Below are 72089 nucleotides of genomic sequence, written 5' to 3'. Positions count from 1 at the left end.
TATGCAAGTTCTTCATTTTCTTATTAGTATACAATTAGTATTTTGGGTTGTATTTGAAGATTAGAAGAAATTCATTCTTCCATTATTGTCCAAGATTGTTACTTTCCTCTTAGTTGGTACAATTCTCATCTTTTGTTTATATTATTTTCATTTGTTTACATTTCTTATGTTGTTTAATTGTTATTCATTAAAAGTATTAGTCTTTATCATGTTTACAATGTTTACTTGTTTATTGTTGCAATTTGTTGTTAATTTCTCACCCATGAACATGAGTGAGTAGTCTTATCTAAGGTCATAGGGGGAATTTGGGTAATTAAGGGGATGAATTTGTGTTGTTAACCTTTTGAATTGGGTGATTATGTGGTTTCTACTCTTAATGCATTTGAAGTGTTTGTGGAAATGCCTCAATGAAAATTGGACATTTCATTGACATGTTAGGCTTACCTTGGTGCATTGTGCTATTAGATAGTTTTAGAAGTGCTTATAGATGAGTTTTAATGAAAGTTAGAACATCTCTTTGATGCATTCGATCCGTCTTGGTGCTCATGCTATTGGGTAGTCTCTATGCTTAATTTGTATTTAGTTCATCTCGATCAAGTGACAACTTATTGAGGAGCTTAAGGTGACTAAGAAATTAGTCTTAAACCCTTGACCACCATTATTACCATTTTCTTGTTAGACCTTGTTTGTCCCCCTAATTGTCCTTTGTGAACCCAAAGACCTTAGCCTTCCCTTATTAATTAAGAAACAATTTCATTTAGTTTAAATTTTATACCTTGTTGCATCTTAGTTTTAGATAAATCAACTTTACTTTTGTTTGACTAGACTAAAGACTTAAACGGACTAAGTATCTAACCCCCGCCATCTTTGTGTTCGACACCTGAATAAATACTACTTTTATTTGGTTTTATAAATTGTTTTTGGTACCGGAAGTGACGGCAAAATCCGGTCATCAAAATGGCGCCGTTGCCGGGGATGGCGTTAGGTTATGCTTAGTTAGTTGAAGTTTCTAGCTTTAGTCTTTACTTGTTTGCTTGTTTGTGTAGTTTGTGTGCTTCTTGTAGAGTGTGTGTGATTTTGCCTTACTCTAGTGTGTAAAAGCACTAGGAGTCTTACGGTTTGACAAGTTTTATGCCTAGGAGGAACCACCAAGTTTTGCTCTTTGACTCCGATCCCGAAAGGCTTTTTAGAGCCTTAAGGAATAGGACCATTGCAAGGGTTATAACCTCTTCTCAAGCAACCATAAACCAAGCAAATCCACCCATCCAACCTCTCATTGAAAACACAACTCAACAACAACCAAATATCACAATTGAGCCTTCATTAGAAAATCCATTTCACAACTTCCAATTTCCAAATAGCCCACCTCAAACACCACCCCCTCATATACCAAATCCACCACCACCAATGGCTTTACGTGACCATAACCGTCCTAACCACAATGATGCTTGTGACCCAATTAATTTCGGCACCTTGGCTCCCAACAACTTTGAAATGCACCCCGCCCAAGTGGGGTTAATTGAAAAAGACTTGTTTGGAGGACACATTGAAGAAGATGCTCATGCTCACCTACGGAAATTCAAGAGAAAGGTCTCAATGATGAAGAAGAACGGGGTATCCGAAGACACTTTAAGGATGATGTTATTTCCATTCTCTCTAACGGGAAAGGCGGATCGTTGGTTGAATGTGCACCCTCCGGACACATTTACTACATGGGATGCCTTAGCCAAGGCGTTCCTAGCAAAATATTATCCATCATCTAAGACCGCCATGCTCCGAAATGAGATTCACACTTTCCAACAAGAGGATGGAGAATCCTTGGGTGAAGCATGGGATAGATATCAAGACCTTATCGCTAGTTGCCCTCACCATGGGATTCCGGATTGGTATGTCACACAAACCTTCTTCCAAACCTTGTTGCCAAGAACAAAAGAAATGGTGAATGCCTCCGCGGGAGGGGGATTCGATCATTTGGGTGATGAGGAGGGCATGACTCTAATCAAGAAAATGGTGGACTCCGAGGCAAACTATGGCACAAGAGTGAATGTCTTGAGAAGAAGTAAGCACCCTCCCGAGTTCTTAGTGAATGTGGAGACTAATGCTAAGCTTGATATGCTCACCAAAAAGCTTGAGGAGTTGAGTAAGAAGAAGCAAGTGAACCAAGTGAATCAAACTACCACATCTCATGGACCATCCATGGAAGAAGTGATGCAAAGATCAACTTGTGAGTCATGTGGAGGGATGGGTCACACTTATGAAGTTTGTGCAAATAACCATTACAACAATTTTGATGGGAACAATGTGCAAGAGGTGAATGCTTTCCAAGCATTTAACAATTTTTCCAACCATCCACATAGACCCTCATTCAACAACAACCAAGGATCCAACCAAAACTTTTCCAACCAATCTCAAGCATACCAAGATTATAGGGGTAACCAAGGGAACCAAGGTAATCAAAACTTTTACCAAGGAAACCAAGCTAACCAAGGGTTTGGCCAAAGATTCAATCAATGGAACAACAACAATGGGTTCAATCAAGGATACAAAAATAATCAAAGGTACAATCAAGGTTTCAATCAAGGGTACCATGGGAACAACCAAAATTCCCACTTTAAAGATCAAGGATATGGCTTTTCTCTTCCAATTTCCAACCAACCTTTCAACCAAGAGCCACCACCCCAAGCAAGCAATACCATGGGAGATGATAAATATGAAAACTTGGTGAAGTTGATAGGGAATTTGGCGAGTAATACCCAACAACAAATCAAGAGTCTTGAAACTAAAGTGGCTTCCCAAGCTCTCATGAGTTCTCAAAAACCACCGGGTGCATTTCTAAGACAAGGGCAAAATTCAAGGGACCCTATGAAGTCAAAGGAAGTAAATGCTATCATGGTTGGAGTTGAAGATGAAAAAGAAGAGTCATTTGATTTGCCAAGTCAAGAGGAGTTATCATACACTACTCCCTTTTCCATGGCTATGGAAACATTCCAAGAAGTTGACCATGAGCCCGAAAAAGAGAGCATAGAAGACTATGTGCTTGAGCAAATAATGACAATTCATGGTACAAGCTTGGATGTTGAAGTTGACCCGGGTAAGGGAGAGATGGTTATGACTACACCAACCATTATGAGTGAAGAATTTGTGCTTGAGGAAATAGTGGAAGCACCAAATGTGGGGGTAGAAGTTGAGAGGAACCCGGAAAAGGAAGAGATGGTCATGATGGAAGAACACTCTTTGGCCAAGCAAGAAGAAGTCATTTCTAGAAGAGTGGACATTAATAGCCATGAGCTTGATGCCTCAAGTGAGAAGTGCAATGTGGTCAAATCTAAAGAAATCCCCATCAAACTTGATGACCCCGGGAGTTTCTCAATTCCATGTATTGTTGGTGACCAAAAGGTGGATAGTGCTTTGTGTGACTTAGGGGCAAGTGTGAGTGTCATACCACTTGCCCTTGTGAAGAGGTTGAATATTTCAAGCTTAGCCCGCACTTCCACTACAATCAAACTTGCCGATGGAACAATCAAATCTCCAAATGGGATTCTCAAGGATATCATGGTTCAAGTTGGTAAGCTTTCAATTCCTACCGATTTTGTTGTATTGGACATCCCTATGGGAAGACGCTCTCGTGTCATTCTTGGTAGGCCATTTTTGGCCATGGGAGGAGCCGTCATAGATGTCAAAGAGGGAAAATTGTCATTCAAAGTTGGGAAGGAAAAAGTTGAATTCAAGCTACCACATGCTTCAAAGAAAATCGTGGTTCAAAACATGTTTGCTGTGGAAACATTAGAACTCCATGAGAATGAAGATGAGAACATGGAGCTCTTAATTTCTTGTGAGCCGAAAGTTAATGATGAGCCACCGGATAAGTTCCTTGAAGAAGAAGTGAATGCTAAAGATAAGTGTGAGGAAATGAGTAAGACTTGGGAAACCAAGTTCGACTCTAGCACAAATGCCCCTCCTAATTCAAAACCAAGAATTGAAAAGAAGAAACCAAAAAGATGGAGGAAGAGATCGAAAGGTAAGAGGGTATGTGACCCTAATGTTGACAAAGAGACTAAGGAAAAGTTTGAAGAAGAAATGAACCAAAAATGGCAAGAGATTCAAGATGCCATGAGTAAGTTGCATGCTTTGATGATGAATAACAAGGGTTCATGTGTTGTTGATCCTTGTATTGAAGTTGGAAGGTTGGTGGGATCTCGGGATATTGATCCCGGTTGAATGAAGTCTTTGAATGAAGAGGTTTGGTGGAGTCACTTAAGAACCACCGCAATGTATATATTCTCTATCTCTTTAATTAAGTTCTTACCGCATTTTGCATTTAGTGACATGATTCGATAAGGAGTTAATCTAAATTAGCTCTCTTTGCATTCATATAGTATAGTTGCATCGTATTTCAATTTTGCATATAGATTAGATCATGCATTGCATATTTATTTGAAAATCACTAAAAATTTGAAAAATCAAAAATCAACAAAAACATGTATTTCATTTCCGAATCTCCTCCACACATTTATTTCCATTGGAAATATGTAAATAAATAAGTGTGGGGAGGAAATTCCATCATTTTAAAAATACAAAAACATGTTATTTATTTTCAAATATTCAAAAAATCCAAAAACATGTTCTTTAATTTCGAAAAATTCAAAAATCACCAAAAATATGTTGTTTATTTTTCCTATTCTCTCCCTATACTTTGTTCCATTGAGGACAATGTAAATTTCAAGTGTGGGGAGAGAAATATCCACTTTGTGAATATTGTCTATATTTGTTCATATCATTATATACTTGTAAATTTAAGAAAAAGCAAGAAAATGCCTAAAAATTGAAACATTTCTGAAAAATACAAAAATATTGCATTGTATATATATATATATATATATATATATATATATGTTTGGCTAACCTTTGGCATAGGCATTGACCATTTGAGGCAAAAAGGAGACTAGAAGACCGCTTGGTATAGACGTTTTTATCTCTTTCTCCTTTTTCCGTTCTTTCTTTATATATCTTGCATATTTGTAGGAGGATGGGAATTTTTGTGCCTTGGATGTTCCTTCTGGGAACTTTTGGATTGTTGGTGTTGATGTGTTGCTAGGATTAGTCAAACTTGTTGCACGTTTCAATTCATGTTTGTTTAATTTCCGCATGCATTGTGTCTTATATATATTTGTTTGTGCTTAATTTGCGTTTGCATTGAGTTTGTGAATACATGTTTTCGAAAAATGTGGTCTAGGGAGGGATTATGATACCCCAATGATGACTTAAGTCTTGACCGTGCCTTCCCCCTCCCCATGGCTCACACCCGTGTCACATGGTTACCATATGGAAAAAGGGCATGTCCACCAAGTTTTGGCCGCCTTGTGAGACCGAAAGGACCGTAGGCTAGACCTAGACCTCGACCTAACTACTCAAATGTGAGGATTAGAGCCTCCTAGGGTCGGTGCATTCATACCCGACCCCCACTTAGGATTGTGCGTAGGTCTCCTCGCGAGACGTGTTATGTCTAGACGCACAAGTGTGTCATTCCGTCCTTAGGCCATGATTTGCATTTCATTTTTTGTGCACAAGTTATGAAGTAAAATTTGTTTCCACATGCATATGAACCTCACATAGCCAAATTGCCTTGTTTTGTCCCTTCCATTATCTCCCTTTTTGATTCACCCCCTTTGAGCTTCAACCTATTCATTTGGCAAACTCACTAAAATAGCTACATTCCATAACCAACCTTCCTTGATCAAGAATTGGTCGGTTTTGTAATAGTGTTGTAGGAGGTGATTTGGGTCATAGTGGTGGATAGTATACATATCCACTTGGATCGGAACTTGGTATGCATTTGACATTGTATATAATTAAGAGGTTTTGAAAAAAGAAATGAAAAACAAAATAGAAAAGTGAAAAAGTTGTGAAAAATTCAAAAACAGAGTTAGTTGTTTTGTATATATTTGTGTTAAAAGAAGAAAAAAGGTAAGCAACACCCCTCCTCATCATTAAACGGAGTAGAAAGAGCGGTTGCTAAATAAAGGGGCAAATTGCTGTTTTTCCAAAATGAGTCGGATTTACACAATTTTTGCATGACTTGGGAAACCGGGTTTTTGTTAGGGTGTAGACGTTACCATTTGTTGAAATAAGAGGAGTACTTCCAAATTTTTCCAAGTTGAGTTGGGTTTATGCAATTTTTGCATAGTTTTGGTGATCCATTCTATGTTAGGGCATAGACGTGTCTCAAGTGTTGCAATAAGAAATGGATGTGATGTGTCGACAATTCTTGATTTGAACTCCACATGTCCAAACGGTGCTTGCACCAATCCCGTTCCGTCCTACTCCTTAGCCCCATTATAACCCTTATTTCATGGCTTGCGCATTGTTACATTTTGCATCTCATTTGGACATAGGACTGTTTTACACATTAGATTGCGGACACGTTCTCACGAGTCGTAGTAGGAGAGTGTTTGGCTACTTTTTGTACAAAAACACCCGGTCTTTAAATGAGTGACGAGTGAAATCCGTGAGGTTGTCGATGGTTTAAGTCCCCTTAGCCATGGGTCTCTTTTAGTTGGATCTTGCGCGTGTCATGCCATTCTTGGAGGACTAGCCTTGCTTCCCCTTTTCCCCGCCTTAGAATGTGTTTCTTTGGCTTGTGTGAACATATTTGGGTTGCTTGTGCCACGTTTAGGGAGTTGGCACCTCGTTGAGGTTTTGAGACGGTTTCACCTAACCTAGACCTTTAATTGTTCAAAGTAAAACGGCCGCTTAGATGAGGAAAGCGGTTTGACTTTTTGATTGATGCATCTTATGATTGATTACGTGCTTAAATGTTGGATGTGTCAAAAAATTTCTGCAAGCCCCCACTTGCCTTGCATCGGAATGCATACCTCATTGTGTTTCGGTGTGAGTTGAAGGGACGGAGAAGGCCTGTTAATTGCCTTTCATCGGTTATTATTAGTTTATCTAGTCCTTTTATATTACGAGTCTTAGTTTAATTTAATGAGCTTACTCGAGGACGAGTAATGTTTAAGTGTGGGGAGATTTGATGAGTGGCATTTTAGTCGTATTTTACCCATACATTTACTCTTATTCAACTCGATTTTGTGTGCGCTAAATGACTTAATAGCTCATTTATTTACTAATTTATAATAATTAGTTGCATTAGTTATATTTAATATTTAGTCGGATTTTAATAATATTAGCATTTAATAATTCGATTTTATTTATCGCGAATAAATATGTATATTTGTTAGGATTTGGCTTTATAACTCGTGTTATTTGTTAATTAGTAATTATTAACTTTATTATAAATATTATATGAATAATGGTTTTTGTTGAGGTTATATTACCGCTTTGTTTTGTTTTATCTTTGTAGGAAATGGGTTCGTGAATAAAAGACGGAAGGGTGAGCAAGGTGAGTCAAATACGGGACAAAATATGTAAAATACTCCAACTGGCAAACAAAAGTTGGGTCGTATGAAGAAAGTCAAGTTAATGGACATTGACCAAAATGAATCCAAGTCCTCTGTCCTTATCGCCATTATCAACCATTTCATCACCTTCAAAGTCAACAATCGTCCTCATTCACCATTGCGGCCCAGTTCAACCCGTCTGGCATACACCACCATTCACGCATCAATTTATCACCATCGTCATTAATCAACACACCTCCATTGAAGCACCATTCTCCACCATTAACGACCTGCAATACAACTTTCATCCATTCCCGAGCTGCTCCCCTGCCATTTTCGTATCACCAAAATCAGCTGTAACTGTTGGGAAATTAGCGCCTATCTCCCACGTGCAACGGAAGCAACCAATCGACAAATAAACCGTAAAAGTAAATAAATGTAAGCAATAATAAGATGAGACGATATTTTAGGGTTAAACCCAGGGCAAAACCTTCCAAACCGGAAGTAAAACCCACTAGCCAAATCGACTAGAATCCACTATAATAATATAGTACCAGTACAACGTAACTGTCTCGAATTAATACCAATCCGAAACCCAAAATAATTTAAGATAACAACCTCTAGCCCTCCAGTTATATTAGTCAATGCCACTAATATTACCCCTAGAGTAACCTCCTAAATTATTGTATAAAAACACCCGTTATACTGCCTCTCACCCTCAAACCCGACTTGCTATTTACCAAGCTAAGTCACCTTGTTTGATATATGTTGTGAGATACTTTTTCCAAAGGATTTGCCATCCTTTATATAGCCAAGTAAAATGACGTTAGATTTTAAAATCATAAAATCATTCTACGTTAAACAAATGAATTAATAATAATTCATTCGTTTCACCAAATGGAAATTCACGTAATGTTTAGCAAATGCATTGTCCATCATTTAACACTACCTAAATGTTACTTATACATCATTAATTTATGTACATGTAACACTTAGCAAATTGAATACCTTGTGTTGGATGTTTTAACCCAACAAATCTCCCCCTCCAACACAAGAGACCACCACCGAGGAATCAACCATTGGCCTTATGAAATTACCAGCTGCACACCCGAGTTAGTATCCGGTCCTCACCCTAACTCACTATCACGGCCAATGCACCGTGTACAGCCTAAACCCAGTCAATGACGTTACTTGACTCCGGAGAAAAACCTCTTGCTCTCCACCTTTCTACCAGCAGGAATTTTACCTTTGCGCCCGTCTGTAATCTGAAAACAATCTACCTTCGTTGCCTCTTCCGCGAACGAAACACGTGCACGACTTTTCCGTTTCCAGCTATCCTGTGAGGTTTTTATTACATATCCATCCAGACGGTATAAACCACGACGTAGCTCCCCCTTTATGAGGACCATAGAATCCTTAGTAACTTTCATTACTCCCCCATGAGCTTTACACCCATAACCTTCGGAGTCCAGTTGACTAAGTGAAATTAAATTCTGCCGCAACTTTGGAACATATGCAACCTTGTCCAAAGTGTGCACCACCCCATTTGACAATTTTATTTTTACCACCCCAACACCCATGACATTAACTGTTGAGTTATCGGCCAAACTCAACTTCCTAGCCACGCCTTCTTGGAGCTCATCAAAATTATCTTTCCGGGTGCAAACATGGTTGACACAACCAGAATCTAATATCCATTCTTCCTTGGAAGACACGTCGTTCACATCCGTGACCGCAAATATGTCACTATCATCGGTAAGGAAACAACCACTACTTCCTTCACCGGTAACCAAGTTGGTGTCGCCTTTATTTTCTTCATTCCCGCATTTCTTAGGACAAAATTGCCTAATATGCCCAAGGTCACCACACTTGAAACACTTCAGATCATTATTCCTAGAAGCGTTCCTGGATCGAGACCTGCCATGCTTCAATCCATCCTCCCTGTTAAACGATCGACCTCTCCCATCCCGAGCAACTGCAACTGTACCCGTACTGTCGCTTCGTATCCCAGCCTTGTCCTTCTTCCTCGCATCAAAGGACAATAAAGCTGTCTGTGCTTGCTCTATCGTGATGGTGTCTTTCCCGCACAGAAATAGTATCCACATAGGTCTCATATGTGTCCGGGAGAGAATTGAGGAGTAATAACGCCTTATCTTCCTCCTCAAGCTTTACTTCAATCTTCTTCAACTCGTCTAACAGTCCATTGAATAAATTCACATGTCCAATTAAATTTTCATCCTCGTCCATCCTCAACCGATATAACCGTCGCTTCAAAAGCAACTTGTTGGTCAAACTCTTCGCCATGTAGAGCTTCTCCAACTTTTCCCATATCACCGATGGAGAGTCGTTATCAAGAACACAATTGATGACTGAATCCGAGATGCACAACCTAATAGTACTTGCACACTTAGTGAAAACCTCTTCCCAGTTGTCATCACTCATCTTCTCCGGCTTACCATCATCTCCTTTCAAGGCTCTAGCCAAGCCAAGATGAACCAGGAGATCCTTCATCCTTCTTTGCCAAAGGGTGAAACTACTTTTACCATCAAATTTTGGTACTGCAAATTGAGACCCCATATTTGACATCCTTGCCAATTATAAACCAGCCACCGGACCGAGCCTAGTGGCTCTGATACCACTGTTGGGAAATTAGCGTCAATCTCCCACGCGCAACGGAAGCAACCAATTGACAAGTAAACCGTAAAAGTAAATAAATGTAAGCAATAATAAGATGAGACGATATTTTAGGGTTAAACCCAGGGCAAAACCTTCCAAACCGGAAGTAAAACCCACTAGCCAAATCGACTAGAATCCACTATAATAATATAGTACCAGTACAACGTAACCGTCTCGAATTAATACCAATCCGAAACCAAAATAATTTAAGATAACAACCTCTAGCCCTCCAGTAATATTAGTCAATGCCACTAATATTACCCCTAGAGTAACCTCCTAAATTATTGTATAAAAACACCCGTTATACTGCCTCTCACCCTCAAACCCGACTTGCTATTTACCAAGCTAAGTCACCTTGTTTGATATATGTTGTGAGATACTTTTTCCAAAGGATTTGCCATCCTTTATATAGCCACGTAAAATGACGTTAGATTTTAAAATCATAAAATCATTCTACGTTAAACAAATGAATTAATAATAATTCATTCGTTTCACCAAATGGAAATTCACGTAATGTTTAGCAAATGCATTGTCCATCATTTAACACTACCTAAATGTTACTTATACATCATTAATTTATGTACATGTAACACTTAGCAAATTGAATACCTTGTGTTGGATGTTTTAACCCAACAGTAACTCCGTCCTCTTCCATCACCATTCACCACCATTAATCATTCTTTATCCTCATCATCATCACACGACTTCACCATCTTCATTACCACTTCACGTTTTATCACCTTCAACACCTCAATTCCACCATTTCAGCACCTTTCAACCTTCATCACTATAAACCCGTCATCATCAAACCCAGGACACGCAAACAATACCACCATTCATCATTTTCACCTTCCTCTGCTGCTCCACCGACAACAGCCCCATTATCCACCATTCTCGCATCATTCACCATACCACCACGACAACCAAAGCAACTCCACCATCACCAAAGCATAATCAGATTCAAACTCGGAATCGAAACGAGTTATTTGGAAACCATTGTTCTCCATGCCGGCTTGCCGGCAGCCGACATGCTATGCCCGCTTAGTAGCCGCACACGCTATTTACCTCCTTTTTATGAAGACTCGCTACGGTCATAGCCACCGGCAATCAGGGCAACCGGCATACAACACCGCAGACAACATTCTCGCATCAATTTGTGTTCCTATGCCGGTGCCCCGGCAGCCGCCCCACCGGCAACCACACACACCTTGTGAATATTCGCCTTTTCTTCAAGTACGCGCTGCCGGCACCTCACACCGACCGCCGGCCGGCCGGCAGGACGCCCCCTTGTTGCGTTTTGCTTTTAATCGTTCTCCCCTTTCCCCTTTTTTCAATTATTTTGCTGAAGCCGTGTAATTTGGTTTTGAGTATTAGGATTATTATAGGTTATTATTATTATTATTATTATTATTAGATTAGTAGTATAAATAGACCACCTCATATTAGTTTACACTACCTTAGAATAGAATTACCATACCACAACCAATTAGAATAGAAAATTAGATTAGTCCATCCTTCTCTCTCAATATTGTAGAACCCTAATATTTCCTTTCTCATTTTCATTCAATAAAATTTGCAATCTTTCTTTAATTATTAGTTTAATTCTTCCTTTGTTTATGCAAGTTCTTCATTTTCTTATTAGTATACAATTAGTATTTTGGGTTGTATTTGAAGATTAGAAGAAATTCATTCTTCCATTATTGTCCAAGATTGTTACTTTCCTCTTAGTTGGTACAATTCTCATCTTTTGTTTACATTATTTTGATTTGTTTACATTTCTTATGTTGTTTAATTGTTATTCATCAAAAGTATTAGTCTTTATCATATTTACAATGTTTACTTGTTTATTGTTGCAATTTGTTGTTAATTTCTCACCCATGAACATGAGTGGGTAGTCTTATCTAAGGTCATAGGGGGAATTTGGGTAATTAAGGGGATGAATTTGGGTTGTTAACCTTTTGATTTGGGTGATTATGTGGTTTCTACTCTTAATGCATTTGAAGTGTTTGTGGAAATGCCTCAATGAAAATTGGACATTTCATTGACATGTTTGGCTTACCTTGGTGCATTGTGCTATTAGATAGTTTTAGAAGTGCTTATAGATGAGTTTTAATGAAAGTTAGAACATCTCTTTGATGCATTTGATCCGTCTTGGTGCTCATGCTATTGGGTAGTCTCTATGCTTAATTTGTATTTAGTTCATCTCGATCAAGTGACAACTTATTAAGGAGCTTAAGGTGACTAAGAAATTAGTCTTAAACCCTTGACCACCATTATTACCATTTTCTTGTTAGACCTTGTTTCTCCCCCTAATTGCCCTTTGTGAACCCAAAGACCTTAGCCTTCCCTTATTAATTAAGAAACAATTTCATTTAGTTTAAATTTTATACCTTGTTGCATCTTAGTTTTACATAAATCAACTTTACTTTTGTTTGACTAGACTAAAGACTTAAACGGACTAAGTATCTAACCCCCGCCATCTTTGTGTTCGACACCCGAATAAATACTACTTTTATTTGGTTTTATAAATTGTTTTTGGTACCGGAAGTGACGGCAAAACCCGGTCATCACATGCCAAGAACAATAAAAAAGACAAAGCAAAACAAACAAACAGACGAACAAAAAGACGAAGGAAGAAGAAGGAAATCAGGAACTACGGCAGCCTCTGGAAGAGGCGCAGCAGGTACTGCGTCCCTTCGAAGAGGCGCAACAGTTGCTGCGCTCCTTCTCGACGTTTGTCTCTTGTTAATCCGTAAAAAGGGTTTGAAATAAGGTTTTGTAAATCGGCGTTGAATGTGTTTTCGACGTAAATCTTACATTAATGATTACAAAAATAAAGTACAATAATAAAAGAAGGGATTTACACCCTCAGACTTACATGTTTGACGAAGCGAGATTGACTAAGTTAACGTGTAGTGATGCTCGACTCGAATGTACGACAAAAGCGCCCTTTAAGAGGAAATTAGACAGATTGATTAAGTTGATTGATGTGGAGTTGGTCAAATTGGTCGGTCATGCAAAACGAGGCTGGTACTTGGAAAGATCCGAGCTTACGTGGTCGAAAGTTCAAGCACGTAGGCGCCAAAAAGCAAGAGCGTGGTCTTAGAATGCAAAGGGAGAAGATAAGGGCGGACACTCGCGTAAGAAATATGAGGGATGAAGGTCCCTATTTATACTAATCACACGGAGGAATTAGGGTTTATGTGAAACTTTGGAAGTAAATCTCGAAAAGATTTGAAATACGCAGAAAAGAACCGAGGAAGAGGAGCAACAATCACTGCGTCTCTTGGAAGAGGCGCAGCACCTGCTGCGTCTTTTCCTCAGTGGTTTCCTCCCGCGGAAGATAGATTTTCCGCGTTTCTATTATGGAATTGCGGTTGATCTTAATTTCCTTAATATTTATAAAATATTTCCGGGATATAATTTACCAAATATTAGAAGATTGGAAAGTATGGAATAGAAATATCCGGAACATTCCAGAATATTCTGACCCAGCATTTTAAACGGTTATTAGAAAATGAACGGTTTTTGACCCGGATTCCAAATGTTTTCTAATTACTGTAAAACGACCGTATCGGCGCGTAGATGACGACTATGAGGTAGACACAAGTATTTTAGCTATCACTTGACGATAAACTTACGAATTGTCATAAATCGTTCCGTGTACCAAACATGCGGCCCAATCATCACCGGGTGGTTTGCGGGAGGTGCAGAAATGAGGTATCTACAGAGGACCCACTTTGACTGAGGCTTGGACAAGGCAAAACTCAAATTATAGCCATCAGGTCAATCGAAGATTATAACATAACGACTATGGCGACGCGAGGCGGCTCAAGGGGTCTGAGCCAAGGACCTGTCGTCGGGAACATTTTAGAGTCTGTCGACTATCGGGGAGGGTCGTTTAAAGTCCATTAGACTACATAAGGAGGCTCGCCAGGCATAAGAAGAGACCATACCTGAGATTCCTTGAGACTCCAACGAGAAACAGGACGTTGGTAGAAACTGCTGGGAGAAATCTGCTCGGGTCGGTTTTCAAACAAACTTCGGCAAACTTGAGGTTGAAGTTGATCTCCACGTGTTGAGAGGGATGATTGGCTGTCCAGAACTCTCACTGGGAGAAATCTGCTTGGGTCGGTTTTTAAACAAACTTCGGTAAAACTCGAGATCGATGTTGAATCCACGTGTTGAGAGGGACGATTGGCTGTCCAGAACTCTTGCTGGGGGAACAGAACTGAGGTGTGTCGAAACACCTGTCAGAGAATATTAGCTCGTTGTGGCAAGCGAGGTCTTGATAAAACACCGCAACAGTTCGCAGCTGGCATAGAAATGTGGGTCCGGGCAAAGAATAAACATCAAGCGGACCAAATATACGATATATGGTATCGAGGAAGAGGCGCACCAAAGATGGGCCCATAAATAACGAACTTATAACGAATCTTCGAAAATTAATTTGGAGGGAAACTGAGGAAGAGGCTGTGACACCCTCATTTATTGCGGAAAAGTAAACACATAATTCTACAGAAAAACTGACAGGATAGGTTTGTAATAGGTTCAATTGGGTAAAAACCTGTAATTTTTAAAACCTGAACCTGTTATAAAGATATCCAAAAGGGAAGGTGTCAAACATGCAAGGTCCAAAATATGAGAAGTTATACAAACCAAATATGAGAAAGGGAGACATATGTCCCTAAAATGTATGTGACATAAAAAGGGTTTAAGGGTCACCATAAAATAAAACCAGTCTAGGTCCCAAGGTTACTTTGCTCGCTAGCTCGTCCATGTACCCCATATATGCATCACTCACTGTCATTCGCATTTTATACAAATACGAAAGCCACATCAGTGGGGAGTAACTCCGAGTTCTCCCAGCCACGAAATGTCATAATTAATATAACATGTAAACATAAGAATATGAATATGAATCACACACTGCCTTAGCATATAGATGCTAAGGAAATCGTGCTTATCATGTGAACAACAATATAACGCCACATAGTCCTAGCATGTGAATACTAGACCGACTCATACTACACTATCATGTGAATCACATAACATCCAGAATCCAAACTCTATCAACCATAGCCGGCTTGCATCTCACCTTCTATGATTCATAGAATCATCAAACAAGAAAGGGCAATATATCAAAGACAGGCATAAGTTCTTAGTACGGTCAATAGTCACTTTGTAACTCGAGTCTATACCACGAGGTAGGGAAGGTAATCGAACCGGTATCTTGGCTCAGCGGTTACTATTAAGAAAACATGGCCAAGAGACAACACAACCCTAGCCTAAAATCACAGCAGAGACCTAGACATGCGGATACACACCACCGCACCCAAGACCCACAACTTTTTTTAAAACAAAGTGAAGTGAGTACCCTAAGGACACCACCGAAGGGTTGGCTAGTACTTAAGCTGACCCCATACTATCAAAATAAGTACCTGAGGTCATGCCCCAACTTGGATATAAATCCACTAGTCGGGAACACAAAGGCTATCAAGCAAAGAACATATACTCGTGAGAGACTATAAAGACCTATCTATGATGAAGGCCGAAGTACTCACCTAGGACCTAGTCCCAGCTAGTCCCAGCTTGAATACTTTAGCCCACACCACACAAGACAAATAGGACACCCACTTAACCATAAGAGGGCAAAGAGTCCAACTTACCAACATAAATGCTAACGTTCTATCATGTGAAAGGCTATATAAATGTCTATTCAGCAGACAATTCAACAATATCCTCAATATCAACAATAATCCAAATTCCAGTTAACCGTTAATCTCATAATTCATGAGAACAAGCTAAAATGGCAACAAGACAAGAAGACTGAAGTATAAGGCAACCAATTCATCCAACAACCAACATGTGAAATGATAATTACAAATATCAAGGCATAACATAAAACCTCAAATAACAACTAATCTCACCTCAAAGACAAACCCTCGACCCGAGTCCCGCGACGGGTCATCGGTCAAATCGAGGCTGACTGGTTTAAACCTAGCTTGACCAAACTCGTTCGGTCAATCTGGCCCAGCTCAGAGTCTTGGCCTACTTTGGCCCAAATTACAAAATTTATCGCAATATTATTCTCATGCTATTTCTAATTTCTATCATGTGAAAAACGAAAGTAACACATTATCAATCACCTAAACACTTAACAAACAACAGGCACACATTAACTACTAATGTGACATTAATTCGTCGAGTAACTCGGAATAGTTACCTTAAGCTATCAAAGAGACAAGCAAAACTTGAGAAAGCTTCTAAAACCCAAAATTACTCTTCCTCTTCAACCACATATGAGCCACCTAAAATAATTATGTGAAAGGACGATATTAACGAATTATCTTTATATAAAATATGAGACGAAAATTAATTTAAATCAAAACATGTAAATCATATGCATTAGCTACTGTCTTATGTTCATAAACCATTATGAACCTCCCTTTTGACAGGCATACCAAGAAAATTTTCACAACTTTTACGCCCTAGAAACAGTCCCATAAAGCACCATTTTATCCGTCCCAAAACTGAGCCCAAACCAGCCTGTCACGGCTCCCAAAACCGAGGCCAAAACAGCCCACACGGCCTCCATTTCGACTTGTCCCAAAACAATCTGAAAGTCGCACAAAAACGGTATCAAAACAGAGTTCAATCAATCCTAAACCAGTCCTAAACCGAGTCAAAACAGTCCCAAAAATGTCCCAAAGTACTGCAGCGGACTCAAAAACATCCTAATTTATCGCACAATACCACAACTAAACAAGATCCCAAATAGCATCCCAAAACGATCTCTACATGTCAAGATCCACCGTCTCAAATATACCACTTACTAGCTAGCATCCCAAATGATCCCTAGAGGTCGGTATACACCGTCTCAATCATCTCCACATATCGGTATACACCGTCTCAACTATACAACTGACTAATTAACATCCATAAGGATCCCTATATATAATTATACACCGTCTCAACTATAAAACAGACTAACCAGCTTTCAAAATACACATATTTAACAAGTAATACTGAGTAACCTATCATTATTACCTTTTTCCGATTGAACTAATCATTTATGACTAACAAATATTCTACCAGACCGTCTATTTTAGTACATACAACCGTCTTATAATAAACAAAGCTAAAAATATAAATTGGGTTTGTAAAAATACATAACGAAAATGAATTTTACTTACAACGGATTGACGAGAACGACGAAAGGAGCGCTATGGAACAAAAATAGTTGAAAACGGATAAGGAACGAAGTACCGACGTCGATCAACAGATCAAATTTGAAAAGGAAATAAGAATTCGCCAGAAGAAGAAACAAAAAGAACGAAGAAGAAGAAAAGTTGACGTGAGAAATTAGAAATGAGACAAAGACACTGCTAGCTTTGCTATTTATTATACGTCGTTTCTTAAATGCGTTAAGAAACTTCGATCGTTATTAAAATCGTTTCGAGTTAAATTTAACCGATTTAAGTAAAAGTTTATGTAATAAAACGGAATCAATAATAAATAAATTTAATGAGTGAAAATAAAATAAACTCGGCTAGTTAACGGAAATAATACGATATCAACTTGAATCGGAATTATTAGCGATTTTTACGAAACTAACGGATATTAATAAAAATTGCTATTTTAGTGAAATAAGCTCAAAATAGCTAATTGGACGGTTTTGTTCCCAAAATCCATCTAGGGTTCACTTAAAACAACTTTCGTAAGGACTCGTAAAGAAACGGAAATTATTAAATAAATAAACTCGAACTAACTTTAAATAAACTTATTAATGATTATTAAAATTAACGTATCGAATTATGATGAAATTAATTAATTAGCTAAGCATATATATAAATCGTTAAATGATGTAATTAAATTCAAAATAGCAATTAACAGAATTTTATCCAACTTAATAAAATACGGGGTGTTACAATCACCCCATCTTTTTAAAAAGTTTCGTCCTCGAAACTTGAAAGTAGAAATGGAAGGTTATGAAAATAAAACTGGAATTTTTGAAATTGGTAACCCAAAATATTAAAAGGTTGCAAATAGTAAGAATTAAAATTCTTTCAAAGTTTCAAATAAAATTTTCTCGTCGAACCGATTCTCATCAAAGGAACGGAAGTGCTCTCGTTGCGCATTCAAGAACATCACATTCCAAATCCAAGATAAGGTCAAAGGCAAATCATTTGTATAAATCGAAAATCAAAATACTTTCAGAAACATTAATGAAAAGTTTTCAAATGTATAAGTCTCATTCATGGAACGAAATTGCTCTTGTCGTGCACACAAGAGCGCTAACTTTCCAAGTCAAAGACAAATTTAAAACCGAAAATCACTCGTCGACAAGAGTAGAACAAGTTATTAAACAGTTCTAATAACGAGTTCTAACATCCGATCAACGTTAAAATCAAAAGAAAAGGTAATTTACCCAAATTTTCATTTGCAAAAAGCCAAAATAGAAATAAAGGTTTCACTTTTAAACCCAATTGGGGTCAAATCCCTGAAAATGTAACATTAAACTTTGACAAAGAAGTCATAAATAGATCAAAGTTAACAGAAATTGGATAAAATTTAAAAAAATCTCAGGTTTAGCAACTCAAAACTATGATAAAGAAGTCTATACTCAAAGAGCAATTAGAGAATTAAATCGAATTTTCATTTTCAAATCTTTAAAATAGGTTAGGTTTGCAGAAGTGACATAAACTTAAAAAAAAAAAGAATCAAAACTGGTAGCTTGAAAGTTTAGAAGTTGTACAAAAAGGAAAGTAACTTAGATAGCATAAAAACAAAGTATGTTAAGAGTGCTCAAACTTAACCAACAAAAGAGCTATAATGACTTTCATAGGGTAAAAATTGAAGTCAAAATTACAAGGATGTTAAAGATAGAGTTTCACAAGATACGAGTGTCAAACTTAAAGGAGGAGCAAGATGAAGTGAGGAAATGAGGTATGAACGGTAACGCTTATGATCAAGGAGAAAGGGAAATTAGCCAACAAGGGAACGCCAGACACTCTTATCTCAAACAACAACATCACTCAAAACGGTTCCGAAAACTTCCTAACAGCAAAACTCATAACCACATCACTCCCAAGGGTTTCCTCAATCGCTTATGTTACCTCATCCTAATCTATTCCCTGAAACAAGGTACTCCACTATAAGTGTGATCTCATCGCTCCAAATCCTCAAACATCCAGAAACAACTTTCACAAGCCTAAGGTCAAGGCTTCCAACAAAGCTATATTCGTATCCAACTAGTGACAATTATGGGTTCCTTAAAAAAATAAACCTTCAATCAAGAATCCCAATACCAAGCTCCAAACTCCAAGAGAAGGTTCCTCAAATATTCCACAAGGTTCTCATTTCAAAACAAGGTAGTAACATACCAACCCTAAAATCTGAAAAATCAATAGGATCTCAAGTTTCTCTATCCTTTTACTTATCAAGGATTCCCAAAAGCGGAACTACACCCAGCTACACTCAGCTACGACATCATCCCATCATCTCAAGTACTCAATGCGACCTCAAGGTCTATAAAACTATAGGGTTAACAAATTCTTCTCAATACTAAATCTCTCTCAACTCAAGAACTCTCAAGAGCCAACTAATAATCCCACATTAGCTTTTCTCATATGGTCATACCCATTATCAAACTCTCATGTCCAAAGTGATTATGGAAGCCAATCACAACTCGACTTACTTAGTCAAGGAACTAGGTATAAGAATCACTAAGTATGTCTCATCACCTTATCTAAGTCTTTCTAACATCACGACTTCTCAAAGCCAGGGTTAAGGGTCAAACACAAACAATCTCCTCAAAAGTCGAATTTTCCAACCCAGGTCAACATTCCTCAAAAGAAAGAGTACTATCAAATGGCGTTAAGGGAGGATAAGCAAAGAACAAAAGACAAGTTAGGAGTACAAGCGTAGCTTTTAAAGTAAAACTGAAGGGAGTTTAGAAGGAGGATAAGCACCAAGAGATTAAGAATAAGGCGAGATACAAAAAGAAAGAGAAACATCTTCAAGGAAGTAAAAGCATTCTTCAAAGGTTGAACAAATCTTCAATCCTCAGCAATCGGCACTAAATCTTGATCTTCGTAAAATATAAGTGTCCTTTCAATGGAATGGAGATACTCTTGGCGATCACTCAAGAACATCAATATTCCAATTCAAAGACCTAAAAATACATTTTTACACCAACAAATGATAAAACTAATTATCAGACGTCTCCAATAACAAGCTTTAACACTAATTGACGTTAAAACCAGTGAAAAACATTAAAATATTTTCAAAACCTTTAGTTCAAATTTTTTTTTTTTTAATAGGGGTAATAACTCCATTAGCTATAGATAAGCTCACGGTCATTGATCCAAGAACGCAACAATTATTAAATGACAATCAACAAACAGGTTAGTACCTAACAAAGAACAAACACAAAGAGACTACAACATAAGATCCTAAATCTACCCATCCTACCTGTCTCTCAAGTTTATTATTTTAAGGTCAAGTTATTTATAGTAGGGTGCACAAACGTGCGTCGGGAGCAAATATTCTCTGATACCAACTGTGACACCCTCATTTATTACGGAAAAGTAAACACATAATTCTACAGAAAAACTGACAGGATAGGTTTGTAATAGGTTCAATTGGGTAAAAACCTGTAATTTTTAAAACCTGAACCTGTTATAAAGATATCCAAAAGGGAAGGTGTCAAACATGCAAGGTCCAAAATATGAGAAGTTATACAAACCAAATATGAGAAAGGGAGACATATGTCCCTAAAATGTATGTGACATAAAAAGGGTTTAAGGGTCACCATAAAATAAAACCAGTCTAGGTCCCAAGGTTACTTTGCTCGCTAGCTCGTCCATGTACTCCATATATGCATCACCTACCTGTCATTCGCATTTTATACAAATACGAAAGCCACAGTCAGTGGGGAGTAACTCCGAGTTCTCCCAGCCACGAAATGCCATAATTAATATAACATGTAAACATAAGAATATGAATATGAATCACACACTGCCTTAGCATATAGATGCTAAGGAAATCGTGCTTATCATGTGAACAACAATATAACGCCACATAGTCCTAGCATGTGAATACTAGACCGACTCATACTACACTATCATGTGAATCACATAACATCCAGGAATCCAAACTCTATCAACCATAGCCGGCTTGCATCTCACCTTCTATGATTCATAGAATCATCAAACAAGAAAGGGCAATATATCAAAGACAGGCATAAGTTCTTAGTACGGTCAATAGTCACTTTGTAACTCGAGTCTATACCACGAGGTAGGGAAGGTAATTGAACCGGTATCTTGGCTCAGCGGTTACTATTAAGAAAACATGGCCAAGAGACAACACAACCCTAGCCTAAAATCTGCGCAGACCTAGACATGCGGATACACACCACCGCACCCAAGACCCACAACTTTTTTTAAAACAAAGTGAAGTGAGTACCCTAAGGACACCACCGAAGGGTTGGCTAGTACTTAAGTGACCCCATACTATCAAAATAAGTACCGAGGTCATGCCCCAACTTGGATATAAATCCACTAGTCAGGAACACAAAGGCTATCAAGCAGTGAACATATACTCGTCAGAGACTATAAAGACCTATCTATGATGAAGGCCGAAGTACTCACCTAGGACCTAGTCCCAGCTAGTCCCAGCTTGAATACTTTAGCCCACACCACACAAGACAAATAGGACACCCACTTAACCATAAGAGGGCAAAGAGTCCAACTTACCAACATAAATGCTAACGTTCTATCATGTGAAAGGCTATATAAATGTCTATTCAAATGAGACAATTCAACAATATCCTCAATATCAACAATAATCCAAATTCCAATTAACCGTTAATCTCATAATTCATGAGAACAAGCTAAAATGGCAACAAGACAAGAAGACTGAAGTATAAGGCAACCAATTCATCCAACAACCAACATGTGAAATGATAATTACAAATATCAAGGCATAACATAAAACCTCAAATAACAACTAATCTCACCTCAAAGACAAACCCTCGACCCGAGTCCCGCGACGGGTCATCGGTCAAATCGAGGTCGATCGGTTTAAACCTAGCTTGACCAAACTCGTTCGGTCAATCTGCCCACTTCGAGTCTTGGCCTACTTTGGCCCAAATTACAAAATTTATCGCAATATTATTCTCATGCTATTTCTAATTTCTATCATGTGAAAAACGAAAGTAACACATTATCAATCACCTAAACACTTAACAAACAACCGGCACACATTAACTACTAATGTGACATTAATTCGTCGAGTAACTCGGAATAGTTACCTTAAGCTATCAAAGAGACAAGCAAAACTTGAGAAAGCTTCTAAAACCCAAAATTACTCTTCCTCTTCAACCACATATGAGCCACCTAAAATAATTATGTGAAAGGACGATATTAACGAATTATCTTTATATAAAATATGAGACGAAAATTAATTTAAATCAAAACATGTAAATCATATGCATTAGCTATCGTCTTATGTTCATAAACCATTATGAACCTCCCTTTTGACAGGCATACCAAGAAAATTTTCACAACTTTTACGCCCTAGAAACAGTCCCATAAAGCACCATTTTATCCGTCCCAAAACTGAGCCCAAACCAGTCTGTCACGGCTCCCAAAACCGAGGCCAAAACAGCCCACACGGCCTCCATTTCGATTGTCCCAAAAACAAATCAAAAGTGCACAAAAATCGGTATCAAAACAGAGTTCAATCAATCCTAAACCAGTCCTAAACCGAGTCAAAACAGTCCCAAAAATGTCCCAAAGTACTGCAAAGCGGACTCAAAAACAAATCTAATTTACTCGCACAATACCACAACTAAACAAGATCCCAAATAGCATCCCAAAACGATCTCTACATGTCAGTATCCACCGTCTCAAATATACCACTTACTAGCTAGCATCCCAAATGATCCCTAGAGGTCAGTATACACCGTCTCAATCATCTCCACATATCAGTATACACCGTCTCAACTATACAACTGACTAATTAACATCCATAATGATCCCTATATATAATTATACACCGTCTCAACTATAAAACAGACTAACCAAACTTTCAAAATACACATATTTTACAAGTAATACTGAGTAACCTATCATTATTACCTTTTTCCGATTGAACTAATCATTTATGACTAACAAATATTCTACCAGACCGTCTATTTTAGTACATACAACCGTCTTATAATAAACAAAGCTAAAAATATAAATTGGGTTTGTAAAAATACATAACGAAAATGAATTTTACTTACAACGGATTGACGAGAACGACGAAAGGAGCGCTATGGAACAAAAATAGTTGAAAACGGATAAGGAACGAAGTACCGACGTCGATCAACAGATCAAATTTGAAAAGGAAATAAGAATTCGCCAGAAGAAGAAACAAAAAGAACGAAGAAGAAAAGTTGACGGGAGAAATTAGAAATGAGACAGCAGCCTGCTAGCCTGCTATTTATTATACGTACGTTTCTTCGTCGTTAAGAAACTTCGATCGTTATTAAAATCGTTTCGAGTTAAATTTAACCGATTTAAGTAAAAGTTTATGTAATAAAACGGAATCAATAATAAATAAATTTAATGAGTGAAAATAAAATAAACTCAGCTAGTTAACGTAAATAATACAATATCAGCTTGAATCGGAATTATTAGCGATTTTTACGAAACTAACGGATATTAATAAAAATTGCTATTTTAGTGAAATAAGCTCAAAATAGCTAATTGGACGGTTTTGTTCCCAAAATCCATCTAGGGTTCACTTAAAACAACTTTCGTAAGGACTCGTAAAGAAACGGAAATTATTAAATAAATAAACTCGAACTAACTTTAAATAAACTTATTAATGATTATTAAAATTAACGTATCGAATTATGATGAAATTAATTAATTAGCTAAGCATATATATATAAATCGTTAAATGATGTAATTAAATTCAAAATAGCAATTAACAGAATTTTATCCAACTTAATAAAATACGGGGTGTTACAGAGGCGCAGCAAGAGTCCCGTCTCTTGGAAGAGGCGCAGCACCTGATGCGTCTTTTCCTGGGTGTGGCTTTGTCTGAGTAAAAACTCGATAAAACACGAGATTTACTCATAATTCCGAAACACAAATTCTCACAATACTCTCTCAAATTACAACCATTTCTCGCCAAAATTTGATCCAAAGCTTGCATTTGCCATGACTAATCGAGGTATGTGTCTTATTTTTGCATTAATCTTCCGCATTGGATCAATTTGGATCGACAAATTAGAGTTTCCAACCCTAAAAATGTCGAAAATTAGGGGCTTTTCCCCCAAACGACTTTGCCTTGTAAAATTGACTTTGTAAGTGGATAATTGGTAGTATAAGGATCACAACCATATATTTGTTTCGAATTTTCATTGAATTTTGAGCATTTGAGTGAAATTGTGACGGTCTCACAGCTGAACCGTAAATCGCTTCGAAAATAGCCTTAGGACTGCCCATTTGTGACGAAACTTGATATTTGGAATCCTTGTATGATGGGTAAACTTCCTACCATTTTAGATTTTTGATTTGTGACGGCTTTAACAGGACACTTTTCTAGGGCATAATTGTCGTAATAATGAAATGCTGTCGAAATTCCGACTCAAACCCACGACTAGGCTTCAATTTAGGCTTGACTTGACCCATATTACCACATGAGTGACTGGGTTTTGGGGAAAACGGCCAAAGATGGAGGGAAAAGAGTGATCTCGGAGCTTTGAAAGCTCGAAAATCCCCCTAACTAAGGCTCGTCGTCATTTGACGCGGCCTGAATTCACTTTATTTTTGCAGGTGATGAGGCTTCTACGTCAGGGAGAAGTCCCATAGACGTGGACACCGTTCTGGACCCTTCTCGTACGCTCGAGGAGGCATTAGAGCAGGCTTTTGCTGCGGCGGTGACGGCTGCTGAGGACGAGCTCTTCGAGGAGGAGGCTGTTGAGGAGGAGGTTGTTGAGGAGGAGGTCCTAAGGCGGGCCAACGATGGATGAGGTGGTCGTCAGCTGAGGGGAGCACCAGAGTGGGCTGCGAGTTGGGACAGCAGACACCTCATCTGGGCTGCGGAGAGTCACCTGGCCTACAGGACGGTGAAGAGCTTGGTAAATTGAACTCATCATTCTTTCATTTACCTTCTTTTATTCTCATTTGTTATTCCTTTTCTCCTTCATTCGAGCTAAAGATAGCTTTTGCCCTGAATCAAAATAGGTGGCCGGGAACATCAAGTCCTTCTCGGGTTACACTACAATGATGGAGGCTTATGGGAAACTGTCGGCTGAGGAGCAGACCATCATCGAGTGGGGAGCGTTTGGTGCCTTGGTACGAGCATGGAGGGATATCAAGGGAAGGAAAATTCGGGGTAACCTTAGCCTGGTTCGAGCTTTCCTTGATCGGCTTTGTGACACGACCTCTACCTTTCACATGCCTTTTGGCGAGGTTGGGGTCACGTTGGAGGACTACGGCATGATTTCTGGCTTGCCGTGCGGGACTAAGGCTGTGGTGTGGCCGGAGACAGCCATGAGAGTGGACTCGGCCGAGGCTAGGAACTTGATCGGTTGGAACCTGATGCCGAAGGCTGCTGCGGTTCCCGGGTTGGTGCCGAGTTCCTATGTCCGGGATTACTTCGCTGGGAAGACCCCAATGATGATGGTGATTGATGGGAGGGAGACGGCTCCTCCTCCTTGTACTGCAGATCAGAGAGCTCGTTTGTGGCTCTGGTGGTTCTTGTCTTCGATCTACCTCGGAGACAAGGGAGAGAGGTTGTCGACAAAGCTTCTTCCCTTCCTTTCTGACCTGGATGGCTTAGGTCGTTGGGACTGGGTCACTGCTGGTTTTGCGGTCCTCATTCGCTATATGAGGGCCATGATTCGTCCGGAGCTGATGGAGAAGGGGACTTCTCCTGCCACCGTTGGTCTTGGACTACTGTTGGAGGTATGAACCTTCATTTTGTATCATGAAAAATCATTTCCTTTCCTTATTAAATCACAAATGATCGTTATTGATTATCCTGTTTTGCAGGCGTGAGTGTATTCCTACTTTCTGAGCCTCGCGCCCAAGATGACGGAGCCGGGGGAGAGAGCCTATCCCGTCGTAAGGGACTGGGTGATGTGTCGCACGAAGAGCCGGTGTTCCTTTCACGACGCCTGTCGACGGGATGTGAACGCTCTACAGTTGGATGACGTGAGTATCTTTGACTCACCTTCTTTTGTTTGCTTTCTCACTGCTTTCTTTTAGAACTGATCATAAGAATGACCTTTTGTTTGCTTATCTTAGTGTGTGCCCAAGCCTTGGGCAGACTACACTGGCGTTCCTCCTTTTGTGGCTGAGGTCCTTCGACCTCGGAGCTCGAGCCGGTTGTTGTTGAGGACGTCGATGGGTCCCGTGTGGTACTTGGGCGAGCGTTTGACTCGCCAGTGCTCTCCAGATGTCCTTACTGTCCCCATCGATCCTCCTCGGACGATGTTCAGGGAGCCTTCTGATGTTGAGAGGGAGGCTGACTTGGCAGACGTCGGTGGCGATGCCCTTCTTCTTCCTGGTGAGGACTACTCGGCGTTCCTCTACCGGAGGTTGGCGTACTAGCCAGTCGTGGCAAGTACTTCAATTTTCTTTTAATTGTCTTGAAAACATGATTAATGATCATCAATTGATGGAAACCTTTTTAATTTTGCAGGAGGTTGAGGTGGCGGGCATCGAGCCCCCAGCGTACCCTGAGACCCTCGAGTATACTGATGCGTCGGGGATGACGATGATCTCTGAGCTTCGCGACTTCGGCGAGGCGGTGACGGATGCTGGCCTGGACGAGTGGCAGCATCTGATTTAGAGGGTAAGTTCCCCAACTTGTTTAGCTTTTGTATAAGAATACATTTGTTTGACTTTGTCCAATCATTGAGAATCCTTGTTTATTAAAATGCAGGTAGCGCCATATCGGTTTGTGGCTTTGTGGAGGGTAGCCAACAGGCTACGGGCTACTGCCGTTGAGGCACTTGCTGGCTGTCAAGGACGTCAGGTATGAACCTCCCGTTTACTTCACTTTTGAATTTTCTAAATTTCTTTATGTTTGAACTGATTGACATGAGCCAATTGTTGCATTTGCAGAGGGAGTGCGACCTGGAGCGAGTGCTAGCCCAGTCCCGAGAGGAGGTAGCTCGTCTACTGAGGGAGCTGGAGGTCCGTGACGCCGAGATCGCTGCTCTCAAGGCGAGAGTCACCGAGCTAGGCGGCGACCAGTAGTAGTTCGCAGCTTTTTGTTTGTTTTTGTTGTTGGTTGTACTGCATACATTTCTCTACATTTTTAGGACTTTCATTTTTGGATTTTCGGACTTTGTTTCGGGCACGAGCCCCCAGTTTGGTGTACATATTCCCTTTTTTGGTTATATATATGACGGCCTGAGTGCCTTTGCTGCTGGTTTGCTTTGTTTGTACCTGCAGGTTAGCTTTGAACAGGTTTGGTAGATGACAGTTTATGCCGTCATGCTGCCGAAATTTACACAGAAATTTACATAAATCACATATTTGTACACATGGCCTAAATTAGCGCAAGACAAAGACTCGAGAAAATGCAAAAATAATTGCCGAAAATGACCGGACGGTAGGGGGGTTACCCCCTAAAAAAATGAAAAATGGAAACATATAAGTTTGAAATGTAATATGAAACGGGAGTGAAATGATTCCCCAAAAAAGAAAATTAAAAAAGAAATGGGTAAGCTTGAAAATGAATAATTAAATAAATTGGTGAAATGATTCTCCAAAAAGAAAATTAAAAAAGAAATGGGTAAGTGTGCTAAATTGACGAAAATGTCGATCTCGCCTCGAAATGGGTGCCCATTGAATTAGGAAACTCGAAATATGGTAATTTGACGGAATTACCAAAAATAATAACCCATATGGATAGGAAATTATGCGTAAAGGAATTAGGAAATATCCAATGCGGAACATCACAGTAGGGTAGCTGAGGAAGAGGCGCAGCATGAGCTGCGTCCCTTTGAAGAGGCGCAGCAGGTGCTGCGTCCTTTCCCAAGTGTGTCCGTCCTGACAGATTTCAGGAAATAGCTTTTAGTATAAATATAGACGTCGATGGATGTTTTATTCACATAATTCTTCCGTCTTTCTTCCGTCTATTACATAAAACTCTCTAATTAATCATACATCATAAATACTTTAGAAATCCGTCTTAAAGAATGGACGAACGAGTTCTCGAATGTGGAGAAACACGATATGGGTGCCTACAACTTTGGATCGATCTTGAGCTTGAAACTAATCAAGGTGGTCAAACCTTTCTTAAATGCTAGTCTTGAGTATTGGGACCCGAATTTCCACGTATTTGCTTTCCTTGGAGGCGATATCTGCCCGTTTCCTGAAGAAATAGCTGCAATTGGTGGTTGGGACCCAGAACATATACCTGCCATACCTTCCACTTCTCAAGGGTATAAGAACAAATTTAGGGATTTGCTTGGATTCACAAGAGCTGATGTTGACCGTCTTGTGACTTCAAAAGGAGTCCGAATGCTTGATTCATCGATCGATTCATAAACAGGGTCGACCCTTCTATCTCCTATGTTGCGAGGCGTAGGGCATTCGGGTTTTGCCTATTGCACGGGTATGTCCTTCAAGGGCATGTTCATGAGGATTTGAGGGGTGATCCTCGCTACTTGATAAGTGCATATTTTATACATTTTAACCCCCTATATTAGCTTGATTTTACATGTCTTTAGGACTTATCTTAAGTGTTTTATAGCTAATATTTGCATTTCTAGTTGTTTTGGATGGTTTGACATATTTTGTAGGAAACAAGCTTTTTGGAGCTAAAATACTACAAAGTTGCTAGAAATTGCAAGCTAAGAGGAAAGAAGGCCAAATGGACTAAGGATTGGATGTTGCATGGACTTTGTGCTTCAAGTTGCATGGATTTTTGCATGGGAATTTGTTGGATCAATTAGCAAAATACAAATGTGATCAAATATCCAAGTCAAGCCCAAGTTGCAAGTCAAAAGTCAAGGGAAAGCATGAGATTCCAAAAGTGGGGAGCTCTTAAACCCGGCCAGGGAGACAGCGGTTTTACAATACTTAAAGGTTAATATGGTTGCAAGCTCAATGACCACTCCAAACACCCAAAACGCCAATCCCAGGCAAACACGGGCAAACAGGACGATCCCATGAGCTTATAATAATAACCCAAGCATAAACTATCTCAGAAAATAGGCCATGGTATAAAAGCACCAGCACCGCTCCCAGTATAAGGATCACGGAGTCTAAATAACTACTAGTTCAGATAGTCATAGTGTAATACAGAGGATTAGCCTATAAGGCTCATCCTTCAACTTAGAATATAAATAAAGAAAAATAGAAAATAAAAATAAAGAAAAAATACTTACAAAATTAAGTCGTGCTCAGATGAAGAACGCTTGATTTATTTATTGATTTTAGGGGTGGTTTTTACAAAGAGAGAGAGAAGGCGTCTAAAGACTTGATACCTTCTGAAATAAAAAAAGCCCTCCTTATATAGGCAGGGGGATAAAGAAAGACAAATACAAAGACGTAAGCACTTACGTCATTACAGACAAAATGATTAAGCATTATAAATGCTTTTACAAAAGTAACTTTTAATAAAGACTAAAAGACAGACAACTGTCTTGGACACCTATGCTTAAGTTATTTCCGGATTATCTTTGATGTAGACACTTTGTCCTTTCCTTTCTTTCTTCTGTCATCATCCAGAAGAAGATCTTCATCAGGATCTTGAGAGTCCTGTAGTAAAATATTAAAAGACGACTGACTCTGTAGTGACGTCATAGATACATCGGATTTAGATCCTTTCATGGAGACATCAGATGTAGATGCCTTATCTGCATTCTTCTTTTTCTGTAGGGTTTCCCATAAGGCTTTTTGATAAGCCTCCGTAATCTCTTCATCCGTAATATCTTGAAGGTCTGGGGAATCCTCAGCCCATAAACTCAATACATCATCAATCTCTTTATGCCTAAGCTCTCTTGCAGCTTTTTCTTCCTCGTGATCTTTTTGATCAATGAAAAGAGTAATCTTTTCCTTAAGTAGTTTAATGGTAGGAGCACAAAGGAGTTCACCCTCCTCATTTTCCTCGAGCATTTTATCCCAAAACATGGAATATGAGAGGTACTTGAGACATAACATCCCACGGGTATAACCCGTTACTGGAGCAGCTCTCCAGATCCATGGTATAGAAAAATCCATGAAAAATTGTAAATTCTCAGGTATATCATCCTGAGAGGCAGGTTTAACCTCTTGCCATTGACAAAAGAAGTCTTTAAATAATTTTGGTAAAATTTCTGAGTTAGCCCCATAAAAATTCCACCATTTGATAAACCAATTTGGTAAATCATGGTTAGAAACCATTAATTTTATGAACCACGTATGGCTCAAATATTCATTCTCATAAAAGAACGTTTTATCAAACGCTTGGATATAATCCCAATAATTGTATTTCATCTGAACATTTCTCACTGTAAGCGAGCGTTCAGTGAATGGAGATATACCCCAATCAGTTATGGAAAATATCTTTCCAATAATAATTTTAGAGAACTTAAATGTCTCTTTGTTTGCATTGTCCAGAAAATGGTTAATAGTGCAGCCATTGGCTTTCAGAATCTCTTCATAGAAGAGTCTATGTTTGTAGGTTTCTTGGGTATAACCCAATCCTCCTAGGTACCTCTTATGTAGATACCAGGGATCATTCTCCAATTTTTCATCTCCTTTATTTAATAAGAGTATAACTCTTTCTTCATTATTATTCAGCAGCATTTCATCTTCTTTTTTGGTATCCTTTTGGATTGCTGCTGCATATGATGACTTTGGTTTAACCGAAGTCTGTTGAATTTCTGAACTGGTATTACCAGTTTCTATCATAGTAACAATTCTGTTTCCATGCTGAACAAGGATATTACCTCGTCCTCTTCCTCTATAAGAAGAATTACCTCGTCCTCTTCCTCTATAAGAGGAAGATCCTTGATAACCAGGAATCATCTGCACATAACAAAACATATCACAAATATTCTCTGGTTAAAAAATCAGGAAGGTGATTATCTTTACCCTTTTTATAAATAATCTGAAAATCAAACGGGGCTAAATGAGATTGCCACCGAGCAAACATTTGCTTAGAAACATCATGTTTAAAATCTTTGGTAAACATGTATTTAGCAGCCTTGCAATCGGTTTTGACAATAAAAGGCTTATTATATAAATCATCTTGAAATTTTAAAATACATTTAACAATAGCTAAGACTTCTTTAGCTATAGTAGCATAATTGGACTGAGCTTTATTCCATTTCCCGGAATAAAATCTAACAAGTAATTCTTGTTTAGTAGTAGGATCAATTTGCTTTAAAATCCCTCCATAACCTTTATCAGACGCATCTGTTTCAACAATTTTTTCCCAATACGGATTTGCAAGGGATAAACATGGTAGAGATGTAATCTTAGCCTTAATTTTTCTAACAGCATTAGTATGCTCATCAGTCCAGGGAACTGCATTTTTCTTTAATCTGTCATATAAGACAGCTGTGTCATCAGCAATATTTTTATAATAAGGAGAAATATAATTAAGACTTCCCAAAAATCTTTGTAACTGAGTTTTACCAGTAATCTCATCAGGAAATTTAGAGCCAAACTCAATGCTTCTGTTAATAGGAATAATACTACCTTTCTCAATATTATGACCAATAAATCTTACCTTGGTTTGAAAAAGCATCATTTTAGGCTTAGAGATTACTAAACCATTTCTAATAATAATTTTCTGGAAAATATTCAAATGCTTAAAATGCATCTCAACAGTTTTTGAAAATACTAAGATGTCATCAATATATACAATGATAAAATCAGTATAATCATTGAAAATTTCATTCATAATTTTTTGAAATTCAGAGGGGGCATTCTTTAAACCAAATGGCATAACATTCCATTCATATTGCCACATTAAAAGCGGTTTTATACCTGTCATCAGGATGAATCTGAATTTGCCAATATCCAGATTTTAAGTCAAATTTAGAAAATATAACAGAATCATATAATCTGTCTAAAAGATCCTTTTTATTAGGAATGGGGTATCTAATCCATTTTAAAACCTTATTTAAAGGTTTATAATTGATAACAAGTCTGGGGACTCCCCTTTCCTGCTCAGTATGCTTATTAACATAAAATGCAGTACATGACCACGGAGATTTAGAAGCTGTAATTAACTTCTTTTCTACTAAAGATGCTATCTCTTTTTGACACAGGGTCAAATACTCAGAATTCATTTGACAAGGTCTTGCCTTGCTCGGAATATTTCTCTCATCGAAGTCATCTTCATAAGGAAGAGTAACGACGTGTTTTTTTCTATCCCAAAAAGCAGAGGGATGATCACCACATATGGAAGAAGCAAAATTATTACTTAAAAGAGTAATTTTACCTTGTAGCTTTGGATTCTGCAACTTTTCATCAAGAGTTAGTATAGAAACTTCTTGTTTTAAAAAATTTAATTGTTTCTCCTTATACAGAAGATGGTCATAGACATGGTGTAAAATCTTTGTAATAGGTTTGGTAACAAACCTCAAAATAATAGGTTCATGCCTATATGTAGCAATAATCTTTTCTTTGTTAATAAAAGTAATAGGATAAATTTGATTAATAAAAGGGGTTCCCAATATAATTGGAGTAGTCAATCTGTCCTTGACTAGAAGAAAAGATGAAGAGATACATTTACCATCTATGCAAATATAGGCTTTTGGAATTTTGAACTCAATATTGAGCTTTTCTCCTCCTGCATGAGAAAGAGTATGAGAAGTTTTCTGAAAATAAGTAGTAGGTATCATACACTACTACAAATCCAGGCAACTACAACGCCCCTTTAACAACGATTATTCACGAAAATCACAATAGACGTTGTAGAATGTATGGCGCGAATTTTACTAAAATCAATTACAACGGGTATGGTTATAAAAACCGTTGTTATTAGTTTTAACAACGGGTCACACATGCACAACCGTTGTTAATAATTTGGCGCAAAATTGGCGCAAAGTTAGTGAAAAGTAATCACAACGGTTATTTTTGAAACCCGTTGTTAAACCTTATTTAACAACGGGTGTTTTTTACAACCGTTGTTAAAACTTATTTCACAACGGTTGTTGTTTAATAACCGTTGTCAATACCTTCAATACTATAAACCACACAAATGCAAGTCTGCTGCACCACAAAACACAACCCTTAATACACAAACACAAACACAAACACATCAGACAAACAAACACAAAACACATACACACTCTCTTTCTCTCTTTCTCTATTTCTCTCTTTCTCATCGTCGCTTTATCTTCTCGCCGTCACTGTGATTTCATCGTCAATTACGTTCTGTATTTATCAGGTAAATCTCGCCGTCACGTACTGTTAGTTTCATCGTCATTATTTTCTTTTTCTATTTATTTCTTTTGCATGTATGTGTTTTTATCGACCATTATGTTATTTGTTTAAGTATTGTTCGCATAATTAGTTACTAAAACAATGAAGAAGCAAGATGAAGAAGTAAGATAAACATAATTAATATATATATATATATATATATATATTTATAAATACATAAATTAAAAAAAAAAAATTACATATGTAAAAATGCAATTCTTATATTTTCATGGAGGATCTTATTGTGCTCTATCGTATCCGTCCTCTCCTCCTTGGCTATTTGGAGGTTCCATTCAGTAGTTGCTATATCGTCATATAGCTGCAACTGCTGCTGCTCCGTCAAGCCATTTTCTTTGGCGTGCTTCAGTGCGGATCGAGCTTCCGCAAGGTAGCTCCTGAAACTTTCCTCAATATGGAGGAACCGGCGGATGAAGTTGTTGTTGTTCTCGATCATGGTAAGAGTCTTTAGGATGAAATCATTCATTTTCTTAGAGTTTTTGAGTTTGATTTGAAAGATTAAGTAGAGTTTGTTTTAACAGTTAGAGTTTGGAGATGAATATATGAGATAATGGAAATGTTAGTTGAGATATGCAATGTATTTATACTAAGCAATGTGTGGGTTGAGTTAATTGCTTTTTAATTAATATATATGTTAGGAAGTTGTGCCATAATAATCATCATCATATCTCTCAATAATGCTGCTTCAAATCCTATTACTAACCCTTCTCATTCCATATTATCCGTTCATATGTACAGTGATGTCAGTAATAATGCATGCATCGGAATTCTAACAGGCCGTAATTATGCATGCATCTAGTAATATTTAATTTTTAATTTTTTTATTTTTTAAGAACAAACAACAACGGTTATTGAGAAACAACCCGTTGTCTTTAGTTATAACAACGGTTTTGTATATTACAACCCGTTGTTATAACTTTCCCCCCAAAATTGAGTCACACTTTCCACAACGGGTTTTTATACATAAAACCGTTGTTAATATTTTTTGACAACGGTTTCGTTAAGTAAACCAACCGTTGTTAAAACCTTCTACAACGGACGCTTTAACAACGTCCGCTTGTTTATATAACAACGGTTTTTGACCGTTGTTATAGCCTGTATATGTAGTAGTGATACCTTCTTGAATTACGTTCAAGTCAGCTCCACTGTCTACAAGAGCAATAAGATCACTCTTGAAACAATCACCAATTTTTAAGCTGACTTTAATATACCATTTCTGGCTTATTACAGATTCAATATTCTGCAAAAATTTATTTCCCTTATCCAAAGCAACAACTTGTTTTTGTGGTTCCTCCTTGTTTTGAACCATTTCTCCAGATTGTATAAAACTTTGTTTCATCATTTCTGGAACATAATCATTCCCTGCTTCCTTAGTTTCATTGCCAATATCTTGCTGTTTCGCTTGTTCTTTCATAGCCTTAATTTCTTCCTTAAGGTTTTCCATTTCTATAAGAACATCCTTTAAAGAAGTTGGTTGACTTGTAGCCTTTCTTTGTTTTAAAAGCTTAAAAACCTCACTCATTGTGTAGGGTTCATTCTTATCTTGGTTTCCTAGCCAAGAAGCTTGAGTATCAGAACTACTAGGTTCTTTTCCCATAATATCAATCAACTTTGATCTTTCTTCCGGATCCTTAATACTTTGAAGGATCTTAACCCAATCTTGAGCTTCAATGACATTTATTCTGTTATCTTCAAATTGAGATACTAAATTGTAGAAATCATTTTCCTCCTTTATACAAGGTTTATTATTAGAACAGGGTTCACATTCTGAACTAGAAGATTCAGATGATTCAGATAAATAGGAATCATTATCCATAATTTTAATTCCTTCATCAGAACTGGAATCAGAAGTTTCTAATTCATTATCTGAAACCAATAAAATCTTGTACAACTTATCCTTAAGGCTATCATCAATATCCAGACTAGAAATCTTATTCTTAGTCCAACAATTTCTCGCAATATGACCAACTTTATTACATTTACAACAAACCATAGGTTTTTCATACTTCTGGGCCTTCTTATTAAACTTCCTTAAGGCTTTTCTTTCAGCCTTTTTCTCATATTTTGCCTTTGAAAACCTTTTCCTTCTTTTTTTATAATAAGGTTTTTCCTCAAAGTTTCTACTAGAGCTTTGCTTATACTTTTTCTTCTTAGGATGATTAGGAACATCCATTCCAAACTGGTTGCAGAATTCACCTAATTGATTCTTTTCTAATAGATTCTGCCTCTTTAATTGCTGATTCAGCTTAAGCTCATTGCAAAGGTTTAAACCTTCTTGAATACAAGTTCCTATGATACCACCATATGTATAGTTATCATAAGGAATAGATGTATACCCATTTCTAAGGTTATTCCTAACCCTCTCAGCAAAAAGATAAGGTAAACCATCCACAAATTTAGATTTCCAGTGTTCACTGGAGGCTTCTGGTAATTCCATAACCCTACTAAGGAAAGTATCCTTATACCACCTAAAATCTGTAAGAGTTTTACATCTTAAATTCTGTAATAAGGTTCTAATATTCTCATTGTTATCAGAATATCTCCCTGTAAAATGTTCAACTATGTTGACTACAAGGGTATACACCGCATTTTCCTTCTGTGAACCATCAGGCATATCAATCTTAGTATTAATGATCATAGTCCTGGCTTCCTGAGACAAAAAATTATCCCACCATCCTTTTAATTGGCCAGTAAATCCTGCAGTAATCATCTTAGTAACATTAACATCACTATTACCAGCACTCTTACATATAGTGCCATACATCATAATTCTGTGGATCTGATTATAAATCTGTTTATCTGTAAAACCATCTATGTTCCATTCATAGATGCATTTCCCACTATAACTATTATTCAAATGGTATTCTTGTTCCTCATGAAGAACATCTATAGGCGAAGGCCTATTGTAATAGAATAACCTTTGAGTAGGTTTATCTGCCCACCTTTTATCCATTCTATTTAATTCATCTTTCATAACCTGTCTACGGTTACTCTCATTATCCGAAAGACTCTTCACAAAACCATTATTAAGAGTCTTTAAAGATAACTTTTCAAATTTTTCTCTAAGCTTCAACTCAACTTGTTTGCTTATATCTTCTTGCTCTTTAAAAGCTTTCTCCCAATTCACAGGAGCCTTTGTTATAAAATCTTTTACATCATACGGACTTTGTATGCTTACCTTTGAAGGTCCTAGTCTAGAGGTACTTGGAATATTTTGAGGAATTACTCCTAAATTTCCAACTTTATCCCGTAAAGCAGTCACAACTTTTTCAATACTATCAACTTTTTCCTGCAAAGAACTTAAATGTTCTCCCACAATATGTAGGATGAAATTAGCATAATTCTGTTGTTCAATCAACCCATTCAACTGTGTAGCCTTTAAAGCTGTAGTATTATCAGCTGGCTGATAACTACTGGCTATAGCAGTAAACTTATAATTTCCTAAATGAAATCCTTCTAATGGAGGATAAACTCTCTTAACAGATCTGTTGTCTGCCAAATTATATTGTCTTTCCATAACAGACAAATTTGGTCCTACATAAGTAGAGAAAAACCATGGAGCAAAGAAGATAATTTCATTTCTTTGCGCACATTCTTTATAAAACCTATCTTGAAGCTTAACCTTCTGCTCATTAGTAAACTTTTCAGGAACCAAGTTCTAAACTTTTCCCACTTATATAACTTGAATTCTTCCTTAATAAGATATCGAGCTTTGCTTCCAAAGCTAAAATCTATCTTTCCTTTTCTATCCATTAAGACAGTTAAAACTAGCTTGAGACAAGGTCTCATAATGAGGTTCATTAATTTGTCCTCTGAGAATGTTTTCATTACATCTTTCTAAATTCTTTATTCTTATATCTTGCAAATTATCATCTTCCTCTATCTGAGAAGTAGAGGCCCTAAAAGGAGCAGATCTATTCAACTCATAATCTAAAGGAGAAATAAAAGATCTAACTCAACTAGATCTAGATAGTCTAGAAGACTTATCTCTTAAAAAGTTTGTTTGGTTTTTAAAAATCAAATCTACAGACCCATCACATGTCTGTAAAACATCTAAAAGATTTGTATCCACCTTAAATTGTGGTTTCATAGCTCTTTCTATCTTCCAACTTTCAGGGAATTCAATTTCTTCCCACTTAATTTTCCTTCTTGTCGTAATATCCGACTTATGAAAATTAGTTTCTATAACTATGGTCTCATTCAAAGGCTTATCAGCTATTCTACAATGAGGGTTCATAGTATATAAAGGCTTATAATAAATCCTGTAACATATATAGATGACTTCTGATCCTGGAGCATAATTATAGCCATGAGTTTTAATATTTAAAGTCAAAGCATCCAGAATATTATTATCAGATAACGAAAGAGTTAAATTCGGATAAACATCACAATAAACTGGTCCATGTGCCAGACTAGATTTTATAATTCCCATAATAGACTTTTTCCAATCTAAATTTCTTCCATCCCTTAAGGCTGCAACAAAACTTTCAGGCAGTCCTTCTAAGGTCAATGGTTTAAAAGCAATTTGTACCAAACCTACATGAATAAACTTATAGTCCTTTGTCCTGTAAGGATCAAGATCTCTATTATTTAAAAGTTGTAAAAACATTTCTTCATTATGCAGAGATACAGACTCTTCAGTAGTCTTAACTACTTGCTTTAATCCTAAAGATTCAAAAAATCCCAACTTATAAATGGTTTTAACTTCCACTTCTGGAATAGTCCACTTATTAAGCAGATCTAGGTCTCTAGGTAGATCAACCTCATAACTAAGATCATTCTTGATAGTATTCTTACTACCAAAAACATACTTCATAAGACTCATGATTAAAAGAGGTAGTACACTATAACTAACCAAACTTAGTAATTATCTTTAACTACCATGGCTCTGATACCAAAGAGGGGAGCTCTTAAACCCGGCCAGGGAGACAGCGGTTTTACAATACTTAAAGGTTAATATGGTTGCAAGCTCAATGACCACTCCAAACACCCAAAACGCCAATCCCAGGCAAACACGGGCAAACAGGACGATCCTAGCTAAAAGTTGACATCACAACAAGCAAGCAATTTAATCATGTGAACATATTAGATTAAGCATGAATCAATCCTATGTTGGTTTCCCCTAATTACCCACTAATCCTAGCTAAAAGACTACTCACTCATTATCATGGGAAACATGTCATTAATGGTGTCAATCATCACAACAAGTATAAGCATGATAATAGAATGAAGAAATGAACAATAAAGAGTAAAGAGTAAAGGAATTATACCAAACTTGAGATTATCCAAATAATAAAGCAAAGAATAATAGAAGAAACTTGATTGATTGATGAAGGGTTGTCACTCTCCCAATAAACCAAATAATCTTCAATTACCCAATAATAACATACTTGAACAATAATTAAGGAAAGATTAATGTGTAATTTGTGGAAAGATTAAAGAGTAATTTATCCTAATCTACTCCTAATCTAATTTAAGGAAGGATTTGTTCTCGCTAAGAGATCCCGCTTTTGATTATTACAAATGGGGTATTTATAGTAGGGATTCATTAGATAAACTAAGGCTAAATTAGTAATTACACTTTTGAGTTTAGAGCAGGGAAACGCTAGTCTTTTTGGAAGGATGGACATCTTTCTTGAAGCTTGAAGAAACGAAATTTGCTGTAAGGGAATCCGGGCGTCCAAGGAGGAAGACGGGCGGATTGTTGATGTGGTGCACGGGCGTCTTCGTGGGAATCCGCTCGGATTCTTTGGAGGAATCCGGGCGTCTTTGTTGCTGGGACGCATGGGTTGTCACTGCAGGACGGGCGTCTTGTGGGTAAGTCGCTCGTCTTCTGTGACAGAACCCTATTTCTTCACTTCCTTTTTATTCTTGTAGAATTGGTCTTTGGTTCTTGCTTCCTCTTCATACTAGTCCATCAAATATCGTGAAATAGCTTCCGAATACGCACGAAAGACGGGAATTCCCGTCTTATTATCTTCTTTCCTACAAAACATATGAAATGCGATAGAAAAGCAAATAGGAAGGTTTTGACGGATAAAATGGCCATAGAATGTTATAATAGTATGTAAAATAGGCTCAATTAGGGGACCAAATGTGCTCAAATAATGGTCACATCAGCCATGCAAAATCAAATATATAACATGTTTAAATAAGTTTATAATAATATTGCTCAATTGTTTCCATCATGTTTGCATTGTTACGTTTAATCTTTGATTATCGGCCGTAGTCGTAGATTAAATTTGTTCATTCGTTCTAAAGTCGAGAGGCATGGAATTGAATTAGACTAAGCATGTATGGTAGGAAGACCTAGTCATGGACGAGAGTTTTTCTAGGACCCGGTCTATGGTTGATACTAATGCCGTAAGGTGGGTATCTCTAAGCCTAAACAATTGACAAAATTATTAGTACCAAATTTATCATGTTCATATGTTTACCTTTTCATGAGTGACCCGAACCCTTTAGACTCTCTTTTATTATAATATTTACATCGTAATTTTTATTAATCATCAACCAAACAAACCAAACCCAAATCGTAGTCGACCTTGATAAAAATCTACCCATAGCAATTCACGACGTAATTCCCATTTCCTTGCGTTCGACCCCTGTTACTACATTAATTTGTGTCTAGGGAATTTATCTTTGCATAGGTACGCGATAAGCCTATCACTACTTGAGCCTAGTTGAGCAAATGGAGCTGCGCAGGAGCCTAGCTTGCCTTTGTTTAGGAGAGATCCTATTGGGGTTGGATAGCAGGAAAGCCAACCGTGACCTTCCTTATTTGGGAAGTCCCATCATATTGCAGGAAAAAAAATACAACTCTTTTTTTTTTGGTTTTTTTTTGTTCGAGACTAATACCTGCTTTTTGGTAGGTTTGGCTTATGGAGCGCTTGCGGCTGATCGAGCCCCCAGTTAATGTTCCTGCTTATCTTGCTCGCTCAATTGCAATGAGGACTCGGCTCTACATTGTGGACTTTACTCGGGTTTGAAACTACTGGGAGAACAAGTTGAAGAACGAGGATGGTCCCTTGATTAGATGGATTGTACCATGGTGGTGTCTCAAGTCTGTTACTGGAGTGTCGTCTTTGGATCCTACTCGATCAGTTCGTATTCTTGGCTTGGAATTTATGATATGCATCTTCCCCGAGAGACTGATGAGGCAAGTTGGGTTGAAGCAGATGATTCCTAAGCTTGATACTGTTCCTCAGACTGCTGTGGCACTTAGTACTGAGAGCCGAAGAGAGTGGGCCATCAAGTGGGCTCAAAGAAACATGTGGTTCCTAAACTCTTCTGTTAGTGCATTATGGGTATCAGACTCCTACTTGCAGTGGAGGAAGGCTACTACTCCAGAGGAGCACGAGAGGATAAGGAAGCGCGAGCCTGTTGACTACAAGGTTCGTGACGTACAGAAGGAGAAAGAGAAACACTTGACCGAGGGAGAGGAAGAAGCCGGATTTCGAGTTGTTCATCCATCGAAGAAACCAAAGACCTCTCCTGTCGTTGAAAAGGTGGTTGATAAGAATGGTAAGGCTAGACCATGAGAGAGACCATTAGTGATTAGGTCTGAGATAGCACAGGAGTGCCCGACTCGTGGTCGAGACAAGAAATATGACAAGAATGACAAAGGCAAAGGAAAGATGGAAGAATAGCCTAAGTCTTATTATTATTATTATTTATTATTATTATTATTTATAATAATGGTGAGGTTTTTAGAATCCTAGCCTATTTATTTTAGCATTTATTTTATTAGGCATACTATTATTAAAATGGAAGGAAATGAATAAAAGGTTTATTGGTAATGAAACTGTTGTGATTTTCTTTTATTATTCTTGTCGAATTCCAAATGCATATACAAATGTCCTTCTATTTACATTTAAAATAAATAATGGGTTGTATCCTGTGAAGGATTGCCTACGTATTCATTTTAAAAATGAAATCAAACCCTTGCGCGTAGTTCAAGTAAATGTAAAAGAATAATTGTTCTAAGCAAGAGCTTGTAATGAACTAGAAAATAAGCATGAGCTTTTACTTACTCCTAAAGTACAATTCAGTTCATTTAATGATATGAGGATGGCGAATTGTCAAAATGCAAGAGAAAGGTGACATAAGCTTCACTTCAGCTGGCCAGGGGCCGTTTTTATTCCGTGCCACAGGAGCAACACGTGAGGTTACACGAGGCGCGTTTTTTTGTTCCTAATCTAGTCATAGTAATGTTTCAATTGGTCGAGTTCGTTGGGTTAGCAAATTCATTCCCGTCTAGGTATGTGATTCTAACCGCACCCCCCGGGAGTACGGACTTGACCAAAAATGGTCCAGCCCAATTGGGTTTGAATTTTCCCCATGAATCGACAGGTAAAAGAGCTCTGACTGATTTGAGGACTAAGTCTCCTTCTTTGACGTTCCTTGGCTTAACCCTTTTGTTGAAGGCTCGTTTGATACGTGCCTAATATGTTTGCACATTGTGTAATGGGCGTAATCTTCGTTCATCCAGAAGGATGAGTTCTTCGTTTATATCTCTCTTCCAATCGGCTTCTGGGATTTGACTTTCGAGTAGGATACGCAAGGATGGTATTTCTAGCTCGACTGGTTGTACGGCTTCCATGCCGTAGGTAAAATAGAAAGGGGTGGCCCCAGTGGGCGTCCTAACAGACGTGCGATATCCCCATAAGGCAAATGGTATCTTGCTTGTTCTATAGTTGTCAATCTTTTTCTTGAGAATTGTGACAACGTTTTTGTTTGCTGCCTCTACTACGCCATTAGTTTATGGTCTATACGGCGATGAGTGGTGGTGTTTGATCTTGTACTTGGCTAGAAGTTGCTCAGTCTCAGCCTGTAAATGTGACCCATTGTCACTGATGATCTCATGTGGGCAACCGTATCGACATGTAGTATTGTTTTGTATGAATTTTGCCACGTTCTTGGCTGTGAGACTGGTGTAGGAAGCCGCTTCCACCCATTTGGTGAAATAGTCGATTGCCACCAGAATGAAACAATGACCTCCTATTCCGGCTGGAGTGATCTTTCCGATGATGTCAATTCCCCTAGAAGAAAATGGCCAAAGAGATGTCATGGTATAGAGTAATGAGGGAGGGACATGTTGCACATTCCCGAAGATTTGGCAGTTGTGACAATATCTGACATATTTGATATAATTGGATTCCATTGTGGTCCAATAATACCCCAAACGCGTGATTTTCTTTGCCATCATTGGTCCACTCATGTGAGGGCCGCATTCTCCATCATAGGCTTCCTCCATCACTTTCGGTGCCTGTGAATGATCAAGGCAATGCAGGATTACACCAAGAGGTGTTGTTTTGTACAATTCTCCTTGCATGAGGACGTATTGGGAGGCTAGTAAGCGTATAACGCATTGTCCCCTCTTGTCCATGTCCGGTCGATAGGTGCCGTTTAGTTTGAAGTTCAGGATCGCTTGGAACCAAGGTTCCTCTGGGTTTTCTTCTTCATCTGTGATTTGGTGCACATAATCCGATTCTGAACGTCGTTCGATGCATAAAGGCATTTCTACCATATTATTCGGCATATTAATCAAAGATGCAAGTTTTGCAAGAGCATCTGCAAATTGATTCTCTTCTCGAGGTAGGTGTAGGTAGGTTACTTGATCGAAGAATTGGGCAACTTGGTCTATTCTGGATTGATATGGTGCTAAGCTTTCACTCCGAATTTTCCAAAATCCCGTAATTTGGTTGATTATCAATGATGAATCTCCATATACGCGAAGATTCTTGATGCCTAAACCTACTGCTGCTGGTAGCCCAATGAGACAAGCTTTATATTCTGCAGCGTTATTTGTCACCTCGAAGTCGAGTTTGATAGAGAGTGGTGTATGCTCACCTTCAGGAGAAATGAGCAACACTCCTATTTTAAATCCTCTTAAATTCGATGCTCCATCAAAATAAAGGTCCCAGGAGTCTATATCGGTTTGGAGTATATCCTCATCCGGAAACGACGAGGTGTCTATTATTTGTGCATCATTGATGGGATTTTCTGCGAAGAATTCAGCAACGGCGCATCCTTTTATAACTTTCATAGGTACATACTTGAGATCGAACTCTGAGAGCATCAAAGTCCATCTTGCTAGGCGTCCATTGAGAACGGTTTTTTCGAAGAGGTATTTGACAGGATCCATTTTGGAGTATATTTTGACGGAGTAGCTAAGGATATAATGGCGTAGCTTCTTCGTTGCCCACACAAGAGCGAGGCATGTCTTCTCGAGTGGTGTGTATTTTCACTCATACTCCAAGAACTTCTTGCTAAGGTAGTAGATAACTCTTTCATATTTTTCTACAGTTTGGGCCAGCATGGCACCCATGGCTGTTTCAGATACTGTGAGATATAAACTAAGAGGTTGATCTCGTTGGGGTGGCATGAGCACTGGTGGTTTGGCTAGTATCTCCTTAATTCGTTCAAATGCCTTCTGACAATCATCATCCCACATGGTGTGATATGTTTTCTTTACCTTTTGGAAGATAGGTACACAGATCATGGTGAGTTTTGATATGAATTGACTTATATATTGCACCTTGCCTAAAAATCCTCTAACTTCTTTCTCTGTTTGAGGTTGCGGCATTTTGATTAGAGCTTTGATCTTGGATGGGTCTATTTCTATTCCTCGTTGGCTAACAACATATCCCAGGAGCTTGCCAGATGTTACTCTAAATTCACATTTCCGAGGATTGAGCCTCATGTTGTACTTTTGTAGTCTTGAGAAGAATTTGCGAAGGTTCGCAATGTGCCCCTTTCTATCCTTGGAATTGACAATCATATCATCTACGTATACCTCAACTTATTTATGCATCATGTCATGTAATAATGTAGTTACGGTGCGTTGATATGTAGCTCCGGCATTGATTAACCCAAACGGTATAACCGTGTAGCAGTAGGTATCCCATTGAGTGACGAAGGCGGTCTTGTGCATATCCTCCTCGGCCATCTTGATCTGGTTATACCCCGCGTATCCATCCATGAAGGATAACAACGTGTGATCTGCTGTATTAACCACCAATATGTCGATATGTGATAGAGGAAAGTCATCCTTGGGACTTGCTTTGTTTAAGTCTCTGAAATCAACACAAACACGGATTCTCTCATCCTTTTTGGGTACGGGTACTATGTTGGCTACGCAGTTTGAGTACTCGGAAACTTTGATGAATCCGACTTTGAATTGCTTATCGACTTCTTCTTTGATCTTAAGAGCCCATTCTGTCCTCATTCGACGAAGCTTCTGTTTTACGGGTTTGAATCCCGGTTTGATTGGGATTCTATGCTCTGCGATATCCCTGTCGATCCCTGTCATGTCTTTGTAGGACCAAGCAAAGATGTCTTTGAACTCGTGTAGGAGGTCTATAAAACTGGCCCTTTCAATAGAGCTCAAGGTCGTCCCTATCCTAAGTTCTTGGGGTTCTAGTTCGGTTCCTACGTTGATGGGTTCAGTGTTTTCTATTACTGGTCCCTCTTCCCCCTCTTGCAGTATTTCTTTGGCTATATAGGGAGGTATTTCGATTAAGTTTGGGTCTGGATCATCCTCATTATCATCGTAAACAAAATTGCATTCAGAATAACACAAAGAGTAAGCAGAACCTGATTTATTCATATTAAAATTTGAGAAAAGTTGAAACAAAGAAGCCATCTCTTCAGTAGTCAGTGGCGGTAAAGGGACAGCTATTGGGACATTTCCCGAACTACTATTACTACTTGACGCTAAGCTGTAGACACCTCGTTTCTGCACCTCCCGCAAACCACCCGGTGATGATTGGGCCGCATGTTTGATTCGCGGAACGATTTGTGACAGTTCGTAAGATTATCGTCAAGTGTTTGCTCAAAAATAAATGTCGACCTCTTAGTTGTCATCTACGTCCTGATACGGTCGTTTTGGCAGTAATTAGAGTACATTCGAGTCCGGGTCAAAAACCGTCTCCATTTTCTGATAGCTGTTAAATCCCGAGTCAGAATGTTCTGGAATGTTCCGGATATTTCTATTCCATATTTTATAAATTTTATCTTTTGGCAAATAATATCCCGTAATATTCAAAAGATAACCGAATTATTTCCGTCCTACCATAACTCAAACGCGGAAATCTTTCTTCAAATAGAGGAAACCCTCCTGGGAACAGACGCAAGTCTTTGCGCCTCTTCCAAGAGACGCAGGGGCTGCTGCGCCTCTTCCCAGGCCCTTCTTTGCATGATTTACGTATCTTTTTTATATCTTTCCGAGATTCACTTCCAAAGAGTCTCCGAAACCCTATTCCTTCACGTGATTAGTATAAATAGGAGCTTTCGTTCCTCATATTTCTCACGCGAGTGTCCGCCCTTCTCTTCTCCCTTTGCATTCTAGACTTTGTTCTTACTAATTGGCGCCTACGTGCTTGGACTTCCGACCACGTAAGCTCGGATCTTTCCGGGTACCAGCCTCTCCGTTGCATGACCGACCAATTTGACCAACTACACTCAATCAATCTAAATTAATCAATCGTTTTCCTCTTACGAGGGCACTCTCTTTGCATTCGCGTCGAGCATTCACTAGTTGATTTTCTTAGTTCATCTCGTTCCGTCAACATGTAAGTCTGAGGGTGTATATTCCTCTTTTATTGTATTTTACTTATTGTATAATCATCATTGTAAGATTTATGTCGAAAACACCGTTAAAATCGATTTCTAAAACCGTGCTTTAAAACCTGTTTTTACGGATTTCCGATGAGATGACGTCGAGAAAAGACGCAAAGAATCGCCGCCTCTTCGAAGGAGCGCAGTTCCTGCTGCGCCTCTTCGTGAGGCTGCCGCAGTTCCTGCTTCTTTTCTTCTTCCTCCGTCCTCTGTAATTCGTGTTTATTTGTTTGTTTTCCTTTGCTTATTTCGATAATTCTTCATCATGGTAGTTTAATATTCACATGTATATATTCATCATCATTAATTCACATGTTTTAATTGTCATAAATCCGACTTAAATCTCAAGTAATCAATATTTGCGGGTTTTCGTCATTAATATTCAATCCGAGTTTTAGAGATTCAATTTCGTCATATTGAGTTTCTGGAATTTATCTTTGGTATATTTGCATCCATATTCATATGTTCATTATTAATTCATCATGTTTAGTTTGCTCTATTCACCGATGTCACTAATTACTCATTCATTAACATCGTCCCTTCACATAATTAATCCGTTTAGTTTCCGTCTCATCCATGTTTATTGTTTTTATGACCTCCTTCATATGTAATTAATACATTAAATCACTTTCATCCGAGTCATATAATCAATCAATCCTTAAAATCATCAATTGACATTAACGATTTGCAGTTCCGGCTTCACAGCCAGAACTCACCCTCGGAACAGACGTAGCAACTGCTGCGCCTCTTCCAGAGGGCGCAGTCTCTGCTGCGCCTGTTCCAGGTTGAGTTCTGTCTCTGAACTCGTTTCTGCCTTGACCTAGTTTGTTTAGCTTACGTATTAATTAACTAATATTCGTAATATCGCTAATTCCTGTTCGTTACTTTATTTGTTTATTTCTTTTATTCTTTTATTCTTTTTCTCAAATCATCCGTTTTAGAGGTATTTTCGACATAAATCGCCTATTCCAATGTAATTAATGTAATTTTATTGTAATTTTCATTATTCTTCTTTTATTTCTTTTATTCATTTGTATGTTTTTGACATGTAAATGAGCCTAAATCCTACTTCGACCCAATTGTATGCTAATTACGTGTCAACCGACTTAGCCTAATTCTCACATGTTAAGATTAATCTATGGATGTTGCATTGCATGCATATAGCCGATGATATATCAAGTACGAATAAACTCCCTAATCATTAGTAGAGGCCGCTATCGAGGCGGGCGGGATTAGGTGTTCGATCAAAAGAGCTTCCTAATACGTACCCTCACCCCTTACTCCAGATCTCCGTGAGCACCCGTGTTCATTGGCATCCACGAGAGTCATTCTAGACATAGAATGCTAAGGGTAACGATTGCTTAGTGTTCATGTCACTACTTTGTGTCTTGACATGACACGAGGTATTCGAACGGTTCCAATTTCCCATAAAAATTGGTGGCGACTCCATACAAAATGCGAACGCTTGTCCCTCGTTTCTCACCAAGCGCCCCCGTGGGCGGCCCGCTGTCCACAGTTTGGCGACTCCGCTGGGGATAATACACTTACGTGTAGCAAGGGTGAAACTTGAACAAGGTTAGGGAATAAGTTTGTACAAGACAATTGTCGGTTTTCATAACTCGGTCTTCCTAGACCGTTTTATTCGGCCTTCCTAGGCCCAACCCAACCCATTCGACCAATCGTCCCGTCTAAACGGTCCTAATTCTTATTTGGGCCTAAGGATGGATAGCGATTGACGTCATCCATACCATGATGCTTACTCTTGTTTGTATCAAGGGCCTTCACTACTTGAGGAAATGGACTAGGAATCGGCCTTACTCTTGTTTGGCACGAGCCTCTCCACAGACTTCGGGTTTGATGGTTCGGTATGGCAACCCACCCTTTAAACCAAAACCCTTTTAAATGCACTCAGCATCCCGTTATAATGCTTGTATAAATATGTAAACCTTACGTGATCACCATTTCTAAACAAAACCATGACGAATTTTCAAAAATTCAAAATCCTCATTTTCAAACAAAAATTTCGAAAAAATAGGCCTTTAATTAGCGCAAAATCCGGTCAAAACTCTGTCCGTTTGTCAAGTCAAAATTCGGGCCACAAGCCCATTTCAAAACCTCACTTCGAGTCCACTCCTACAACTACACTACAGTTGACTAGGACACACATTTTCAAAGACCTTGTCTTTCTTCAAAACTCACTCAACACAAGTGGCACACACCCACTTCACGAGTCAAATCTTTTCCTCTTTTAGCTAGTGTGATAGAATGGTCGATCGTGTTTTGATTCGTCGCCGATCTCTTATCCAGTTTCCAAGATGCCTGGGTCAAGTGATGAAACGAACCTCCAGCAAATTCAAGAAAGTAATGATCGAATCCTGGCCGCGATAACCCAAATGCAAATCACTCAAGAACAAACCTATGACCGCCTTGAGCTTATCGAAGGCCGTATCTTTGATGTAGAGGGGAGCTACCTCCCCTAAAGGTGGAGTGCTATAATTTTCCGATGACGAGTCTAAAGATGAGAATCTGTCCTAGGAACAACTGCAATGAGAAAAGACTCCAATACCTAGAGGAGCAATTGATGTACCTTAAGGGGGATGACATTTACAAGGAGAACAATCGCAAGTATGAAGCCGTCAATTCCAAATTGCCCACTAACTTTAGCATGACGGATATCCCTAAGTTTAAAGGACATGAGAACCCTTTGAACCACATCCGCGCCTTCAAGGACTACATGTCTATCAAAGGCATCAAACCCGAGATGTTCTTAAGGATCTTTCCTTCATCTCTTGACACCATCCCAAAGCAATGGTTCTACACTTTAGATCACAAAAAGGCGCTACTTGGGAAGACGCCGCGATCGAGTTCTCGAAACAATACGCGGATAATGCCGAGATCCAAGTCAACATGCGTACTCTAGAGGTTCTTACCCAAAATGACAAAGAAGGATTCACCGACTTCCTAAGTAGGTGGAGGAAGACTAGTACTCAACTAGTTGAACGCCCGGATGAGGCTACCCTCGTGGAAAAGTTCGTGGATAATCTCAAACCCATATATGCCAACCATTTGAGATATCAAAACATCAAGACCTTCAAGGACTTAACTGTACTAAGAACACGAATCGAAGATGACATCCGTAAAGGACTCTTGTCCAAAACGGTAGGTCGAGGATATCAAGGGTCCACGAGTCGTTCATACGGCTCTACTAGCAAGACCGACGAAGTTAACCTTCTCGAGCCATCCAAGAAGACTAGCCCACCAAGGAAGTTCACGAACCTTGGGGACACATACTCCAACGCTCTAAAAAGGCTAATGAAGCAAGGTAAACTCCAACCCATTGGACCTACTCCCGAACCCGAAAGAAAGTCCAAGTTCTGGGATGAAAACTCCTACTGTGAGTACCATAGGGGCAAAGGGCATGACACAGAAAAATGCTACAAGTTGAAACACGTGCTTCAGGATATGATTGAAGACGGTCGACTTCCAATTCCACCAGGAGGTAAACCCAACAACACTCAGAATCCTCTTGGAGTTCTAGTGATTACAAGTGACGAATCTACCTTAGATTGCTCACATCTCATTTCTCCCACCGAAAATGAAATTCATGCAATTGAGAAAGAAAGACTCTACTCTACCATCTCCCCTACCATTTCCGACTTCATCGCATGGGCAAGGAGTGTAGATAGACAAGTGTGGGAACTAGAAAACATGGTAACGACCTTACGCGATCCCAATGCAACACCTAAAGAACGTGTACCATTGATCTTCTCTCAAAATGCTACTATGCAAGAGGTAGTCGCCGTGGTGGATAAACTAGTTGATCAAATTATACAACTAGAAAGTGATATCATGAGAATGAAGGAACTAGCTGCAATCAATGGGGTGTGGGCCGATGACGATGAAGACGAGTACCTCATTGAAAACTCCTTGGTCAAGGAAATAGTCCAAAATGGTGAAGACCAAGATGTGGATCACCTAACTCGTTCGGGTCGCCCATATCAAAGCACCACTCAAAACGGTCCAACCAATGTCATCACACCAAATGACAACGAAGATGACCCCACTGACCATTTGCTCAAGCAATTACAGAAAACCAAGGCTGATCTTTCAGTCTGGCAACTAGTGGCAAGCTCATTTCCGCATCGCCAAGCTTTACTGCAAGCTTTGGCCAAACTGAATGTAGCACATAACTCCACTCCCGAAGATGTAGTCAACTTGGTCTTCCAAGAATCGCCGAGGTTAAGTAATCCTATTACTTTCTCAGATGAAGACTTGCCACCTTTTGGCGCTAGTCACAACCTTGCTCTATACATCACTGTCATTTGTTTAAAGAAGAATGTGCCAATGACTTTGGTAGATGATGGCTCCGCGGTCAACGTCATACCCCTCAAAACGGCATATAAACTAGGCATGAAAGAGTCGGATTGGACTCCCACCAATCAGGGTGTACGCGCATATGACGGTACGCGACGAAAAGTGGTTGGACTTACTAGCCTAACCATAGCCACGGGACCTATCAAACGAAAAGTCAACTTCCAAATAGTGGACATCGAAGCTTCATTCAACATACTCGTGGGAAGGCCTTGGATTCACGCTTCCAAAGCGGTAACATCCACCCTTCACCAAAAGATCAAGATCCCACTCAATGGCAAAGTTGTGACGATCACTTCGTCACCTATCAAGGCAATAATCGAGAAGCAATCAAACAATCAAGTCCTTGCGGATCCCATATACGAACTTGGGGGCTTCCAAAGTGTGAACGTTATAGAAAGTGAGTTGGCACCCTTATACTATAATCCCTACTCCAACTTGGTGGTCAACCACATACTCAAAAATCAAGGATACTTCCCTGGAATGCCTTTAAACCCAGTTCGGAAAAACACCTTCGCACCATACAAGAAAGGAAACTCGACAAGGATACCACTTGGGTTAGGATACAAACCCACAGCTGAAGAAGTTCTCGAAATGCTCGCTCAAGTCCAAAATCGCAAGTACGTAGGAGTCCAAATGAGGCCATATCTCCCCACCTTAAATGGGTACTTCGTTCAAGAAGGAAGTTCAGAACTCTTTCATGGGTTTCCCGAACCTTGGCATTATCTTGAGAGGAAGTTAGCCGGAATCGAGATCTTTCACGATTGCTACTTCATTCCTCCCGAAACGGTCCCTACCGTCAAAACCCGTCAAGCACCTTGCTTCGACGAACAAGCCGTTAGCCTATTATTTGGAGAGGACCGATTCATTAGGGCCGCGCAGGATGAGATCATTACTATGATACTTCAGGACGATCGCTTCAACCCCACCGCGTTGATCACAGAAATCGACACAAAGCAGCAGAAAGGATGGAGAAAATCCATCAAATGGACCAACAACCAAGGAAGGCTCTTCAAGCTCACTACTGGAGAAGGAGAGATGTTCAAAGGAGAACCAGAAGACGACGAGTTCGAGTCGGAGTCGGAGTCGGAGTCGGAGTCTGAGTCGGAGTCTAGAGAAGTCTTTAGAGAGTCTACTCATGTTGTCATCCCCACTCCCTTCGTTTCTCCTAGCCTAGCATCGAGTAGTCACGGTAGTTCGGGGAATGCCCCAACTACTGTTCCTTTGCCGCCACTGACCATGGATCAGTTGGCTTCTTTGTTTCAACTTTACTCAAATCTTAATATGAATAAATCAGGTTCTGCTTACTCTCTGTGTTCTTTCGAGTGCAATTCTGTTTATGATGATACTGAGGATGACCAAGACCCAGACTTGACCGAAATACCTCCCTACGTAGCCAAAGAAATATTACAGGAAGGGGAAGGGGGACCAGTAATAGAGGACACTGAACCCATCAACGTAGGAACCGAACTAGAACCCAAAGAACTTAGGATAGGGACTACCTTGAGCTCTACCGAAAGGGCCGATTTCATAGACCTCCTAAATGAATTCAAAGACGTTTTCGCTTGGTCCTACAAAGACATGCCAGGGATCGACAGGGATATCGCCGAACATAGGATCCCGATTAAGCCGGGTTTCAAGCCCGTGAAACAGAAGCTTCGACGAATGAGAACAGAATGGGCTCTAAAGATTAAGGAAGAAGTTGATAAGCAATTCAAAGCCGGGTTCATCAAAGTTTCCGAGTACTCTGACTGGGTAGCCAACATAGTACCCGTACCCAAAAAGGATGGGAGAATCCGTGTTTGTGTTGACTTCAGGGACCTAAACAAAGCAAGTCCGAAAGATGACTTCCCTCTACCTCACATTGACATATTGGTGGACAATACTGCAGACCACGCATTACTATCCTTCATGGATGGGTATGCGGGTTATAACCAAATCAAGATGGCCATGGAAGATATGCACAAGACAGCTTTCGTCACCCAATGGGGAACCTATTGCTATACAGTAATGCCGTTCGGATTGATCAATGCCGGAGCTACATACCAACGAACCGCAACTACACTCCTACATGACATGATGCACAAAGAAGTCGAGGTATATGTAGATGATATGATCGTCAAATCCAAGGAAAGAGAGGGACACATTGCAAACCTTCGCAAGTTCTTCGCAAGGCTACGAAAGTACAACATGAGACTCAATCCTCAGAAATGCACATTTGGGGTAACATCCGGAAAACTCCTGGGATACGTCGTTAGCCAACGCGGTATAGAAATAGATCCTCGAAAATCAAAGCTCGATCGAAATGCCACAACCTCAAACAAAAAAAAAGTCGGGGATTCTGGGAAAGGTGCAATACATAAGTCGATTCATATCGAAACTTACCATGATTTGCGAGCCTATCTTCAAGAAACTCAAGAAAACAGACCACACCATGTGGGATGATGATTGTCAAAAGGCGTTTGACCGAATCAAGGAGATATTAGCTAAACCACCAGTGCTCATGCCACCACAACGAGATCAACCTCTTGGTTTATATCTCACAGTAACTGAAACCGCCATGGGCGCTATGCTAACTCAAACTGTAGGAAGTGAAGAAAGAGCTATTTACTATCTAAGTAAGAAGTTCTTGGAATATGAGTGCAAATACTCGCAACTCGAAAAGACATGCCTCGCTCTTGTGTGGGCAACGAAGAAGCTACGTCACTACATGCTTAGCTACTCCGTCAAGATATATTCTAAAATGGATCCAGTCAAATACCTCTTCGAGAAACCCGTCCTCAACGGACGCCTTGCAAGATGGACTCTGATGCTCTCAGAATTCGACCTCAAATATGTGCCACTAAAAGTCATAAAAGGTCGCGCCGTCGCCGAATTCTTCGCAGAAAATCCTATCAACGATGTGCAAACCATAGACACTTGGTCATTTCCCGACGAGGATATACTCCAAACAGACGTAGAATCGTGGGATCTATACTTTGATGGGGCATCAAATTTAAGAGGATTCGGAATAGGAGTGTTGCTCATTTCTCCTGAAGGTGAGCATACACCAATCGCTGTCAAACTCGACTTCGAGGTGACAAACAACGCCGCTAGAGTATGAAGCTTGTCTCATTGGACTACAAGCGGCAGTAAGCTTAGGCATCAAAAATCTCCGAGTACATGGGGATTCATCACGATTATCAATCAAGTTACGGGTCTGGAAAATTCGAAGCGAAAGCCTCGCACCCTATCAAGCTAGGATAGACCAAGTGGCTCAATTCTTTGATCACGTAACCTACTTACACCTACCTCGAGAGGAAAATCAATTTGCAGACGCTCTTGCGAAACTCGCATCTTTGATAAATATGCCAGACCATATGGTAGAAATGCCTTTGTGTATTGAACGACGATCAGAACCGGCTTATGTCCATCAAATCACCGATGAAGAAGAAATCACACAGGAACCCTGGTTCCAAGCGATCCTGGATTTCAAGCTTAATGGTACCTATCCACCGGATATGGACAAAAGGGGACAACGTGCTATACGCCTACTAGCTTCCCAATACATCCTGATGCAAGGAGAATTATACAAAAGAACACCTCTTGGTGTAGTCCTACATTGCCTTGATCATTCACAGGCACGAAAGGTGATGGAAGAAGTCCACGACGGAGAATGCGGTCCTCACATGAGTGGGCCCATGATGGCAAAGAAAATCGCACGTCTAGGGTATTATTGGACCACAATGGAATCCGATTGCATTAAATACGTGAGACACTGCCACAATTGCCAAATCTTCGGGAATGTACAACACGTACCTCCCTCATTGCTATACACGATGACATCTCCTTGGCCATTTTCCGCATGGGGAATTGACATAATCGGGAAGATAACCCCAACCGGAACAGGAGGTCACTGTTTCATTCTAGTAGCAATTGACTATTTCACCAAGTGGGTAGAAGCAGCTTCTTACACCGCTCTTACGGCTAAGAATGTGGCAAAGTTCATACAGAACAACATCATCTGTCGATATGGTTGCCCACATGAGATCATCAGCGATAATGGGTCACATTTCCAAGCTGAAACCGAACAATTGCTAGCCAAATACAAGATCAAGCATCACCACTCTTCGCCCTATAGACCACAGACTAACGGCGCGGTGGAGGCGGCAAACAAGAACGTTGTCACAATTCTCAAGAAAATGACCGACAACTTAGAGATTGGCCAAGCAAGATACCCTTTGCTTTATGGGGATATCGCACATCAGTAAGGACGCCCACTGGGGCTACTCCTTTCTATTTGACCTACGGCATGGAGGCCGTACAACCAGTCGAGCTAGAAATACCATCCTTGCGTATTCTACTCGAAAGTCAAATCCCTGAAGCCGATTGGAAGAGGGATAGATATGAAGAACTCATCCTCCTGGATGAACATAGGCTACGCGCCTTACATAATGTCCAAACATATCAAGCACGTATCAAACGAGCTTTCAACAAAAGAGTTAGGCCAAGAAACATCAAAGAAGGAGACTTAGTACTCAAATCGGTTAGAGCTCTTCTACCCGTCGACCCAAGGGGAAAATTCAAACCTAATTGGGCCGGACCATACCTAGTCAAAACCATACTTCCAGGAGGTGCGGTTAGAATCACAGACCTAGATGGGAATGAGTTTTCGAACCCCACAAACCTCGATCAACTGAAACGATACTATGCCTAGAATAGGACAAAAACGCGCCTCGCGTAATCCCATGTGTCGCTCTTGTGGCACTAAATAAACGGCCCCTGGCCAAGCTGACATAAGCTAAGTGTCACCATGCTCTTGCATCTTGACAAGATTGTCATCCTCATATCATCAAATAAACTAAATTCGCACCTTGAGAACAAAAGCTCATGCTTATTTTCTATGTTCATTACAAGCTCTTGCTTCGAACAATTATTCTTTTACATTTACTCGAACTACGCGCAAGGGTTTGATTTCGCTTTTTAAGTGAATACGTAGGCAATCCATCACCGGATTCAACCCAATATACCTAAAATGTAAATAGAAGGACATTTGCATTGCATTTGAAATTCGACAAGAATAATAAAAGAAAATCACAGCGGTTTCTTAACCATTCAACCTTTTTTTATTCCATTCATTTTCTAATAATAATAGTGCATTGCATAATAAAAAATAGAATAGGCTAGGATTCTAAAAATCCCTCCTTTTTATTACAACAATAATAATAATACTCAAATAATAAATAAAGACTCGGGCTATTCTTCCATCTTTCCTTTGCCCTTGTCATTCTTATCATATTTCTTGTCACGACCTCGAGCTGGGTGCTCTTGCACCACTTCAGACCTAATCATCAACGGTCTTTCTCGAGGCCTGACTCTTCCATTCTTGCCAACCACCATTTCCGCAACAGGAGTAGTCTTTGATTTCTTCGAAGGATGAATGACCTGAAATCCAGCTTCTTCTTCTCCTTCTGTCAGATGCTTCTCCTTCTCTTTCTCTCCCTCGCGTACCTTGTAGTCGACAGGCTCGCGTTTCCTTAGTTTCTCGCGTTCTTCCGAAGTTGCAGCCTTTCTCCACCTCAGATAGGAATCCGACACCCACAAAGCATTGGCGGAGAAGCTCAAGAACCACATATTCCTTTGGGCCCACTTGATAGCCCATTCTCTTCGACTCTCGGTGGTAAGCGCTACAGCAGTCTGCGGAACGGTATCAAGCCTCGGGATAGTCTGCTTCAGCCCAATCTGCCTCATCAATCTCTCCGGAAAGATGCATACCATGAACTCCAATCCCGGAATGCGCACGGACCTAGTAGGATCCAAAGAAGACACTCCAGTGACGGACTTGAGATGCCACCACGGTACGATCCACCTAATCAACGGGCCATCATCGTTCTTCAACTTGTTCTTCCAATAATCACAAACCCGGGTGAAGTCCACCATGTACAACCGCGTCCTCATCGCAATCATACGGGAATGATAGGAAAGTGCATGAACTGGGGGCTCAAGCAGTCGAAGCCGTTCCATTAGCCAAACCTACAAAAAGTAGGTATTAGACACCAAAGAAAAAAAAAAAAAAAAAAAAAAAAAAAAACGAAAAAAAAAAAAAAGCGTGTCTTTTACCTGTAAGATGACGGGACTCCCCAAGAATGGAAGATCGCGGTTGGATTTCCTATTATCCAAACCCAAGATAATCTCCCCTAAACACAAGCAAGCTGGGCTCCTGCGCAGCTCTATTTGCTCGATAAGACCCAAAAGACGGGGATCACCTCGCAAATCTTCATCAACATGTCCACGAAAGACATACACATGCAGCAAACAGAAGCCAAAGGCTCTCTCCTCCAGCAACATAAGAGACTGTGGGGTCAGCTCTGTTGATGAATCGGTCTACAAAGTCCAGCATTCTCACGCCTTTCGGGGTAACCAAGCGGTCCACCTCGAGCCTAGTCAATCCAAGCAAGTCTCTGAATTTGGTCTTATACCCTTGTGAAGTGGAAGGAATAGCGGGTAAATGCTCAGGATCCCACCCACCAATAGCAGCAATCTCCTCCGGAAAAGGACAAATATCACCACCTGGGAACGCGAAAACATGACAATTTGGGTCCCAGTAGTCAAGACAAGCATCCAAGAACGGTTTTACCACCTTAATGAGTTTTAAACTCAATAGAGACCCAAGGTTATGAGCACCCATGTCGTGCTTCTCAACATTCGAAAATTCATTAGTCCATTCCTTCAAGCGGATCTCCAAAGTATTCATGATGACAAATTTTCTCTTGAAAATTTATTTTGGGAATTTTTATGAGATTAACGGAGAAAAGACGGAAGAATTATATGATTTAAAGCTTCGTCGACGCTGCTATTTATACTAATTGCTATTTCCAAAATCCGCCAGGAAAAACAAACTTGGGAACAGGCGCAGCTCCTGCTGCGCCTATTCAAAGCGACGCAGCTCATGCTGCGCCTCTTCCCTAGGCTCACTTTCTGTGATTTCCGCGTTTGGATCTTTCCTAACTCTATAACGAATAAATTCCTATTCCTACGGGATTTTATTTTGGTAAATACGAGCAGTTTACCATGTTCCCAACTTCCTAAATTTGCGGGCACGCATTTCGAGGCGACATCGACACCTTCGCCATTTTCATCACACTTAAATTCTTTTTTTATTTTCTTTTTTCTTTTTTTAATTATTCTTAGGAAATAAAATTTCATTTTAATTAAATTTTATAAGTTTCATTTTAATTTCAATTTTTAGGAAATAAACTATCTTTTGTTTTCATTTCAACATTTTCATTTCTACACTTACAGATTTCTATTTTTTCTTTTTTTAGGGGGTAACCCTCCCTACCGTCCGGTCATTTCTGACAAAATTTTTTTTGCTTTTTGCATTTTTGCACCTTTTGTATACTTTTGAGTCCCTTTTGCGCTAATTAAGGCCATATGTGTATAAAATGTATGTTTTGCGTGATTTCCATGTAAATTTCGGCAGCACGACGGCGTAAACCGTTGTCTACCAAACCTGTCCAAGAACTAACCTGCAGGTACAAGCAACACAACCCAGCAGCAAAGGCACGCAGGCCATCATATATACAAATGTACAAGCAAACTGGGGGCTTGCGCCCAGAACCAAATCCAAAGTCCAAGCAAACTGGGGGCTTGCGCCCCAAACAAGTCCAAAAAATGTCCAAAATCAAAAGTCCAAATGTACAAGCCTACAAAACTACGCAGAACTACTGCTGGGTACCCTCCAACTCGGCAACCCTCGCCGTAAGAACAGCAATCTCGGCATCCCGAAACTCGAGCTCCCTCGACAAGCGAGCCGTCTCCTCCCGAGACTGGGCCAACTCTCGCTCCAGCTCACGGTCGCCCTGTAAACAACAAATTGGCTCATGTCAATCAACTCAAACAAAACCGAAAATCAAAATCAATCAAAATAAATCAAACGAGGTTCATACCTGACGACCTCGACCACCGACAAGTGCCTCGATGACGGTAGCTCGTAGCCGGTTGGCCACCCTCCATAGTGCCACAAACCGAGATGGCGCGACCTGCATTTCAAAAGAATCCTCAGTAAAGTGAACAAGTTCAATCAAATGTGTTCTTACACGAAAGGTACATAAGCCGAGGCTCACCCTCCGAATCGAGATCTTGCCCGATCGTCTAAGCCAAAGATCCGTCACGGCTACGTCAAAGTCACGCAACTCGGAGATCGTCGTCCTCCCGGTCGCGTCAGTGTACTCAAGAGTCTCGGGGTACACTGGGGGCTCGATGCCCGCCGCCTCGACCTCCTGCAAAGACAAATAAGCTCTCATTAATCGATGATCTTTCATCATAACCCTCGAAATCAAATCAAGAAAAGTAAAGGATGCTCACCACTCGGCGATCGCCAACCTCCCGTAAAGGAACGCCGAGTAGTCCTCGCCGAGTGAGAAGAAGGTCGTCGCCACGGCACCGGCCAGTCCGCCTCCCTCTCAGCCTCACTAGGCTCCCTGAACATCGTCCTCGGAGGATCAATGGGAACCGTCAGCGCGCCCCGAGAGCACTGACGAGCCAAACGCTCGCCCAGATACCACACAGGACCCATCGACGTCCACAACAACAGCCGGCTCGGGCTCCTAGGTCGAAGGACCTCAGCGACGAAAGGAGACGCTCCAGCGTACTCCGCCCAAGGTCTGGGCACCCACTGCGACAATATAAGGCAAAGATCATTCCTATGATCAAGTGAAAGCAAAGTATAAGAGATATAAATACGAGTGGGATACTCACGCTGCTCAGCTGAAGGGCGTTCACATCCCGCCGATAGACATTGTGAGAAGAGCGCTTGCTCTTTGTCCGACACATCACCCAATCCCTCACCACGGGATAGGCCTTCTCCAACGGCTCCGTCCTCTTCGGCGCGAGACTCGGGAAGTAAGAATACACCCATGCCTATAAACAGAATAATCAATAACGATCTTTCGTGATTCGACAAAGAAAGGAATTTGCTTTGGAAGGTTCATACCTCCAACAGTAGTCCAGGTCCGACAGCGCCAGGAGAAGTCCCCTTCTCCATCAACTCCGGACGAACCATGGCCCTCATGAAGCGGATGAGGACCGCAAAACCAGCGAGTGACCCGGTCCCCAACGTCCTAGGGAACTCGGGTCGGCAAGGAAGGGAAGAAGCTTCGTCGATAGCCTCTCGCCCTTGTCTCCGAGGTAAATCGAAGACAAGAACCACCAAAGCCACGAGACAGCTCTGCTGCTCGGTCACAGTACAAGGAGGAGGAGCAGTCTCCCTCCCATCGATCGTCACCGCTCGGGTCTTCCCCGCAAAGTAGTCTCGGACATAGGTACTGCGGGTACCAAGCCCGATCGCAATGTGACCCTCGGCGACGGGTTCCGGCCACGATCAACCTCCTCGCCTCGGCCGAATCCGCTCTCATGGCGCTCTCCGGCCACACCATCTCCTCGGTCCCGCACGGACACCGAGAAATCATGCCGTAGTCCTCCGTGTGACTCCCACCTCACCAAAAGGCAGGTGAAACGTGGAAGTCGTATCCCAGAATCGATCCAAGAAAGCACGGACCAGGCTAAGGTTAGCCCGCAGCTTCCTCTTCACGATATCCCTCCAAACCTGAACCAGAGGACCAAACGCTCCGCGCTCGATCATGGCCCTCTCCTCCGTCGACAGCCGCTCGTAGTGCTCCATCGCTGTCGTGTAACCCGAGAATGACCTGATGTTCCCGGCCTCCTATAATGATTTGAAGCAAAGCTATCTTTAGTTTTGGACGAGATTCGCAAGAAGTTTGGACAAAAAGAATGAAAGAGAATAGGTGATGAGTAGTGAATTCTTATTTACCAAGCTCTTCACCGTCCTGTAGGACAGGTGACCCTCTGCAGCCCACACGAGGTGCCTACTCTCCCAAGTCTCAGCCCACGCGGGAGCTCCCCTCAGCTGACGACCTCCGCGCCTGACGTTGGCCCGTCTCGGGGCCTCCTCCTCCTCCGCCTCCTCGTGTGCCTCGTCTCCAGTGGCCATCACCGCGTCGGTGAAAGCCTGCTCCAAAGCCTCCTCAACCACGCTGGCGTCTACCTCCATGGGAGTCCTCCCGGAAGTGGAAGCCCCATCACCTGCAACATTGAAGTAGATTTAGGCCGCGTCACATGACGGCGAGCCTTTGTTAAGAAGTTTTCGAGCCTCCGGAGCCCTGAAAATTGTCCTTTCTGACCATCTTTGGCCATGATCCCGCCAACCCGATCGCTCATGCGATAAATTGGGTCAAGTCAAGTCCAAGTCAAAACCTAGTTCCGGGTTTGAGTCGAAAATTCGGCAGCATTTCGTTATAACAACGATTATGCCCTAGAAAGGTGTCCTGAAAAAGTTGTCACAAACCAAAATTCCGAGATGGCAGAAAATTTACCCATCATCCAAGGATTCCAAATATCAAATTTCATCGCCAATGGACCATCCTAAGGCTATTTTCGAAGCGATTTACGGTTCAGCTGTGAAACCGTCTCAAAATTCGCTCAAGGGCTCAAAACTCGACGAAAATTCAAAGTAAATACATGGTTGTGTTCCTAACATTGCCTACTATCCATTTCTAGCATCAATTTGGCAAAGCAAATCCATTTGGGGGAAAAGCCCCAAATTTTCGATTAAATGGGTCGAAAACCCTAGCTATTGCGGCTCGAAATTCGACGAATGCGGATGATTAATGCAAGATTAAGACACATACCTCGATTAGTCATATTTAAAGCAAGCTTTTGAATCCAACCTTGACGGAAATGGTAAAGATTTGAGAGAGAAATTGAAGAAAATGTATTTCGAAATAATGAAAATAAACCTTCTGATTTCGCGTTTTTACGCAGAAATTGCCAAATTGGGGAAAAGACGCAGCAGGTGCTGCGCCTCTTCCCAGAGACGCAGCTCTTGCTGCGCCTCTTCCTTTTGTTCCCTCCATACGAATTTTCAAAAATTCGTTATGAGTTCGTTATTTGTGGGCCCATCTTTGGTGCGCCTCTTCTTCAACGCTATTATATCTTTTTGGTCCGTTTCGACGATTTTCTTTCGTTTCGGACCGCATTTTATCTAGCGCGACAGTATTTTGCAGTATTGTCCAAACCCATTTTATCCCGCGCAGCAGTATTTTGCAGTATTGCTCAATTTATTTTGCCCAAATAGATAGTATTTTGCGATCTCGCTCACGCAAGACTTCTCCCGACGATCAAGATGTTCCTAGTCGTCAATATATTCCCCAACAAGAGTTCGCTTGAGACCGACGCAAGCAGATTCAACCCCAAGTTTTCTTGCCTGAGTTCGTTTGAGACCGACGCAAGCGGATTCCCCCAGCAGTTTCTACCGACGTCCTGCTGCTTTCAATATTTCTTGTTTCCCAGCGGAGTTCGACGGTGTCGTTTCTCCGAAGTTCCTATACCCAAACCTTTAGGTCGAAACTCATATTTGGCCTCCTTCCCGTCAATGCTTTCCTTTAGGGTCCCACACCCTAGCACAATCATATATAACTTTTAGGTCTTACCCTTAGCTCCCAAGCTCAAACCTTAGCTCCTATGCACCTCCGAAAGCATCTCGAGAAGAAGTCTCAGGTATGGTCTCTTCTTATGGCTGGCGAGCTTCCTTACGTAGTCTAATGGACTTTAAACGACCCTCCCCGATAGTCGATAGACTCTAAAATGTTCCCGACGATAGGTCCTTGGTTCGAGACCCCTTGAGCGCCTCGCGTCGCCATAGTCGTCGAGTTGTAATCTTCGATTGAACTGATGGCTATACTTTGACTTTCGCCTTGTCCAAGCCTCGGTCAAAGTGGGGGCTCAGAGACACCTCGTTTCGCACCTCCCGCAAACCACCCGGTGATGATTGGGCCGCATGTTTGATTCGCGGAACGATTTGTGACAGTTCGTAAGATTATCGTCAAGTGTTTGCTCAAAAATAAATGTCGACCTCTTAGTTGTCATCTACGTCCTGATACGGTCGTTTTGGCAGTAATTAGAGTACATTCGGAGTCCGGGTCAAAAACCGTCTCCATTTTCGATAGTTTAAAATCCCGAGTCGAATGTTCGGAATGTTCCGGATATTTCTATTCCATATTTTATAAATTTTATCTTTTGGCAAATAATATCCCGTAATATTCAAAAGATAACCGAATTATTTCCGTCCTACCATAACTCAAACGCGAAATCTTTCTTCACGAGAGGAAACCTCACTGGGAACAGGCACGCAAGCAGTCTGCGCCTCTTCCAAGAGACGCAGTGGCTGCTGCGCCTCTTCCCAGGCCCTTCTTTGCATGATTTACGTATCTTTTTTATATCTTTCCGAGATTCACTTCCAAAGAGTCTCCGAAACCCTATTCCTTCACGTGATTAGTATAAATAGGAGCTTTCGTTCCTCATATTTCTCACGCGAGTGTCCGCCCTTCTCTTCTCCCTTTGCATTCTAGACTTTGTTCTTACTAATTGGCGCCTACGTGCTTGGACTTCCGACCACGTAAGCTCGGATCTTTCCGGGTACCAGCCTCTCCGTTGCATGACCGACCAATTTGACCAACTACACTCAATCAATCTAAATTAATCAATCGTTTTCCTCTTACGAGGGCACTCTCTTTGCATTCGCGTCGAGCATTCACTAGTTGATTTTCTTAGTTCATCTCGTTCCGTCAACATGTAAGTCTGAGGGTGTATATTCCTCTTTTATTGTATTTTACTTATTGTATAATCATCATTGTAAGATTTATGTCGAAAACACCGTTAAAATCGATTTCTAAAACCGTGCTTTAAAACTGTTTTTACGGTTTCCGTGAGACAGACGTCGAGAAAAGACGCAAAGAATCGCCGCGCCTCTTCGAAGGAGCGCAGCTTCTCTGTTGCGCCTCTTCGTGAGGGCCGCCAGCCTCTGCTTCTTTTCTTCTTCCTCCGTCCTCTGTAATTCGTGTTTATTTGTTTGTTTTCCTTTGCTTATTTCGATAATTCTTCATCATGGTAGTTTAATATTCACATGTATATATTCATCATCATTAATTCACATGTTTTAATTGTCATAAATCCGACTTAAATCTCAAGTAATCAATATTTGCGGGTTTTCGTCATTAATATTCAATCCGAGTTTTAGAGATTCAATTTCGCCATATTGAGTTTCTGGAATTTATCTTTGGTATATTTGCATCCATATTCATATGTTCATTATTAATTCATCATGTTTAGTTTGCTCTATTCACCGATGTCACTAATTACTCATTCATTAACATCGTCCCTTCACATAATTAATCCGTTTAGTTTCCGTCTCATCCATGTTTATTGTTTTTATGACCTCCTTCATATGTAATTAATACATTAAATCACTTTCATCCGAGTCATATAATCAATCAATCCTTAAAATCATCAATTGACATTAACGATTTGCGATTCGCTTCACGCCCGAAACTCACCCTCGAACAGACGCAAGAATCGCTGCGCCTCTTCCGAGGGGCGAGTCTCTCTGCGCTGTTCCAGTTGAGTTCGTCTCTCAACTCGTTTCTGCCTTGACCTAGTTTGTTTAGCTTACGTATTAATTAACTAATATTCGTAATATCGCTAATTCCTGTTCGTTACTTTATTTGTTTATTTCTTTTATTCTTTTATTCTTTTTCTCAAATCATCCGTTTTAGAGGTATTTTCGACATAAATCGCCTATTCCAATGTAATTAATGTAATTTTATTGTAATTTTCATTATTCTTCTTTTATTTCTTTTATTCATTTGTATGTTTTTGACATGTAAATGAGCCTAAATCCTACTTCGACCCAATTGTATGCTAATTACGTGTCAACCGACTTAGCCTAATTCTCACATGTTAGGATTAATCTATGGATGTTGCATTGCATGCATATAGCCGACGATATATCAAGTACGAATAAACTCCCTAATCATTAGTAGAGGCCGCTATCGAGGCGGGCGGGATTAGGTGTTCGATCAAAAGAGCTTCCTAATACGTACCCTCACCCCTTACTCCAGATCTCCGTGAGCACCCGTGTTCATTGGCATCCACGAGAGTCATTCTAGACATAGAATGCTAAGGGTAACGATTGCTTAGTGTTCATGTCACTACTTTGTGTCTTGACATGACACGAGGTATTCGAACGGTTCCAATTTCCCATAAAAATTGGTGGCGACTCCATACAAAATGCAAACGCTTGTCCCTCGTTTCTCACCAAGCGCCCCCGTGGGCGGCCCGCTGTCCACATAAGCTAGGAGAAACAAGGGGAGTGGGGGTGACGACAGGAGGAGACTCTTTAGGGACTTCTCTAGACTCCGACTCTGACTCTGACTCGAATTCATCGTCTTCTGGTTCTCCTTTGAACATCCCTCCTTCTCCAGTGGTGAGCTTGAAGAGTCTTCCTTGGTTGTTCGTCCACTTGATCGACTTTCTCCATCCTTTCTGCTGATTCGAATTGGTTTCTGTGATCAATGCGGTAGGTTTGAAGTGATCGTCTTGAAGTATCATGGTAATGATCTCATCTTGCGCGGCTCTAACAAATCGATCTTCTCCAAATAGTAAGCTAACCGCTTGTTTGTCTAAGCAAGGTGCTTGACGAGTCTTGACGGTAGGAACCGTTTCTGGAGGAATGAAGTAGAAATCGTGAAAGATCTCGATTCCAGCTAACTTCCTTTCAAGATAGTGCCATGGTTCAGGAAACTTGTGAAAGAGCTTTTGACTCCCCTCTCTAACGAAGTATCCATTTAGGGTAGGGAGATAGGGTCGTATTTGGATTCTCACGTTCTTGTGATTTTGAACTTGGGCGAGCATCTCGAGAACTTCCTCTTTAGTGGGTTTGTTCCCTAATCCGAGTAGTATCCTTTGTGAGTTGCCTTCTTTGTAGGGTGCAAAGGTGTTTCTTTGGATTGGATTCAAAGGCATTCCCGGGAAGTATCCCTGAGATTTGAGCATGTGGTTGACCACTAAATTGGAGTAGGGATTGAAGTATAAGGGTGCCAACTTACTTTATGATGTTTATGCTATGGAAGCCCCCAAGTTCATATAATGGATCTGCAAGTACTTGGTTACTTGACCTCTTTTCTATTACTGCCTTGATGGGTGACGAAGTTATTGTCACCACTTTACCATCTAGTGGGATCTTGATTTTCTGGTGGAGGGTGGATGTTACCTCTTTGGAAGCGTGAATCCAAGGTCTTCCCAGAAGTATGCTGAAAGATGCTTCAATGTCCACTATTTGGAAGTTAACCTTTCGTTCAATCGTCCCTGTGGCTATAGTAAGGGTAACTAGTCCTACCACTTTTCATCGTGTACCATCGTATGCGCGAACACCTTGGTTGGTAGGGGTCCAATCTGACTCTTTTATGCCCAATTTGTATGCCATTTTAAAAGGTATGACGTTGACCGCCGAGCCATCATCTACCAAAGTCATTGGCACATTCTTCTTTAAGCAAATGACAGTAATGTAAAGAGCCAAATTGTGACTGGCGCCAAAGGGTGGCAAATCCTCACCCGAGAAAGTGATCGGATTACTTAGCTTAGTCGAATCTTGGAAGACCAAGTTGACTACATCATCAGGCGTAGAGTATCGCACCACATTCAATTTGGCTAAGGCTTGCAGTAAAGCTTGGCGATGTGGGAATAAGCTTGCAACTAGTTGCCAGACTGAAAGATCAGCCTTTGTCTTATGTAGTTGCTTTAGAAAATGTTCAGTAGAGGTAACTTCGTTATCATTTGGCGTGACAACGTTGGTATTAGTGATTGGACCATTTGATATGGGACCATTTTGAGAAACATTTTGATATGGGCGTCCCGAACGAGTAAGGTGGTCTATATCTTGGTCCTCACTGTTTTGGACTATTTCCTCTCTGAATTTGACTAGGTAGTGTTCGGTGAGATATTCATCTTCATCATCGTCGGCCCATACTCCATTGACAGTAGCAAGTTCTCTCAACCTTATGATCTCGGCTTCCAATTGGATAATTTAGTCGATTAGTTCATCAACCACGGCTACTACTTATTGCATTGTAGCATTTTGAGAGAGACTTAGTGGCGCACGTTCTTTGGGTGTTGTATTTTGATCACGTAGGGTTGCCACTACGCTTTCTAATTCTGAGACTTGCCTATTCACACTCTTTGCCCATGCGATAAAGTCGGTGATAGTAGGGGAAATGGTGGAGTAGTTCCCTTCACCCTCTATTGCATGAATTTCATCTTCGACTGGAAAAATGAGGTGTGAACAATCTAAGGTAGATTCTTCACTTGTAATCATCAGAATTCCAAGAGGATTCTGAGTATTGTTAGGCTTACCTCCAGGCGGTATGGGTAGGCGGCCGTCTTCAATCATGTCTTGAAGTATATGTTTTAGCTTGTAACATTTTTCTGTATCATGTCCCTTACCTCTGTGATATTCGCAATACGCATTCTCATCCCAAGACGGAGATTTTTTATCTGGTTCAAGTGTAGGACCTATGGGTTGAAGCTTACCCTGTTTAATCAACCTCTTCAGAGCATTGGAGTATGTATCTCAAATATTTGTGAACTTTCTTTGTGGGATACTCTTCTTCGATGGTTCGAGAAGGTTAACCTCATCAGTCTTGCTAGTAGATCCGTAAGAACGAGTTGTTGGGCCTTGATATCCACGACCCACCGTTTTGGACAAGAGTCCTTTACGGATGCCATCTTCGATCCTTGTCCCTAGTACAGTTAAGTCTTTGAAGGTCTTAATGTTTTGGTACCTCAAATGACTTGCATAGATGGGCTTTAAGTTGTCCACGAATTTTTCTACAAGGGTAGCTTCATCTAGACGCTCGACATGTTGAGTACTAGTCTTTCTCCATCTACTTAGGAAGTTGGTGAAGCCTTCTTTATCATTTTGGGTAAGAACCTCTAGAGTGCACATATTGACTTGGATATCGGCATTATCCGCATATTACTTAGCAAACTCAAGTGCGGCATCATCCCAGGTGGCAATCTTCTGGTGTTCTAAAGAATAGAACCATTGTTTCGGTATGGTGTCAAGAGATGAAGGAAAGATCCTTAAGAACATCTCGGGTTTAATGCCTTTGATATACATGTAATCCTTGAAAGCTCGGATAAGGTTCAAAGGGTTTTCGTGCCCCTTGAATTTCGGGATATCCGTCATATTGAAGTTGGTTGGCAATTTGGAACTCACGGCTTCATACTTGCGATTATTTTCCCTATAGATATCGTCCCCTTTGAGATACATCAATTGTTCCTCCAAGTATTGGAGTCGTTTCTCAGCTCCAGTCATACTTACGGGAGGGTTAACCTCTTGTGCTCCCACAAAAGGTGGAGGACTTTCATTCACGAAATCATTCACAAATTTATCAGGCACTTCACTTTCTGGAGGAGGTAACCTAGTTTCTACATCAACGATTCAGCCCTCGATTGTGTTGAGGCGATCATACACTTGGTCCTGGGTAACTTGGAGACGAGTTAGCGCGGCTAGGATTTGATCATTACCATTCCGGGGTTGACTGTTGCTCGTGGTGCTAGTGCTAGGCATCTTGGAAACTGAATAAGAGATCGGCGATGAATCAAAATATGATCGACCATTCTAGCACACTTATTCAAAGAAAAGACTCGACTTGTGAGGTGGGAGTGTGCCACTTGTGTCAAGTGAGGTTTGGAAATGACAAAGCATTGAAATGTTGGTCCTATTCAACCATAGTGTAGTTGTAGGAGTTGACTCAAAGTGAGGTTTTGAAATGGGCTTTTGAGTCCCGAATTTTGACTCGATAATTGGGCAGAGTTTCGACTGGTTTTGGGCTAATATTAGGCCTTATTTTCGAAAATTTTACATTTTGAAAGAGGTTTTGATCTTTACAAAAAAATCGTCATGGTTTTGTTTAGAAATGGTGATCACATATAATACAAGAATTTATACAAGCATTATAACGGGATGCTGAGTGTTTTTAAAAGGGTTTTGGCTTAAAAGGGTGGGTTGCCATACCGAACAATCAAACCCGGGGTCTGTGGAGAGGCTCGTACCAAACAGGAGTAAGGCCGATTCCTAGTCCATTTCCTCGAGTAGTGAAAGTCCTTGATACAAACAAGAGTAAGTACCATGGTATAGTTGAGGTCAATCACTATCCATACTTAGGCCCAAATAAGAATTTGGACCATCTAGACGGGACGATTGGTCGAATGGGTTGGGTTGGGCCTTAGGAAGGCCGAATAAACGGTCTAGGAAGACCGAGTTATGAAAACCGACAACTGTCTCATACAAACTATTCCCTAACCTTGTTCAAGTTTCACCCTTGGCTACACGTAAGTGTATTATCCCCAGCGGAGTCGCCAAACTGTGGACGCGGGCCCACGGGGGTCGCTCGGGAGGAAAAGCGAGCAAGATTTACATTTGTAGAGTCGCCACCAATTTATTATGGAAAATTGGAAACCGTTCGAATACTCTGTGCTATGTCAAGACACAAAGTAGTGACATGAACAACAAGAACTCGTTACCCTTAGCATGCTATGTCTAGAATGACTCTCGTGGATGCCAATGAACACGGATGTTCACGGAGATCTGGAGTAAGGGGTGAGGGTACGTATTAGGCAGCTCTTTTGATCGAACACCTAATCCCGCCCGCCTCGACAGCGGCCTCTACTAATGATTAGGGAAATTATCTATACTCGATATGTTGAAGGTTATATGCATGCAATGCAACATCCCTTAGATTAATCCTAGCATGTGAGAATTAACTAAGTCGGTGAACATGTATTTAGCAAACAATTATGTCGAATTAGGATTTAGATTAATTACATGTGAAAACATACAAATGAATAATAAAACAAAATACAATAATTGAAAATTACAATAATTACAATGGTTAATTGATTTATGTCGAAAATGCACTTAAAACGAATGATTTTAGAAAAGATAAGAGAAATAAATAAACGAACAGATTATTAGGTGGTAATACGATTAATAGTTAATTAACACGTAAACTAATAACTAGGTCAAAGCAACAACGGAAGTTCAGAGTTCAGTTCTGGCTGTGAAGCCGGAATTGCAAATCGTTAATATTCATTGGTCATTTTAATGATCGATTAATAATATTTGACTCGGATGAAAGTGTTTAACATATTATTTACATGTGAATTGGCCATAAAAACTGTAAAACATGGATAAAATTAATTAGAATAAATTATTTTCTAATTACACGACTAAATACAAGATCAATAATGAATTAAATTAAATAAGGCTAATTATATTTGTTAATGCTAAACTAAATTATTGATCATAACGATAAATAACAGATGAAAATATACAAAAGATGAATTTCAGAGACTTGATATGGATGAATCGAATCTCTAAAAACCCGGATTTGATTTAAATGACGAAAACCCGCAAATATGAATTATAAGGGATTTAAGTCGGAGAATAACACGAGATAAATTATTAATGATTATGTAATACTACGGTTTTATGAGTCTCTGGGTACTCTATCGAGTAGGCCTTACTCTGTCGAGTAAGGGTGTGTTGCGTTTTAAAATAGTTTCTGACATGTTGGGTACTCGATCGAGTAACGTAGATACTCGATCGAGTAAGGGGGCACTCGATCGAGTACCTTAGCTACTCGATCGAGTAGCCGGTTTACGGGGAATGATTTGACGGGTTTTGCTAATAACGCGAGTTTGATATAAAAGGTTTCCGTCAGTTTATTTAATCACTTTTAACCTTTCTAAACCCTTCAAAAGAAAAAGGAGTTAGGTAGTTCTCTCTCGTCGCGTTGTTGGCAAATCCCCAAGGCTAGGAGTGTCGGATCATCTTGTTCTTTGCATCATAGTGTTCCTTGCGTCAAGGGTAAGATCTACATACCAATTTTATACTGTTTCTTTGAGTTTGTTTAAAACCCTAATTGGGTAGATTTGGGGGTTTTGGGAGGTTATGTTGATTAGGTGGTAATTGTATGATTATGTGTATAGGAGAAGGGTTCGTAGAGGAAAGGTTTTGAGACAGCTGCTAGATCGTCTGATGTTTGTGTTGCATTCCAGGTAGGGTTTCCCTACTCAGTATTATTTACATAATGTGTGGTGATTGTGCTGTAGTTAGTGTGATTGATTGATTCAGACGGTTGTGTTTATACATTGTTGATAGATTCAGACGGTTGTTGATATTGTGATTGTGATTGTTTGTCTATGGTTCTCGAGATGCGTTCTCGGCTGAGTGGAGTCACTTGCGTGAGTGGTTTTACGCCCTAGTTTCGCCCTTCGTGGAACCCGCCACGGAAGGGGATGTGCACATTAATGGGACAGGGTTATCGCTTGGTATGATGAGCGGGGCTTAGGTGGGAACGGCTGCGGTCCCCCACTGGCAGGGCTGGTCCAGTGGACAGTCGGTGACGGAGATTGATTGGAGTGGGTGTGCTTGTGTGTGTGACCGTTTGAGCTGTGTTGTTTGTTGTGTTGCTGGTTTATATAAATTGTGTGATTAGTACTGACCCCGTTTAAATGTTTTAAAAACTGTGGTGATCCATTCGGGGGTGGTGAGCAGTTATTGAGCAGGTATGATATGACGCGTATGGGATAGCTGAGATGAGTCATCACGTGGCAGTTAGAAGTCTTCCGCTGTGTCAGACGATGTCTAGTAGCTTTGATAGTTTTAGTAGTAGACCGTATGAGAACTTTGTATTTCTTTTTATCGGTTTTGGAGTTGGTTTGTAATCACTTTAAACATTATTCACTTTTAAGTATGTTTCGTTATTGTCTTATGATTATCATTGCCTCGGGAAACCGAGATGGTAGTACTTCCATGCCTTAAGTGGTCCTGGTAAGGCACTTGGAGTATGGGGGTGTTACAAATGGTATCAGAGCGACGATCCTGAAACCTGTAACCAATGAACCCAATAAACATAGGGAGTCAAATAAAATGAACCCGGGGTAAAAGTTGTAGGAGCTAATTCAAAGACTTGGGAGACGTCCTAAAGTCGCGAACTCGCCCTACAATTTTGAACCGGTCACTATGGGATATGAGTCGGGATCGCTATGTGTTTACCTTGTGTATTGTGTACCTATGTAGTGATGTGTGGCATGAATCAGTGGATGTATGTATGTTAAGAATGGGGAATGTGTAGAAAAGATGGTGATGATGTGATTTCGTAAGTTATTGATTGAGAGTATGATAGTTGTTTTACGATATGGCATTATAAAAATACGGAAAGAAAATTTGTTTGATTGGAGTTATACATAGAGTTATGTATACATATATGTTGTTGGTAGTGTTGTACGAGTTTATATAGCTAAAAGTTTGAGTAAGAGCATGAATAATTGGTGGAAAAAGATGATAATTGTTGCAAGATAATATGATATTTTTTTATAACGCATGTAATTGTATGATGGAAGATATTTTATAAGGTTGTTATGCTAGTAACATGTAAATATGATACTTTATGTCATATAATTGTGATTTTGTTTACGTAAAGTTATTTATTAAAAACATGTGGGTAATATGTGATTGGTAAGTTGAATGATATATGTGCATCGAGTTATTTGTTGCTTGGCTTTTGAAGTTAGTAACATGTGGTTAGGGATACCGGTTTTATGAGCATCGAGTTGTTTTTGTTTACCATGTTGTCGTTTAAGTTGTTGGGCAGTAAAATCAAGT

The 72089-nt window shown here is 40.1% G+C and overlaps 1 long non-coding RNA gene and 1 other non-coding gene across 2 annotated transcripts; both read right to left on the bottom strand.

Moving 5' to 3' along the window:
* Positions 1-1770: 1770 nt before the first annotated feature.
* Positions 1771-1877, bottom strand: LOC141644647 (small nucleolar RNA R71). Its single transcript, XR_012544259.1, has one exon. It is a non-coding gene; the product is annotated as a small nucleolar RNA R71 (small nucleolar RNA).
* An 18833-nt stretch (positions 1878-20710) lies between these two features.
* LOC141628865 (uncharacterized) lies at positions 20711-29564 on the bottom strand. Its single transcript, XR_012537201.1, has 3 exons — positions 29482-29564; positions 22390-22474; positions 20711-20968 (listed from the first exon to the last, which is right to left on the bottom strand). It is a non-coding gene; the product is annotated as an uncharacterized LOC141628865 (long non-coding RNA).
* Between the last annotated feature and the right edge of the window lie 42525 nt (positions 29565-72089).

Source organism: Silene latifolia, chromosome 2 (genome assembly GCF_048544455.1).
Source record: "Silene latifolia isolate original U9 population chromosome 2, ASM4854445v1, whole genome shotgun sequence".
Classification (NCBI taxonomy): Eukaryota; Viridiplantae; Streptophyta; class Magnoliopsida; order Caryophyllales; family Caryophyllaceae; genus Silene; species Silene latifolia.
Note: the sequence above shows the minus strand (reverse complement) of the source record. Positions and strands in the feature narration are given on the sequence as shown.